Here is a 60,948-nt window from a genome sequence, read left to right as displayed (position 1 = left end):
TTGCAGCTTCACCGTATAAGTTGTGGCAGATCATCAGAATTGCAAGTATTAATTAACTGCATTGACATGTTGGGATCGTCATGAGGTAAGTTAATTCTATTCCATATTTATACAGACTTCGGTAAATACGTGTACCTAATGAAGAGCTACTTTTAGATTCGTTTTCTTAATAGATGTAAGATGTTGGACATCTCTATGGATTATCTTAAGCCACTACCAGTGGTATATGTAGCAAAGTGGAGCGTGCGCTCGTATTACATGCTGCAGATTATAATTATACCCCACTTCTTTTCAGAGGAACCCTTGTTAAGGCTGGAATTTCACCATGTAAAGACTTCCCATCTATAATTGGTTGTATTTATTACACCCATATAACATTAAAAAAATATGGTTGTGATGCAGCCTAATATTATATAGAAAAGGATATTATTTCCTCAATGTTGTTGTTCAGGTAAGATTTAAAGGTTTGTTGTAGGTGAATTGTGATGCTAATCTTCAGATCAGAGATATTTGATGGCAAAGCAGCACTCATAACTCCCGGATATTGCAACAAGAACTTTGGTGTGTGGAAACAGCATTTTCAATGTCTGTTTCATGGCATATCTTAAATTTGGAAATGTGAAGACTACTATTGTGGCTCTTGCAGTGTTGCACAACATTGCAATTGCTCAAAGAAAGATATATGCCACAGAAGTGTGTCCAATATTGAAGAGGTGTCAGAATCAATTATTATCATCATTGACCCAAAATCTAGACTAAAGTTGTTCACACTGAAAGGTAACTAATTATACAACATAATTAAAGTTAGTTAATGTCATTTGTTTTTATAAAATTTATATTTTTCTTTTATTAATATATCTCAATTTTATTTTTTTATTTCACTGGAGCTCATTGTCCATCTGAATAGCATGTAACTCTTTCCTGTGTTGCACTTCTACTGTTGCAATTTATTCTGCAGATGTGGAACAAACCTGAAATTATGCAATGTATAAGCATTCAACATAATTTGAAATAAAAAAATGTTTATTCAAATATACAACAGTAGTATCCCACAGGATTATAGTATAAAATTTAAATTACTTAATGATGATTTGTTAATACCTCCCTTATATTTCCAGGTGGAGGTGGATTATAGTATACTAATGCATCATATGCATGCCTTAATCTGTGTACTTTACAAATTGTAAATCATATTTGATTATATGTTGACTTGTCATAAGAGCCTTTTATATATATGCCTACATGATAAATAAAGGTTTTATTTATTTTCTTTCTTATTTCAACTAATAAAGACCTCAAAAATATGTTTTACTTATGACCTACCTAAAACAATAATATCCTACATGATTATAGCATAAAATGGATACATAGATATCTCCTTTATATTTTCTATTGGAAGTGGGGTCTGAGGAGGCACAATGAGCATGATCTAAAAAATAAAATTGATTTATTCCTTTTATATTTCATTGTGCTGTTTTAACTTTATTATTTGTACTGAATGCCACCACGGTACATAATCACTATTGTATATTATCCAAATATTTTATTTATATGAATATTTTAAGAGTGGCTATCATAGTGCGTATTGTTGCGTAATAGTTGCGTTGACATGCGCAATGCAAGAGTAGCAATATTACATTTCAGCTAGCACAGCTCCCCCAAATGAATCTACGACACCTATATGAAATTGTAGTTCGTGTCGACATTCACGTTCAAGAATTCATATTCTTTTAGGGAGGGTTTTGGTTAGGGAGCGGGTTCATACACGCTCCCTAATCAATTTCTTCAACGTGATCTTGTAAAAAAAGCAATAGTTAGTAATGCAGGAATGCATAGCGCAAACGTTCAAATACAGAAAAGAGCTGCACCATCTTTGTCTTCCCCCAACTACTTTTCACTTCTCTACCATTTTATCGCAATTTGCTGCCTGCGTTTTTCCAAGTTTTACAAAGAATTTCGAGAACAACAAATAAATCTTTCTCCTGTATTTATTTTATTTACTTTTTTGACAAACGCCATTGTGACAATGACAGACAATTTTTTTTTATTGTCAGTTTCCAGAGACAAAACTTGGTAGTAATTGGTAGAACTTATTTAAATGATTTTTTCTACGAAATGGCAACATTGTGCACATTTAAAGGCCTTTTTGTTATCGGAGGTTTATGAAACCATTATGAATAAGAAATTTTATCGAAGGCTTGGTAAGCTTATAGGACGTTTTAACTATTTGCGATTTATACCTTCGATAAGGGTTTTATTATGAATAAGACCATATGTTATTATCAATAGTGACGCCCAAGTACTTCATATGCATGATTCTCTGCAGCACTTTACATTGACAGGAATTCGGTAATTTGTAAGTATGTGTGATTATATTAAAAGTATCAGAAATTTCGTGTTTCTGACCCATGCTGAAACAAACATATTTGGTTTTATCTACATTTAGCGTAAGGAAGTTGTCTTTTAGCCATATCCTAACTATATCAAGGCCCTTTTGGGAAACATCAAAGACCTCTTCCCAAGTATCGGCGACAAATAAAAGAGCTGTATCGTCTGTATATGAGATGATTTCACCATTGGGTATTTTCAGGGTAGTTAAGTCGTTAATATAGGCGAGAAATAAAGTAGGTCCTAAGATACTACCCTGTGGTACCCCATATGTAAGTGGTAAATCATCACTGACTACGTTCCCTATACGAAAGTATTGATACCTATCCGCTAGATAATTTTCTAACAATTTTAATTGAGTTCCTCTGATTCCAAGTTTTTCTAGTTTTGATATCAAACAAGGTAGATTAATGGTTTCGAAAGCTTTTGCTAGATCAAGAAATATGGTTAAACATTTTTTCTTTTTATCTAAGCGTGTAGCTATGGACTTTATTACAGTATTTACAGCGTCTTCTGTTGATTTTCCGCCCCTAAAACCGAACTGGTTATTTGATAATAAGTTATATTTTTCTAAATACCTGATCAATCTATTATTAATGACCTTTTCCAAAATTTTGGATAGTGAGGGTAATATAGAAATAGGTCTATAGTTGCTAATTTTAGTTTTTATATATAGGATGCACCTCTGACCTTTTTAAGGCCGTTGGGAAAATACCAGTATTAATACATACATTTAAGATAGATGTAAGAGGGGCGACCAAAAACTTCCTGTATTCTTTGAGGAATTTATTACTAATGTTATCCCATCCAACTGAACAATCTGTTTTCAAGCTCATGATAAGACGTCTAATCTCATCCTCGGAAGTATTTTCTAGAACAAAAGAATTCAAGGTGGAAAAGTGTGTAATATTTTCATGTAAGTCGCAGTCAGGTAGTTCTATTTTCCTGACATCTTCAGCCAACGACTTTCCAACATTTACAAAAAAGTTGTTAATATCATTTAGTGCTAGCTGCGGAGTGTCGTAACGAGAGCAACTCTTTTGGGTGATATTTAATTTTTGACGCGCTCGTGATGTCTTGGCTAACTTTCCGTAGTTTTTTGTTGTCTCCTTTTGCTTTTTCTATTTGGTTTGTTTCATAAGTTCTCTTCACTTTTTTTAATGTTAAATTACAAAAATTTCTATATCTGATGTGTATTGTTTTTAGGGTCTGATTATCGGATTTGGACTTTACTTTTTTGTGAAGTTTGTCCCTATTTTTTATACAACCTAATAATCCAGGCGTAATCCAAGGTTTGATAATTTTGTGACGTTTAGATAATGTTATTTGTTTGCTATTTTTATTTATTATAGACTTTAAGTTCGAAATAAAATAATTCAAAGCCTCATTAGGATTTTGCATTTCAAAAATTTGCATAAAGTCGCAATGTTCCAGATCTTTTTTTAAGTTTTCCTTATTCACTGTAGTAATGGTATTTATTGCATAATTGCGGGGTCTTTCATAATGCTTTATATCAATGATTACTGGATAGTGGTCTGTTAAACATGCAACTACCGTAGTAGCTGGGTTTTTAGTTTTTAATAATACGTGGCCAAGACAAGTTTCGCTTTCTGGTCGAGTTACTAAAAAATGTGCCGATAAAAGCCCATAAGACGCTGCAAGAGTTAAATATCTCTCTCCGTGTAATGTGAGTTTATTGTGGTTTATAGGTATATTTATGTCTCCGATAACCAGTTTGCAAAATTATTATACTTCTTTAGAACAGAGTCAAGAGAAGATAAAAAGGGGTCGGTATTTATATACGATGGAGATCTATAAATTGCGATGAAAGCAGTATTATGAATATTGAGAGTAGCGACTAAACAGTTACCTTCTTTAAATGGGGGTTCTTTAAAAAATATATTTAAAAAATCTTTATGATACACCACCACCCCATCATTTTGTTTATGGATATTTTTGGTAGCATAAGAACAATTACCCTGCAATTTAGGAATTTGATCAGTATGAAGGAGCCAACATTCCGTTAATACTAGAACATCAATATCAAATACAAATCTGGACAACTGGGCTTCTAATTCTCCAAAATTACAGTTTATGCTACGGATATTTTGTGTCATTACTATTAGGCTGCTCTTTAATGGTTTTATAATTTGATTACATTTTTTAATGTCTGTAGCTGCAATAGATCTAGAAATATTAATTTCATCAAAATTTGATGGCAAGTATTTTAAGTTATCAACAGTTAAAAAGATAGGTTAATATAGATCGCAGGTATATACAAAAAACCACGATAGAAAAACTTAATAGGATATAAATGAAGTATAAAACGGTAATGAAACTTATGCAATGTGTTACGAGGAGATATTATAGGTATATTAGTACGAGCATATTTAAAATTATATAGAGAAATGTGTAGACAATTGTAAAGAATACAAAAAAAATATTAGTAAAAACATTGTATGTATGTTATATGAGTAGTAGTAGTATGCGTGATAACGGTAGTATGTTTGTGCAGTAAGAGTTACAAAAAACATTTTGTAAAAATAAAACTGAGCCAAACTGAGCAGACTATAAATAATCGCAGTATTTAAATTAGAGTATTTAAATTTTGTTGTTTTATGTGGACAAAAACTATTCCATATGTGAGAGTTCGCCTGGATAGGTACCACCGCAATGTCTATTTCTGCCGCCAAGCAGCAGTGTGTAGGCACTGTTGTGTGCCGGGTTGAAGGACATTGTAACCAGTGTAACTACTGGAATAGTAAGCAGTAGTTTGTAATTCAAGGTGTTGCTGTCTATAGGCGGTCGTATAACTCGTCATTCAAAGAAAAAAAAGCACATTTATATGTTTAATTTTGTCACAAATGTCGTGTAACAGCATGTTGGGTAAGATAGAGGTTATTAAGTAATTCTTGGGAACGAAAATAAAGGGGCCTCGCTGATGCGACTTCGCGTCTATATTAGTCCACGCTACGCCACTGCAAATAATAATTATTAAAGTCCGGAAAAATTAATTTATTTTCTAAATTATATTTAAATAATATTTATTTAACTAAGTAAGTATATAATGCATTGTAATAAAACTTTCTTTGAATGTATTTAATACCTTTTTTTCTATTATTAGTATCGTTTTCTCTATAAACACAAGATAACGTGAAGGATTAAATTTTTAGAAAGATTTTTATCTCGTTAAGCTAAAGAAGTATAACTTTTTACGTGCGTACATAAGTACATACAAACACTTTTTTTGTTTAATTCAAAATCCTACTTAAGGAATTTTGACGCTATCTTTAAAAATTACCCACTTGCTACCGTGGCGCCACCATAATTGAACGCTTATCGTATACTTTCCCATACACGGAGATGGTTCCCTTTTATTTTACGCTCCATATGGCAATCCTATACATATTTTGAATACAATACGATACAGCTATTTACGGATATTTCTGTAACTCATGTTTAACTTTACAGATTTTTTTTTTGGGAATTTAAACTTATTTTTCGGTGTCGAAGTAAAATATAGTTTTACAAATGAATATAGCATGAAATATGTTTCGCTAACCTGGCAGCACTGTGGGGAATAACTTTTATGTCAAAACTTAAGAATACTTATTTGTACATATCATATGCTTTCACCTTTATTAGTTTTACCGTTTACTTGTACAGGAAACAATTCAATTTACTTTTGATGTACGAAGAAAAGAAAGATATACGATTTAAGTATTACTTTATAGTCGTTACATATTACGGGAAATTGCAATAACATAAACAAAGTTTTCAAGTATTACTTCAAAATGTCCGATATAAGGCAAAGTTTTAAATATAGCAGAACACAGACTGATAATGAGGAACATTGGACAGATACTATAACATGGTCTCTCAAAACCTTTCGCGAACTATTGGCAACAAAGGAGAATATGTTTTTTTATTCTGAGGAATCCGAGGTCCAGAATTCGAAACAACCGGAGACAAGATTGCGATTAAAAATAAAGTGGTGTAGCCGCACCGATGATATTAAAATATATTACTCTTCACCAGCACCTGTGGTCCTCAACTATAGAGTGTGCTTGGATTCTCAACAGGGACAAGTCCTTGTGACGCAGAGTAGTTACAGGATACTAGCGAACATGTGGCACTATATGACCACAATAATGTGTGATTACAGAACGATCTGTATACGCGCAGGGCGTAAAGAGGCGTGCTGTTATGATTTCAAGATTCTATTTGAGTTCAATGTGTTTTCCAAAGATTACCAAACCAACCATTTAGATAAGTTGAGCGATGATTTTGAGCAGCTATTTTTGAACAAATTATTTTCTGATGTAATGATGAAGTCTGCGGAAGGCACTGAGTTTGAAGTTCACAAGAATATATTAGCGTGTCGGAGCCCAGTTCTTAAAGCCCACTTTGCACATGACACTACTGAGAGTTACACTAATATAGTGGAGTCCCCGTTCGAGGCAGATGTGTTACAGGAGGTGCTAACATTTATATACAGCAACAAAGTCCCGAAGGCTGGTGAGATACCAGACAAGCTGTTGGAAGCTGCTGATTATTACCAACTTGATGGACTGAAAAGTTTGTGTACACAAAAATTATATGAAAAGCTTACTGCGGAGAATGCTATAGATACACTACAACTAGCCGATAGACATCATGCTGATTCATTGAAGCAGTTAACATTGCTGTTCATTAAGGATAGGGCAGGGCAAATTATAAAAAAATCTGAAGGATGGGATAAAGTTGAATCCGTTACATTGTTGAAATATATCTGCGAATGGTTCATGCAAAATGATGATTCAGATGCTGGGGCAATAGATGAATAAGAAGCATTTCTGTAAAACTAATTATAAGATACCCAAAAGCCAATTTCATACAAGAATACCTGTACCTCTTACAATATTTTCTGCATGATAATAATTAAAAGGAGTAAAATAAATGTTTTGTAATTTACACATACAAGTCTGAATAGACTAGTCCAGTATGACAAGAAGCACTATCAAGAATCTACAAGTACAGAAGCAGAAGTACTCTGCAGGTCTATATTGACTCGATAAATAATAATGTATTAGCTACGTTATAATAGGTTAACATAAATGCTGTCCTAAACAGATGATTATTTTAATTAAATTTAACTTACTTTATTTTCGTCTTTTTTTTACTTTCCTTTACTATTAAGGTGGTGCCCCCAGCAACATGGAATGTTGGCCATATTTTTTACCAATTTCTAAATAAAAATAATGTACATAAAACACAAAAAAAATATTTTACAACAGGTATAATAATACTGCTGTGCTAAGTTTAAAAGCATGTAAAAAAAAATCAAAATCTTGATTTTTATGTGGTCAGATAGCTTAAGGCGATACCTCAAGGTCCATTTTTATACATTTTGTTTCACCTTTAATCTGGGTAACTAAACAAGTATTGGCAAGTAAAGAATTTAAATTCACGTGTAGTTAGTGATTAGTTCTCGCAGTTGAAAGAAAAACGTAAAAATAATTAATAATCATGGATATTTCGGCCTTTAAAATTTAATAGAAATTTCGTCATATTAAATTTTAAAGGCCGAAATATCCATGATTATTAATTATTTTTACGTTTTTCTTTCAACTGCGAGAACTAATCACTAACTAGACGTGAATTTAAATTCTTTACTTGCCAATACTTGTTTAGTTACCCAGATTAAAGCCGAAACAAAATGTATGAAAATGGACCTTGAGCTACCACCTTAAAACGTAGTGATTATATTCTCTTTGGTATACTGGTTATCAATTTTGAAGTTGGACTAAACTACACAGATAAGTAGGTACATATATGGAAACAATATACAAAGTTCAATTCTAATTAGTCACTAACTCCAAAATTGGTAACGAGTATTCACCTGTTATTTTAAATTATTATTTGGTTTTTGAAAGTGGCTTTTGTGTTAAAAGTTTTAAGAAGTCAGCTTTTCAAGATTTATGACATATTTTTTTTTTTTTTTTTTTAACGTAGGTAATTCATCAGATGACTATCTCCCGCCTTGGGATGGGCGGGAGGGCGTGTCAGACTTCTACTGACTAAAAACCTACGGTGTTCCCATCCTTTGCCTATGTGCCTAGGTCCAAGATCCGATGGCATTGAAAGCTAGGCAGGCACCGGCCCTAAAGGGCCCCGTCAATGACACTGACACTGCTCTTCGAGGCGCGCGTAGAACACTACTCGCCGTACACACGGGCCGTTGGGGTGTTTCGGGCGACGAGCTACCCAATGCTCGTCATCCGACGGTCCGTGCCTACGGAGGCTGACGATCCTCAGCAGACGTTCGACGCCCGCGTCTTGTACGTCTGCCGTGGCGGATGGGACATTGGGCGCTTTGGCGCCGTAGCCGTCCCGCCACCTCCTTTGCGAGCATCACGTCCTCGCAGAAGGAGGTGACTGCATCCCACTCTCTCTCGCCCCGGAGCATGGCTTCTACCAGGCCCCGACGCGAGAGGATTTATGACATGTAAGGTGCGTTCGTGCGTTAACGGTGAAAGAAAACATCGTGAGGAAACCTGCACATCTGAGAAGTTCTCTATGGAAATTTCGAAGGTGTGTGAAGTCTACCAGTCCGCACTAGGCCAGCGTGGTGGACTAAAGCGTAATCCCTCTCAGTAGTAGAGGTCCGTGCCCAACAGTGGGACAGTATATAATACAGGGCTGATATTATTATTATTATACGTGTGTAACTGGGCGGTAAGTTACTGAGGAAAAATTTTGTTAATTCGTTGGACATCGGTTCATAGTAAGAAACAAAAAAAAATTTACTAGCTATATCGGTGGCGTAGTTGTATTGTAAGATTGCACTGAGGTCTTGGGTTCGATGCTCGGGTGGGCAGTGATATTGGTTTTTAGTAACCAGTATCAATACGGAGTCTGGAATTTGTGCGTGATATGGCGATAGGCTCGCCCCCTATCACATCATGGGATGGAACACATTTGGCTATGTGTATATCCAGATTGCACTCTACCCCTTCGGAATAAAGGCGTTTGCGTGTAAAAAGTTTTTGTGTTACCCAATCACTGTTTTACAAAACCTCCCTGCCTCAAAAATCAAACCAAATTAGAAGAAAAGCCTTTATTAAATCACAGACATATCAATAATAAACAGTACATTCAGGTTCAGTTGTACGTGAGCTGGAAGGATCTCTCGTTGTCCCTGCGCAGTGTGTCGTGTGTTGCCTTCAGTTGGTCCAATTTTGTTGAAATTTGGGCGATGGAGTTGTCTATCCACTGCATTGAAGACATGTGGGCGTTGAGTATGCGGCCAATTTGGACGATCTGAAAATTAATTATGTTACAGCAAGATTTTGGCTAAGATACGAAAGATACGACAGCCCAGTTGGGTGTGGAACGGACTTCCGAGACGCATGCCCGCAGGTTAAAAACCGAAGGGCACACAACTCTGACTTTCTAAAATTATATGTGTACTAGCTTTTGCCCGCGGCTCCGCCCGCGTTATAAAGTTTTTCGGGCTAAAGTTTTCCGTTATAAAAGCCTCGCTATATATTTTCCCGAGAGCCTATGTTCTTCCCACGGTCTCAAACTGTCTCCATACCAAATTTCATCTTAATAAGTTGGGTAGTTTTTGAGTTTAACACGTTCACACAGACAGATGCAGCGGGGGACTTTGTTTTATAATATATTTTTGTGGAACTTTCTAAGAGGAACAATCCCGTCGTACATCATTGTTGCATAACTTTAACCGTTTACGCAGCGCACTCAACGGTTAAAGAACTCAGAACTAATACATTTTCCCCGATTTTGCAACATGTTTCATTACTGCTCCTCTACTATTGGTCATAGCGTGATGATATACAGCCTATAGCACTCCACGAACAAAGGGCTATCCAACACAAAAAGAATTTTTCAGTTTGAACCGGTAGTTCCTGAGATAAGCGCGTTCAAACAAACAAACAAACTCTTCAGCTTTATACATATAATAGTATATATAGATTCTTTGTGAGTTATAATTTGCTTTTATGCTGAAGGAAAACATCGTGAGGGAACCTGCATACCTGAGAAGTTTTCTATAAGAAATTTGAAAGTGTGTGAAGTCTACCAATCCGCACTAGGCCAGCGTGGTAGTTAAGGCCAAATCGCTCTCAGTAGTAGAGGAGGCTCTTCCCGGCTTATATTAAGATTTTGGCTTATTCAACAATTGATCAAAGTATAGGTATGTTATGCCTAGTGGCGGATTGCAGTCCTAGCCGCTGCAGGCCCGAGACAATGTGCCCCGCCCCTTTCTCAGCACCCAAAATAGTGATTTAGGAAGATTATAATCATAAGGTTATACACAGTAACCCATTTACCATCGGAATGTTTGCCGGCAAACATGGCAGCTACATGACATTACGTGTGTCACGGGAATATAACCTTATTATATACTACATAATAAGGTTATTTTTCCGTGACACACGGAATGTTATGTAACTGTCATGTTTGCCGGCAAACATTCCGATGCTAGATGGTTTAAGATACTTTGCATTTGAGTTATTTCTTGTAATCTTATTAATGTTATTTCTTGTAATGAAATGTAATTTTTGAAAGACGACCACCCGATCATGTTGTGTTTGCCTGTTCAATATCACTATTTTTTTTTTCTTTTCTCATGATTGAAAACTATGATTGTAAATGTAGGCGAATGCACGCTGTACGCCGTTATTTAAGTATGAATCTATGTTCTCTTTTATTTGCTATCGCTAATTTTATTTTATGCCGCTCCAGGTTTAGTCGATTGGATTTCATCTTATCCCATGTTAACGGTGATGTGCGTGCATTAGCTTATATAACTATTGTGACTATGTACAAGAAAGACTTGGAAAAAATACAAAAGAAGTAGTGAACAATTGATGACAAAAAGAAAGCCCGGAGTTTCTTTCTGCCTTTCTTCTTCGGGTAGTCATCACTTAGGTAGCTAGTGAAAGGCTGGTAGGTTAGCTAGGTTAGGGCTCATGTCCTCGCCGGTGAGGATCGCGACGCGTTACCCTTCTATTTCCCCCTACTTGCCAGCCCGAGCTGGTTACTTCGTACTTTTGTACCTAGTCTTTTGTATAAACTTTATCCCTAATTTAAAATCTCCATAGTTATATAAGTGATTTTAATAGTTGTTTAGAAATAATAATTATTCTTATTCTTTGTTTTGACGTATCATAAGTGCAACTTTGTTCGCCTACGTGATAAATAAAGTATTTTATTTATTTATTTTTTTTTTAATCATCAGTGTTTTTTTTTGGCCCGATTTGCCGCCTTTATCGTCTGGCCACCCTAGGCCCGGACCTACTGGGCCTTAGGGCAAATCCGCCACTGGTTACAAATCATATGAGGACATTGTTCCGTACACACTCATTCAGGTGACGTTCCATATGCAAGAGATGACGTTTTAAAACCGGAGACCTAGCCAAGACGTCTTCCTAAAATCTTAATTAGTATACAGGGTAATTTTGACATCGCGTTACTAAATGAAACCACATACTAATCTGCTTGGAAATAACACTTTACAATAAGTTACTTGAGTCGTTGTAAAATAAAAAAGTGTAAGTTTCGAACAAAATAAATATTAATAAAAAGTAATTTTAATTTTAAGCGCCCTAAAGTCACTACTACTATAAGAGAATTTGTTGTAGTGGCAACATGATACTTTCAGTCAGAAATACACCCACGCACACCCCATATTCGCATTAAACTGCAAAATGATCAAAATCAGAAAATTAAAATCAGGAATTTTGGTAAAAATATTCGTTATCAATGGATTATTTTTGGCACAATGTCAGCAGAGGTGAAGACGAGTATGTGGTTACATTTAGTAACGCAATGTCAAAATGACCCTGTAAAATATAAGAGATTAATTACTTACAGGATCACTGCTGTCCTGACTTCTATTAGTCTCGTTCAAATGTTCAATAACTTCTTTCAAATCCTCGGACATCTGCCTCAGTTGTGTGTCCAAATTTTCCGCCAGCGAATACCTGAGGGCAGATCAAATCTTTATTATGTGATTCTTAGTACAGTAATTGGTATCATCATAATGCAGATCTACAAAAATCAACTCCCACGGGTGTACACAATTACTCCATACACACAAAGTGACAAAGGTATTAATAAATACACGGGCATAATATAGCTCAATTTTATGTAACACTATATATTATCTACATTAGTGCTATAACATAATGTTATAATAATGGAATTATACAGTAATTTTATTCATGTCAAATGTAATTAGTATTAATTATTTTGCCTTAAACTTGTCAGCAAGGAATTCGTCAATTGCATAGTAGAACTTGTTTATTAATAAATTATGCAATTGTCTTTTGAATTGTCAATTGGCAAATCAAAAATTCATGGTAACTACTGGACATAATAAGACTTAACACTTTATGTCTCAGGATTGCAAGACGAATGACTAGTAATTACACTGGCTAAATGTTTCATGGTGATTAGCCCAATGCAGTAGTAATACGGAAAGCTTTGTAAGTCATTCTTTTGGACTCTGTTGCCACTGTCTATAGTTAGGTGGTACTAAAGGGAGCGGCTTGTCGTCTCATCATACAGCGGAACAATATTTACCAGTAATCGAAATGTTACACAATAAACTTACATAAAATATGGTAGAATATTTTCAGACTGCTTTATATTTCACTTTTATCTAGCATGAGTGGTGGACTGATAACGAAATGTGTCGAATAACCTAAAATTGCTGTCAAATATTCGAAAAGGAGAGTGAATATTCTACAACCCGTGCAAATATCCTGTGGCGGCACAATTAATATATACCGCCATCTCGTCAACATCACCGGAACTGCAACATTATTTATGTGATACTGGAATAATTGTAGTGATATCGCACAACAATCACACTAGATGGCGAAAGACGATACTGACTTGCGATAGCAGAATTTGCGAATAGAAACCGTCGGAAGGACCGTGGCCGGTCACAAGAAACATCTACTAGAAACTTTCCCCATAGAGGAATGTAACCATCTGTTCCTCTACAGCGGCGTCCACTATAAATATACAATCCTATAACCAGTGCCCTTAGAGTTGCGAAATTCAAGTGGCAGTAGGCAGGGCACATAGCTCGTAGAACTGATGGCCATTGGGGCGGAAAAGTTTTGGAGTGGCGACCACGAACCGGGAGACGCAGCGTAGGCCGCCCACGAGATGGACCGACGACCTGGTGAGGGTCGCCGGAGTCCGATGGATGAGGGCGGTCCAGAACCGGTCCCTGTGGCGCTCATGGGGGAGGCCTATGTCCAACAGTGGACGATTCCCGGCTGAAATGATGATGATGAACCAGTGTCAAGTGGTATACTAACATGTGTTCCCTCTCGGGGTCGCGTAGACGGTCCACGTTGTCCTCCAGTAGTTGCTTCTCCATGGGCGTGAGGAGGTCTTCTAGCTCTTTTTGCTGCGCTAACACAAAGTCCAGCTCATGTTCTAAGGACTGCTGCTCATTCTTTACTGTCTCCACAGCATCATTCAGTTCCACTATCTGGAATAAATAAATGAGCTATATATATTTTATATTTCTTTACTTTATTTGTGAAGGTGTTTTTCAGGATAAAAGTCCCACTATATATTTTCCCGGGATAGAACCTTCCCAGGGTCTTAAACTATCTTCATATTAAATTTTATAAAAATCAGTTGAGTAGATTTTCAGAAAATCGATAACAGACGGACAGGTTTTGGTGACTTTGTTTTATAATATACTTTGTAAATGCAAATTTGTGCGAAAATGCGGGTGTTTGTTACAAGTAACATAGCAACAGCTGAGCAGATTTGGATTAATCAGGCACACCAAAGACCATGTCTTGGATTTGTTGAGGTTTGCATAGCCAAATACAAAGCCTTTTTAATAATGTTATGTAAACTGGCCGTGTAACTGTATGTATCTTTTGAATTATTGTATTTGGAATGAAATAACAATGTACTGTTACTAAGCAATGTGTGCTAGTCTAATACGGTTGTCTAATGTGTTCACTCTATTGAAAATATAAGTTCCTATTCAACGGAAAACCTGGTTTACTTTTAACACTTACTCTGCAAGGGCGACTCGAAGCCCAACAGGATTAACATATAAAAGTTTTATTTCGGTAATAAATAAAATCACATACATATGATCTTGAAAATAACACTTTGCAATAAATTACTCGATCCGTAGAAGTAAAATAAAAAAGTGTTTCATATGAAATTTCATATATAACAAACATCAATATAATTTTAATTTAATGCATCCTAATGCCACTACTACTATTCTAAGAGAATTCGTCGCAGCAGCAATATCATAGTTTCAGTCAAAAATACACTCACACACACGTCATATTCGCACTAACCTACAAAAATATAAAAAACCTATAAATGAAAACAATCATTTTTGGTGAAATAATCGTTATTCATGGATAAAGTTTAGCACAATGTTAGCAAAATACTAGTAGGTGGTTTCATTTATTAACGCAATGTAAAACTTGTAGTATTGTTGACTCTGTGGTCCTGCAATTGTCAGGTAGAAGTGTCAGCTGTCAAATGTGACGGCTGACGTTTTAAAAAAAGGCAGGCAGGCTCGAGGCCCCTTCTGATTGGATCATTGGTGTCCATGGCTGATTTTGATTAAATTAATAAATATATATTTAATCTATGTATATATAAAAAGAATCCCTATTTCCCTTGGTCACGCCATCACGCGTGAACGGCTGGACCGATTTTACAATTTTTTTTTTGTTATGTTTGTTATTGTCAGGCGAAGGTTCATATGAAAGAAAAAAATCAAAAAATTACGCGGAAGATTAGAAAATTGAAGAAAACTTAACGAAAATATTAATTTTATATAACTGTCAATTGTTTGAAATAACTGTCGGCGATTGACAGAATGCAGCGCAAATTCACAGTTAAGACGGGACACTGTCTGTCGGCTCAACAAGTACATAATATAAGTGTGATTTATTAAAATAACCGTGATAACACAAAAATAACCGTGTATACCTTTTCTCCGTTGGCAATGAGCAAGGTGTCCCAAGCGTTGATCTGCGTGGCCTGGTTGATGAACGTCCTCTCCTGCTCCTCCAGTTCCAGGGTCCACTTGTTGATGTTCTCCTCGAGCTGTGCAAAGGTTATAGACGCTATCGGCTGAGGCGGGTTTAGTGCTGGCGTTCTGAAAGTGCGAAATACATCTTTATTTAACAAGAAAATAAGGATCATAGTGGCAAAACATATTATTATCTATATACGTATAATAATAAAACAGTAGAACCTTGTCTTTGTACATTAAAAGTAATAAAAAATGTGGGCGAATAAATAATGAAGAGAAAAAATGCGTTTAAAATTGTTTTCTGTTTGTTAGATAGAGCACAGCACCGAAACTACTGAACGGATTTTCATGTAGTTTTGAGAGATAAACAGGTAGTAATTGGGAGTAGAATATACACTTTGTTTTATTAAAATAACAAGAATAGTAATTTTAAGATATTATAAGTGTAGAAAGGACGGTGGCAGGCGAATAATAAAAAAGACAGAGAAAACACATAATAAAACAAGGATATAATTTACTGGTGGTAGGTTTCCCATATGTGAGAGTCCGCCTGGGTAGGTACCACCGCAATGTCTATTTCTGCCGCCAAGCAGCTGTGTGTTGTCACTGTTGTGTTCCGGTTTGAAGGGCATCGTAGTCAGTGTAACTACATTATGAGACATAACATCTCATGTCCCAGGATGGCGAGCGCAGTGGAATACCAAACAATACTTTGTAATTCAAGGTGTTTCTATTGTTAATGGGCGGTCGTATCGCTTACCATCAGGCGAGCGGCAAGCTTGTCTCGTCATTCAAAGCAATAAAAAAAATCATTATAAAAACTGTATACTAGCTTGTAACACTTACGTGATAGCGGTGGTCAGTGATGGCATTGTGGTGGTCGTGGTCTTACCGAGAGCCGTGATGCCCGACGGGGCCGTGGTAGAAGCTGAAATCATAAACATTAAAGCGAACCTGAGTAAGTTCTCTTGGCAATATATTTCATAAGAACTTGTAAGTGCATTTGCACTATTCGCCTTCTTCAAAATTGAAATTGAACGGTGAAAAGCGCTTGCGGAAGAATTTCAGCAAGTTTTGTTGTTAATCTAGGTCCAGTTTTTATTGATACAGGCTAGCGTACAGGAGTCTTACTATGCCACAAGTTATTTTAATTGTGCGTACCGAACAGGCAACGTTCCGCGTCGCGTTTAACGCAATACAAATTTGTATATAGAATATCATTCTATGGTAACTTCACGAAGATGATTCCACAGGGCCGTTGGCCTTTCCTGTCTAAGCCGCTGAACAGGTTTTGATGAAATTGGATATTACAATCTAAAGAAAAGGATATAAGCTACTTTCTTTTATATAACAAACCTAAATCAAACGGGCGAAGCTGCGAGAAAAACCTAATACGATCCGACCGCTCTAAATTCACTATCTTGATATAAATAATTTTCCATGTTTTGATATGTTATAGTACTGAGAAATAGTACTGAGAAATAGTAAACCGTGAAATGTCAGTGGGAACGTCCAAAATGACAAGTTATTTCGTTTTGATAAGATTTGATTATGTTTCAATAGTGATAAATACTTTTTATACTTTCTTTTATGTCAATTAGTTTGGAATATTATTAAGTACTGGCATTTGCTCGCGGTTTCGCTCGTTAATTTTTTCCAGGATAAAAGCTCCGCTATATATTTTCCTGGGGTATAAATTAGTTTATGTCCTTCCCAAGGTCTCCAACTATCTCCATACCAAATATCATCGAAATCGGTTCAGTGGTTCAGCCGTGGATGCGATACAAACACTTTCACACTTATAAGTATGAATATAAATGTAAAATTAATAAAAATATATACTAAAAATGCTTTTGGAATATGTAGTATACTCCTTTTTCGAGGCTTAATGTAGACATTGTATATGTCAGTATATCATATTACCTACCAGTGGCGAAGGGTGAAAATTTTCAAAAGGGAACCCCGCGAAATATTTTTTCTACAGTTAACATAATATAATACGCTGTCCACAATAAATTAAAATCAGTAAAATATCATAATACTTAATAATTTCCTTCTAACATAAAAATTATGTCTAGTCTCTAAATTTACAAAATCATATATTTTGATCATAGGTACCTAAAAGAGTCCAACAAGAATTAATAACGCACAAACACTAATTATACATTTTAAATTATTAAAAATATTTCGCGCCAATAGCTCAACATAAGCCGCAAATTCTCGGGTTACCCTGAAGTACACAGACACGCACGCACACATGTATTTTTACGTCACTTCCAAAACATTAGACAAAGACACCGCGCTGCGTGTGAAAGAGACAACAATATCGCGAGGGAAGCTATGCGCCGCCGGGTTCACTTCGAACACTATAAGGCGCGAGCACTGCGCGCGAGTTACGATTTAACGAATTAATATGAACGACAGATATCATTGAAGTATTGATTTAATTTAATAATTATAAGATGACTTGTTTAATATACTAGTTTTATTCTAGTAACCTAACAATATAACTATATTGTTAGGTTATTCTTTTATTATTTTTAAATAATTTACAAAAGGTAACCCGGTAGGAATCGGCTTGTATGGACGCTTCGCCACTGTTACCTACCTATACTTACTAAAGTAACTATTTGTTATATATTTTATTATATTTAGTGTTGTTTATATATAATATGTATTGTATCGTAAATTATGCACAATACCTAAATTTACATTAAGTAATACGTATTTTTGTATCAGCATTATGTATCCATCTATATGAATGATTTATATTTGCTACTATTTACTGTTGAACTATGTCATATAACTGTATAATAACTCCTTTATATATTTTAAATAATAACCTACTGTGCCATGAAATGAATAATTAGTAACTCGCATTTGATTCCGTCTTCCGTGTGATAAATACGGCGAGAAGTAACACGAGTATTAGATTATAATTTATATTGGTATTTATAGAAGATTAACTCTTGGTCTCTCGTGGCTCGCCGGCGAGCCAAGACAGCTACATGACATTTGCGTGTGTCACGGGATTATAACCTTATATACTACATAATAAGGTTATTTTTCCGTCACACGCGTAGCTGTCAATGTTTGGCGGCAAACATTCAGCTACCTGTACATATTTGAAAATAAAATTTTGACAAGTCATGACGGGTTAAATTATGACAATATGGTTAAATGTTATATTTATATCTAATAATTTTTATTAACATACCTGTTGAGGAAGCAGCTGTTGTAGTAGATTTTACGCCAAAACTAAGCCCAGTCGACGCACTACTCGAAAAACTGAGCCCAGTTTGAGTCGACGGAGCCGACGTCGTACCAAAACTAATCCCCGTCGTGGGCTGAATGGTAGCCGCCGAGCTTACTCCAAATCCGAGTCCCGTTGACGTCGTCGTGGTCCCAAAACTAAGCCCCGTTGAAGTTTGAGCTGTGGTTGCTGCGGAAAAACTAAGCCCAGTCGATGCCGGAGCCGTGGTCGTTGCGCCAAAACTAAGCCCAGTGCTTTGAGCCGTGGTAGCCGGATAACTGGGCGCTGAGGTCGGCGTCGTACCAAAACCCAGACTCGTTGTAGCCGGGGTGGTAGTTTTGGCGAAACTGAAAGCGCCGGGTTGACTTGTCGCAGCACTGAACGGAGCCATGGCGGATGGTTGGCCTGTGCTAGTGCCGAAACCAAGCCCTGCAGGTTGGCTCGTCGCTGCGCTGAACGTGAGTGCTTGCGTCGGTTGTGCCGTGGTTGTGGCAAAATTAAGCCCAGGTTGGGGCTGAGTAGTGGCGAGGTTGAGACCGGTGGCGGCCGATGTGGGCGCCGGGCTGCCGAAACTGAAGCCCGATTGTGTTGTCGCGGCTGCGATACAAATAAATGTCATTATATTGTAATTGCGAAAAATCTTGAAGATGTTTTTTAGATGCAATAATAGAAACATGTGACTTAAATAAATATATGAAGAACGATAGGTGAATAAGTATGGTAATCAAAAATAGAGTTTTTTAAAAATTAGATAACTAATGATTTAGCTTGTGGGCTACATCATAGTGTTCTTTGCAGTATGCTTATGCATTTAGATAAAAATTAAATTAAACCTAATACTTTTTAATTCAAAGTTCTGGTTAGCATTGCTAATATTTATGGACACTATCAAGTGAGCGTCTTTCTTACAACTTTTCATACTGGCAGAGCAGTCTTCACTTGCCCTGACAAGTTTAGTGAAGTCCAGATAGAACATATTTATTAACATCAAAAAAATTAAGCATATGACAATAAATTGAGTGGCTTACATTTATCAACGCGGACATATGGACACCGCGATGTATTTAATATTAACCCATTTACCAGCGGAATGTTTGCCGGCAAACATGACAGCTACATGACATTACGTGTGTCACGGGAATATAACATTATATAATAATAATAATAATATCAGCCCTGTATTATATACTTACCCACTGCTGAGCACGGGCCTCCTCTACTACTGAGAGGGATTAGGCCTTAGTCCACCACGCTGGCCTAGTGCGGATTGGTAGACTTCACACACCTTCGAAATTCCTATAGAGGAACTTCTCAGATGTGCAGGTTTCCTCACGATGTTTTCCTTCACGGTTAAAGCGAACGATAAATTCACAAAGAATACATACATGATTTTAGAAAAGTCAGAGGTGTGTGCCCTTGGGATTTGAACCTGCGGACATTCGTCTCGGCAGACCGTTCCATACCCAACGAGGCTATCGTCGCTATACTAGGCTATCGTCGCTATAACATTATATACTACATAATAAGGTTATTTTTCCGTGAACACGCGTAATGTCATGTAACTGTCATGTAGGTGTCATGTTTGCCGGCGAACAATCCGATGCTAAATGGGTCAAGGTCATTAAATAAATATATAATAGTTTACCCAAAGCGAGTCCGGCGGGTTGGCTGGTCGCGGCGCCGAATGCGGGCGTCATCGCAGCTTGGGCTTGCGACGAGCCGAAACCAACGCCCGGGGCTGACGTCGCGCCCGGCCCGGCCTGACTGCTCGGCTGAGCCGTGGTTTGCGGCACGAGGCTGAACGTCGACTGAGCTGGGGTGCCGAATGCAGGCGCTGCGAAAAATAATAAAACATTACAAAAACCACTAAAAAGAAAAAAAATCTTGTTAACGAAAAATTATACCGCCTTTAAAAACAACTACAATCTAGAAAATTATTTAACATTATCTATGTACTGGTTTCCTAATTTTCGAGTTGGTGCTTAATAAAAATTAAAGGTTGTTTTCCTACATTTGTTAATGTATTTATCAAGCTTAACTAGCAACTTTAATTACTCACCGACTCCAAAAGTGGTGACCAGTATATATATACATATAATAATATCAACCCTGTATTATATACTATCCCACTATTGGGTACGGGCCTCCACTACTGACAGGGATCAGGCTTTAGTCCACCACGCTGTCCTAGTGCGGGTTGGTAGACTTCACACACCTCCGAAATTCCTATAGAGAACTTCTCAGATGTGCAGGTTTCCTCACGATGTTTTCCTTCACCGTTAAAGCGAACGATAAATTCACAAAGAATACACACATAATTTTAGAAAAGTCAGAGGTGTATGGCCTTGGGATTTGAACCTGCCGACATTCGTCTTGGCAGTCTGTTCCACACCCAACTAGGCCATCGCCGCTAACTACTACTATATAGGTAACGATATTTTTTTTTGGTTTTTAGTGGTTTTTGAAGGCGGTATAATTTCTTGCTATTTGCTTTTATTTTTTGCTTTATTGTGTTAATAAAAATCAATCTTCATTGAGAACATCATCAAATGATACCTGCATTAGCAGTAGTGGCCGCAGCGGCACCGAACGCGGGCGCTTGCTGATTATTCCCGAAACTGAAAGCTCCCGGTTTGGCGCCAAAGCCGCTGGACCCGAAGCTCAAAGTTGACGCCGTGGTTGTGCCAAAACCTGATTTGGTCGTTTGAGGAGCAGTTGATGTTGTAGCCTGAAATCATATTAATATTATTTCTAATCACTGAGACAATTGTATTACAGTGAGACGATAGATATCCGGCTCGGGGACTGATCTGTTTTAATGCTGTCCCAGCTTCAAATTTCCCTGATAAGTCTCTCAAGACTGGATCGATATTAAGCATTTCGTGATAGAAAAAGACAAAATATTATATTAAAATAGGATTGATATCAAAAATCACCATGCACATAATAACATTAGTTGCATCGACTACACATTAGTGTGGGCTAAGTTTTAGAAAATGATTGGGGTCGACCCCAAAGGAATGGAATATGGGACACTTGATTCCTGTAGGCATCGAACCTATAGGAACAGAACAAAGGACAGATGACTACCGTTGGGGTCAACCCCACATAAGTGGAACAAGGGACTGATGATTACCGTCAGAGCTTGCTGCGGTGCTGAGAACCCTGAAGTAGGTGTGTTGAAACTGAATGCTGACGTGGTTGTAGCCGGCTTGCCGAAAGAGAACCCACCAGCTGGCGAACCAAATGCAGGTGCAGCTGTAAACAAGACAGTGTTATGGCATAAAACATCATGCATTCTCACCATGTTTATTTAGATATTTTTTTACATATATTTATCTGCATTTTTACATTTTGTAATATTTTATTATTTTGACAGATGGCGTTGAAGGAATTCCTTGCGCCGCGTCTACGCAGCGATAGCACGCTCCGAAACAGTAGTTAATTTAAACAGATAATACTGACTTTGACACTTTTTTTAATTACACAAAGGCTAAATATGAGGATTGGTAAAGTTGTGTCACTCACTCACACACATTTCACCAGTTGTTTTAAAAGCCAGGTTACCTGGACCATGTAAAGCTAGTATAAATTTAGTAGTTTAATAGGCACAAGACTAGTCTAATACTTAATAGAAAAAAATCGATAGCGCTTTACTCAATTCGAAAATAGGATCCAAACCCTGCCGCATAAGTATTTTTTATTTCTTTATAAATTTGAATGACGAGATGAGCTCGTCGTTCGCCTGATAGTAAGCGATACGACCGCCCATAAATATTAGAAACACCATCCAACACTTTAATAACAAAATATTGTTTGGTATTCCATTGCGCTTGCCATCCTGAGACATGAGATGTCTGATTATGTACAGTAGTACACTGGTTACAATGTCCTTCAAACCGGAACACAGCAGTAACTGCACATTTCTGCTTGGCGGCAGAAATAAGACATTGCGGTGGAACCTACCCAGGCGGACTCTCAAATATGAAAGACCTTTTTTTTTTTGTTTCGCGGAGACAGTCCCTTATTACTACCGCCCAGCCTTCGTGGGGGGCGACTGAGCGGTTATGCTGGGGTAACCGTGCCTTACGGCCCGGCGTTGAGCCGCCCGGATTTGATGACGACCTTCGGGCGACCGCCGGGCCGAGTCCCTAACCCGAGAACAACTAACCTATGCACGGCCTACCAGTTAAAACTCCGCGGTAGCCCTCTTCGGCGCATTAGGGACGGCTGCGGGCTTCCTCTGACGGAAGTGTCTAAGTATTCGTCCGCAGCCGCCCCTGCGCGGCGCCGCCTTGCGGCCCGTCTCCTATGGGGGGAGGGGGGGGGGGGGGGCTCAGAAGCCCCCACGCACCGAAGCCCCCACGCACCGAAGCCCCCACGCACCGAAGGACGCCCTCGGCGTCTACGGCAGCATGAGGCCAACTACACACTGCCGTCCATCCCGGGGGTCAACCGAAAAATGTGCAAGGATGCACAAAATGCAGTAGGGCGGACAGCCCCCTGCTGCCCGCCGACGACCCCCTTCGTGGCCCCTATTAGTCGCCTCTTACGACAAGCAGGGGATACCGTGGTGGATTTCTTCAAACGCCCCCATTCCACAGGGCGGACATATGAAAGACCTACCACCAGTAAATTATATCTTGCATTTGTTTGCTTTGCCATGCTGAGACATGAGATGTTGAGTCTGATTATGTCCAGTAGTTACACTGTGCACAATGTGCTTCGAATCGGAAACAAACAGTGACATGGCGGCAAAAATAGACAATACATATAGCACTCTTTAGGCATCATCAAGCTGTATTATACTATGGGGATGTTACCTTGTATAGCGGGAGTACCGAAGGCTGGTGTTGCGGCTTGTGCCTGTGTCGTGGCGCCAAACATGTTTTGCGGCTGCGCATTCTGCAAAAGTACCAAATTATTATTCACTAGCTTTCGCTCGCTGCTCCGCTCGCGTGCATTTTTTTTATGATAAGAGTCCCACTCCATATTGTGTTGTGTGCCCTATATTCAGGTGTAATGTAACTTCCTATTAGTTCTTGAGATTAATGTGTTCAAACAAACAAATTCTTCAATTATTATTAGTTAACATAACACTCAGTGGTGCTTGCTACTTTGCACACATGATAGATATCTTAAATAAATCTTGAACCATAAGAAAGGATATAGGCTGCTTTTTATCTTAGAAAATTACATAGTATGTCTTTTATCGCGATAAGTATAACACGCGGCCGGTGCTACGAGCGAAAGTTAGTGTTTTACGTGTACAAATTTTTATCTGATTTATTATTATTTAACAATTAGAAATGACCATTTCACCAGTCGCACTCTTAATAAAATAATAACCGATTTCAAAATTGTTAATTTGTGGCATTCGTCGGATTACAAATTTTTGTATGCTACCTTTTTTTTTGAAGTTGCTATAAAATTGAGCTAATTAAAGATAAGTAAATATTAAAACCTATAGCATGAAAAAAAGGCAAAAAACTAAAAGGTCGCAAACAGAAATTGGTTGTTTGATGATTCCCACAAATTGGTAATTTTGGAATGGGTCATTATTTTATTAAGAGTACGTAGTATATATGTTGGATCATTTCAGCACGAGACCCAATGTTACAAGAACAAATTGCAAATAACACACCTGGTTAGCGGGCTGTCCGAACCCAGGGCTGCCAACTGTCTGATTGGGCGGTGAACTAAAACCGCCAAAGCTCAACGGTTTGCTAGCACCAAACAGTGAACTTGTAGTTGTCGCAGGTGATGAGACTGCAATAGACATTTGTTATTAAAAAATTGTTTATTATATTTGCGTTTTATTTCCTAAAACGTTAACAAACATTTATTTAAAGCTAGTGTTAGATAATCTAAGTAAACATAATAAATACATTAGTTTGTTTACATTTTAGACAAAATAAATGAAATATTGGGGTTAAAACAGTATAATGGGCCAGAAATAATAAAATTCAGTTTTAGTACACTACACATTTGTCCTAAAAATATAAGCAGTTATTTATGAATATATTTTCATGCTGATAATGAATTTAACACAAAATTACTAACACAAAGTGGTTACGGCAGTGGTTTTAGCTCCGAATGAAAATCCACCCGGCGCAGAGCTTGTGCTAGAGAAATTGAAAGCTGGTTTGCTCTCTGTAACATATTACAGTTATTTTTGCTTTTATTGAAAAGTTAGACTGTTGAATATAGTGAAATACTCACTCAAGTGGGTTACTAGCATTGCATTCAAAAATATGTATGCACAATAAAGATTGGCTATGTCTTTTTAGTACAATTAAAATATAAATATTGACTACTAAACATATAGCTGTATTTCCATTGTGCATGTACTTGCACAGAACTATGAAATCACCAATGAATATTAGTTTAAAACTACATTAAAACTTATAGGATGTTCAAAAGTAGTTAGTAGAAGTAGTTGGGCAATTAGCATGTTTACATTTCCAGTGCTCTATTTGCATGCAAGTTGCACCATGCATCAGTGGTGTAGCACTGGCAAAGTCATTGAATGGGGTCCCTCTCCTGTGATTACAGGTTCGTGAAGATTAGTGTTAAAAATATGTATGGGTTTTACAGATTTTTTTTAAGTTCCAATACACAAAGCTATAGTAAAATGATAAGCGTAGTTTGGATTTGAATTGTTGAGATGAATGCCAATTTAAAACCCAACAGCACTAACCGGTAACTTTTCTAAAGTTATGTATGTATTTTGTTTAAATTATTGCTAGCTTTAATGATGAAGGAAAATATTGTGAAGAAACCTGCATATTTGAGAAGTTATAAGGATTTTGGAGGTATGTGATGTCTGCTGGCACTAGGCTAGAGTGGTTGGCTAAGGCCTAAACCCTCTCAGTAGTAGAGGAGGTCTATGCCGACCAGTAGGATAGTAAACAGGATCATTCTGACATTGCGTTACTAAATGAAACCACCTACTTGTGTTCACCTTTGTTGACATTATGCCAAAAATCATTAATAATGAATATTTTCACTAAAAATCCTAGTTTTAATTTTCTGTTTTTCTTATCATTTTGTAGTTTGATGACCCTGTATAATACAACAATGATATTACTATTACACAAAGAGTCCCATCTTCACAGGCCAGGGGACACTTCAAGCTGGGACCTGTGGCATATTACCCATCACATCGCCTTACCATTATACCACTGACTTGCATGCAGACTATTTGCACAATGAAATGTGGTTTTAAAACACTGACTGACCACCATATCAACATAAGAAAATCTATATTGATTAGTCATTTACACTGTTGATGATGGACAAAATTATACATCTATACTTGAAGGTAAGAAATCACTATACTGTGGCAAGATAGGAAAAATTATGTTCATGTAACATTCACGCAGATTATCGGAAAGATTATACATCTATTATACTATCGAAATTAAAATAGTTTTGTGATTTGATAGTGTTTTTTTATGATATTCAAATTACTGCATGCAAAGTATTATATAGGTATTTACAAATAAAGTTACACAATTTATTTTATACATTTTCTGATATTTTTTATCTGATGTGTATTATTTTGACTATCAAATATCCAAAGTTAAGCTGCTGACGTTTTAAAGAGTTTGTATAGCAGTGTAAGCACGACTCACCTGCATTTGCACCTCCGAATAGTGATTTATTTGCATCCCCACCTCCAAACGAGAATCCTGCAAGTGTGTATTAAACATCAAAGAGTATTTACACATAACATAATTTTTGAACTGTTAAGTATAATTTGGGTTGATTTATGTTGAATTCAACGTTCATTTTACGATAATTACTAAGCATATCATGAATAATTATCTTATATTATTTAAATTGACCACTGTATTCTTATAGGTTAGGTTATGTTACTTGTTTATAACTTGTTTATATATTTTATACTGAATTATTAAATAAACATTTTGTCTTTATATATATTTAAAATAAGTTAGTGAGCTGATTTTAGTATTTTCTAAAGTATAACATTTAACTTACCTGTGGAAGGGGTAGTTGTGCCAAAAGTTCCCGCCGATGTTGTTGGGCTTCCAAAATTAAAACTCATTGCTTCTGATGTTCAGATAAGGTGAAGGTTAAATATATAAACAATAAAATTAAAACATTCAACAATCTTTCGGTAAATTACGATAAATACAATTTTTCCGTTACATCAACAAACAAGCAATCATTAGCTATCAGTCGCACAATTTGTATGGTGTTGTCAGAGACAAAAAATTTAAATGTCAAAAAGTTTTCGGGTGGGTTCATAAAAGTAGTTTGCTTCTTGTTCAACAATCAAGATTATGTATTTTTGCGAAATTGAGTACATAATGAGTAGAATCATTCTATAATCCTTTTATTAATTCTGGAAATCTTTCTTATAACGCCTTAGTTATTACTCTTTATAGTTGTAATATTTCGTAAGCTTTCAGCTGGTTTTATAATTTCCCGGTGTACGATTCAATAATAGTAAATATTATACTATACGATATTATGGGTTACCTACTGTTACCTACATACACCTGTCAAAAGTACCGTTAGAGGGTATATTCTTTGTCAAATTCCGAAATGGTTATTAAAGTTGTTGACAGAGGGCAGTGGGGCAATTTTTTGTATTTTATGTCTTGTTTCGTTATTACTTCGAGTCGGATATATTTACCTATAATTTTATAAGCCCTGACGGAAATATTGCATTACAAAATCAATATTACTATTTTATTATGTAAAGCTATACAAACTGTTTGAATGTGCGTTAACCTTTACCTTAGAGTAGGTACTTCCCCGTAGCATTACATATTATGTAGAACAAAATAGTAAATACAAAAAAGGTTAAAAACCATATTATGATAGGACCAAAAAGAATACAATACTACGTTAGAAATAGAACTGAGAGGTTCACGAGGAGAATAGTTCAGTGAGCTTAAAAAGCCAGAATAATTATAATTATTATATATAAGTATCATAATATGACTAAATCACCAGTCTCTGACTGTGAAGCAGAAGCAGTTCTTGTCAGGAACTTCCACGAGATTTGCTGGATATCAGCTTACACCGGAAGCTAATGAAAAGAAAACAGCTCTTCCACACTTAGTACTGGAATATTTATTTCTTAGAACACTTTTACATTTACCACTTACTAGACACTACTTTCGCTTCCGATGCTCAAACAGAACTGTCTGACTGCGCCAGCAAGCTGAACATCACCTCTGTTTTTATTCTACCCACTTTAACGTTAACATCAAATTGTGTGCATTTTTTTAATTTAAGATCATAATTGCAAGCTAAATGCGACAGTATTTTTTTGGATTTGATTTTAATATGTTAATTTTGTTTAATTATTCCATAATATTCAGAAATCATGACACTAAAGATATCAAAAGTGACATTGAATTATAATAATTAGTCATAATATTATGCCATATAATAATAACACAAAAAAAGTTTACGTGTGTGATGTGTTGTATGCAAAGACATTAAACTATATAGTTAGTTATAGACCGGATATCAGGGCCTAATTTGTGCTCCAAAAGTTATTTCCAATTGGTTATAAGTAGCTGTCTTATTTAAAATCGCCGTACCCCGTATAAAACTCCGTATGACAAATGTCAAAGCGTCATTAGATATTGATAAAAAAAATAATCATTTTACAGAAAATATGCTAATATTGGCATTAAAAACATGACAATCACGATATAGAAACGATATATCAATAATTTAAGGTAAAACCAAATTGTAAATTAGAAGTTAGTAAATAAATAAATAAATAAAATAAAATTTCACGGTAGATTTTGTAACCATCACGTGAGCGTAAAATTTTTGTATGACAATTTTCCCTTTGCCCGCTCTATATTGTCTTAGAACTTTTTGGTTGTATTCAATTTAGTTTGTGAAATAAAATCTGTAGGTTAAAATATTTTTATTATAGCCAATGTATAAAAAGACTAACTTATTAACTTCAAATTCAAAGTTTATTGCACTCCACAATCATTTTATACAATAGATGTTACATTTAAATACACGTGACATAATCGTGGACCCTGTCGGGCAAAGTTTTAAGAAAGGGAAAAACTATGTAATTAACTACTTATAATAGGTATTTGTTATATGCATGCACATATTATTATAATTTATATTTTATTTTATACAACTACTAGACTTTTTTATTGCTTATGTAAATCTTAGTGTTTGTAATATAGATTTCATCACATTTTCATCGTGTCGGGTAGAAAGGCCACTTACACGGCTACAGGCGTTCATAAACGTCTGAATGTAGGCCTGGCTGAGTGCCAGACGCGATTGCAAATCATCCTGCGCGTGTAAACTACATGCAAACATGGATTATGAAGAATTAAATTTCATATTTTAGCACTGCGGTACTGGCCATGTTATGTATTTATTATGAGGTGTCTTATTCGGTGTGCATGTCGGCTAGAAACATTGTTCAAATATTAAATTGTTGTAGAAGGTATTAGCTATTCAGTGTTTTATTTACTGGAATAACAAAAGGTTATGATTTTAAAATATTAAATAAATAACTACTAAAAACAAAGCGTAGTCAGCCAAATAGATGGAACGATGCGACCTTTTGTTACTTTTTTTTTGTAATAAGTAGGTAGTATATATTGAACTAAGTTTTATTTACCAATGACCCATATCTAGTTTGGTACAGTCATAACAGAAACCACATCAGCTAAATAAAACTGCAATTAAAAAAAATACAAATATATTAAACGACATTATATCTAGGCCGCGGCACGAACGGTACGGGGTTCGAATCCGGCGTGAGAAGTAACCTCACGTTCACATTGGCTCGCCTCCATCGATTCCACATGACATAATGATCTTTCCAGAGGAGGTACACAGTCACCGAATACCCACATAACACTATGGCCATGAAGAAATCCATGGCTGTCTCCGTTATCCGATGGGATATACCTGAAACATTCGACAGTATTCACAAATGTTACTTAGCTAGGAAGCAGCTATAGCTTAGTTGGGTGTGGAACGGACTGCCGAGACGAATGTCCGCAGGTTCAAAACCCAAGGGCACACAGCTCTGAGTTTTGTAAAAAAAAAAGTATCTGTGTATTCCTTGTGAATTATCGCTTGCTTTAACTGTGAAGGAAAACATCGTAAGGAAACCTGCATACCTGAGAAGTTCTCTATAGGAATTTTGAGGGAGTGTGAAGACAGGTGTGTTTGGTAGACACCAAGCCGCACTAGGCCAGCGTGGTGGACTAAGGCCTAATCCCTCTCAGTATTAGAGGAGGCCTCTGCCCAGCAGTGGAACAGTATATAATACAGGGCTGATGATGATGATGACTTAGCTAAGTACGGAGCATTACTGTGATAATAATCTTTCCAAAGGTTTCGTCAAGGGTGGAGGGCAGGGGGGGGGGGGGGGCACGTGCATAGGCATATAGGCTGTGATTGGCTAATAAACGATCCCAATCTCAATCATCAATCGCATTCCGAGAGTTAACCAATCAAAATAACTGATTTGTAAACATGTCGAAAAAATCTTTGTTCCGATTAGTCAATTTTAAAATAGATCGAAAAAAGCGATTGGGATCGTATGTTGTAAATGGCGGTAAATGTAAATTTATTATAGGCATACAATTTCATAAGTTGTACAAATCATATTTCAATGTTTCTGTATACCCTACAATTTCCTTTTTACTTGTATTCGCGCCAAAATTACAACAGAGGGAAACTAAACCTAAACTCTCTGACTGTTGCGTAATTTGTATTTTTTGCTTAGACTTTGATTTGAACTAGTCGGACTGGCTTTTCTGCCGTGTCCATGTTATTTAGGGCATTTCAAACCGCCGGATATTGAAACCTAGTTGTTTTGTGAGCTGGTAACCCACGTCTAAATTTTCGTTCATTTATATTATATTTTTTTATTTCTTACTTCCAATTTTGTAATAGAATATTTATGTTGGTGGTTTTTGTATGTGAGGGGCCGCCTGGGTAGGTACCACTGCAACGTATCTTTACCATCAAGCAGTAGTGGATATGTATTGTTTCATTTTGAAGGATACTGTAGCGTAATTACTGGACATTATGAGACTTAACATCTCATGTCTTAGGGTGACGCGCGCAGTGGTGTGGTATGGAATTTGTAATTCAAAGCTTTGTATGGTGTTACTGTCTATGGGCGGTCGTATCGCTTACCATCAGACGAGCGGCATGCTCGTCTCGTCATTCAATTGTAATAAAAACATTATCCTACTCTTTACCTATCACATCAAAATAGATTTACGTTGCAGAGTAACCGATTTTGATTATAATTATACGACAACGTCATATTAAAACGAAACAAATGTTTCCGACCTGGGATTTGAACCCGACACTCCAGATTCTCCAGGACCACACGCCATAAGTATAAGCTACTTAGTATCTAGTGTAAACTTAAATAAAAAATGTTCTAATTCTTCAAATTTAACTTTGTGAGCGAAAAATAGTTATGAAATAATTATATTTCTTTCCATATTGTATTCTGTCTATTTTTTAATTAGATGTACGATTACCATTATATAGACCTATATCGAATTTGTTACCAACAACAAATAAAAAAATTATGAACGCACGCTAAAGATTCCTTTAAATTAGCATTTTTTTTTTAATAAACATAATATCTCTGATAAAGGTTCCAGTGCCTAATCTTTAAAAAAAAATAAAAAATAAACAAACCTTCATCTTTCCTAGCACCGGTGTCTATCTTACCGAATTTGTTGCCTTCAATCACAAAGTATTGTGTGCCAACGATGCATACAGCCAGCAGGCCCGCGGTCACGGTCGATAGAAGCCAAAATATCAGGCAGTCCGACTGAAAATGGAAATATTCTACTATATTTTGTAAATTTTTTTTGTGTAACATTTTTTATTACTGGCAAGTATTGGTCCGCCGCCCTTTAAAGGCATAATGTAGAAAATATAGAGAAGTTGCTAGATTAGGGTTTTTTAGAATTTCTAAACGGCGTGACAAAATATTTGAGGATTGTTTTGGGGGGAAGTAATTTATTTGGACAGCAAAATATTGTGTACTTCTTTACAAAACTGCTATTTCTAACAGTAAAAATCTCGTGAACCAATTTTTTGATCCTTTATTCAACTTTTCGACCAGAAAGCCAATTTTCTGATAATTTTTTATCTGGTAACTGTGCCTATGTCAATTTTCATTTTCGTGAATGCAGGTGATGAAGTGGTAGTCACGTATAATGATATACAGCTCGATTGAGCCGGCTTATCCGGGGTAATACCATTGTTTAACCGAAAATCTACGTGACATTTGTATTGCGTTTCGAATATCGCGTGAGAGTTTCCGACACCCAAATACCTGTTTATATTGGATCGTCGCATAATATTGACGTATATTCTATAGACACGAACGTCCGTATAAACTATTTGTTCAAAATCTCAACTAGAATGGCAACCAAAACTTCACTGTTATAACCTATTTATTCACTTGAATAACAAATAATTTTATTTATTTGACTAATATTTTTTATTCAAATCCAGGTTTACACTTAGACTCTAGTTCTTATATCATGAGCGACACTCCGTACACAACCATAAGCTGTCAATATTGACCATACTAAAGTCAGTTTGAATGGATTGCAGTTCAATTCAGTTGAACACAGTGTATGTTCGGAACGCCAAATCTAGTACGTAGTAAATATATCGATGTCGCATAACATTACATTGCATACATTCTACACAATAAAAATGTATAAACAGACGTCGAAATGAAAAAAAATCTCATGCTATTGTTCAAATTAGCATACAACACCCCATTCTGCAGATATCTAGAGAACCAAAAAGCAACTTGCAAAGACTTTTTAAAATAGCAAGTATTTGTCAAAGGAAATACGTATAAAGCCAGGTATCCACTGGACATGTTCTTCTTTAATTTAACATCTATGATATGTGAGAACAAATGATTTTATTTTGTACCTATCCATCAGGGGTATGTTTTATTAATTAATTAAAGTTGACACATTTATTAAAATTTGGTTCCATGTACTATGCAGATGGTGAAATCAAAACCATTTTTATATAAATAGTATGTAATTTTTTTAACCATCTTTCAAATTGCCAAGTACCTACCACAGTCCGGTAACGTACTATCACGTCTAAAGAACCCAGGCTGGTCTACACTGACCCTAACTAGGAAATCGACTACATCGACAATGCTTTATCGTGGTTATATTTCATGATCTATGTTTAGCTCGTGGCAATATTTCTCACGCTACGTGGTTCGGGGCTTAAAGTGTTCAGTTTATATTTATTTGAAGCAAATTTTTAAATGTCATTCTAAAGGTATTGTAGATTAGCGCATGATGAGCTTGTTTTAATTTCAAACAAGTAATGTAAATCGTACTCATTTGATTACCATTTATTTGGAAGGTTTTTTAGAATGTGGCTTTTGTATTTGGTCGTTTTATATCTGATGAGTATTAAATATTCGGACATTGTTTATTCGGATATTATTTATTTTCATAAATACAATGCAATGTTCATTGTATTTGTTTCATTTCTGGCACAAACGTGCTAAAAAAAGTATAAAACTTTAGTTTTAAAAATTTACGACTTTAACTTTTGCCAACGTGTCATCACGTCGCTGTTCTAAAATAAACCCAACACACTTGGGTTCAAACTACATTTTTCAAACTGATGCACGTCAAGCGGGCGCTTGTCATTGGTAATTTAATAAGGCGACAGAGCGAAGACGGAAATCCAATAAGTGCGTGTCGTGACGTCACCACGCGGCGCTGCGGTCAACAAGGGCGTCGTGAGACGTCGCCCCCGTTTGAGAAACACTGGAATTTTGCGTAAAGCAATTTGAGCCCTGTCAAGTGACGTTTGTGAGCGATGGATTATGTTAGTCATGTGTGACGGGCTTTGGCATGTATATAATATGGGGGTAAGTAGACGACAGTTCTAAATCTCCTTGTTAGAGTGCGTTGGAGTATATAATATACCGGCAACCGAAGGCCAACGTTCCCGAGGCCGAGCACCAACCCGGACAGTTGCACAAATTAGTTAAAGATGCGATGAATAGAAACCGGTGGAGACAAAATAATCTACTGTAAATGCGGTATATCTAATGATGACCACGATCCTCAGTCAAGAGGGACCGACTGCAGAGAGAGAAAGATGGTGGGTTAGGTTTGTCATCGTAGCTAGTATAAGATGATACACACGCAGAAGGATATTCTATGTATGACAGATAATTTTACAATGCTTAAGAACTATTTAATGGTCGTAATATCTTAATTGTACTTCGAACGTTGTGCGCGATACCTACTTACTATCGGGTTTCTGCTATCTCATTTGATTTCCTTAATGTATTCATTTTTACAATGAATTTTTATACTATTATATTGGAATAATAAAAATGATAATCTCTGTATTACATATGACCACTGCTGAACACAGATCTCTACTACTGGGAATGTTTAGGCCTTAACTCATTACGCTAGCCTAGTGCGGATTAGCAGTCTTCACATACCTTCGAAATTCTTTTTGGAAAACTCAGGTATGTAGGATTCCTCTCGATGTTTTTCTTTATTGTTAAAGCGTACAATAATTGACAATACACATGTAACTTTGAAAAATCAGAAGTATGTTTGGGTTTTCACCTGCAGACATCCGTCACATCAAACCGTTCCAAAAACTAGGCTATCGTGTACTATTGCGTAAGTTTATTAAACTTTGTAAACTGTTTGTTCCTAAAGTTCAATGGTTGATCTTTTAAAATTAAGTGTATGTATTCTCAGATACACTAGTTTACACACATATTTACGTGTTAGAACAATAGTGGCAAAATAAAAATACAAGTTTCAATGATTACATTTTTACATATTCGCGATTAAAATTTAACCATTCAAGCGGCAACGTGCAATCCAATATCAATAAATAGCGTGCAGAAAAACACGCTCCGATCGTCACGGCGAGCGGAACAAAGCTCGATACAAGTGGGAAATGCAATAACGTGGTGTCACGTCACGGCTGATTGTCAGGGTCGAGGGGGTGCGGGGCGAGCGGCGAGGGGCGTCGAATTTTCTAAAGTGATAAGTTAATTATTCAAATCGGTTTTTATGTCTAAGTTAGTTGATGAATTTGATACGGTTTTATATGTGTTAAAAAGGTTTTTATATGAAATATGAGTATATAAAATTACCGTCATCCAGAGTTGAATTAAACAATGTTAACACTGTTATATGCATTCTTTGTGTATAAGTATAATTTATAATATGTCTGTCTTAATAAAATAAAAGAAAATAAAAAATAACTTAACGTATATAGACGGTTAAAAGTTTTGAATTTATTCAGCTTCCTTTGTGAATAACTATACATTAATCCAAGATATTAGATGTTAACGCCCATTAATTTCAATGCCTAAAATAACAATTTAAACACAAAAGTGCTAGTGCATTAGTTGTAACAGATATTCCCAATACGGTTGTCTACATAATCATTCAACAGAAACGCACCACATAATTGTTATATGAACGTGATAACACGGCGGCCACCGCAGCTGTTCTGTTACGGTCCACATAAAACGACACGGCCCATCGACGGATACTGGTGTGTCGAAATTATTGATTCTACGTGACTATTCGACGACATAACCCGTCACCTCTCGTCTGTTCGGCTTAACTCGGTAATGCCATTAACCGTGTCACTGAAATGACGCCTTAAGACGTCACGTCAGAGACGGGATTTATAAAATGTTTATTAAGTTATTGTTTTATAGCATTTATATATGGTGTTATTTGGTGTTATTGTATATTTGGTGTTACTAAATATTCGCAATTAAGAGATCCGTGTAAATAGTTTTAAAAATAGTAATGGGCCATTTTGATAGCTATACCAACAAACCGATAGTGAAAGCGTTCTGTTTCATGCCGTCACTAAGTTCACGATTGATTCTAAAGGGGTAGGTAGATTCATCTACATTCGCCGCTAATCTATCCCACATGGTAAGCAACAAGTCATAAATTCGAATGCAAAATGTGTTTATTCGTAACCTAGTATATAAACCAAAGTCGTATTGTAAACAAAACGATTTATAACAAAGTAAGAATACACAGCAACAAAAGGTTCACGACACGAATGGGCTTTTAAAACCGCCTCGTCGATTCGGTACAGTCGAAAAAAAAATAGTTCCGGCACCGAAAAAAAATTATGTAACGGCAGTAAAATGCGAAGACGGATTGTCCGGACTCCGGTTCGTCCGACCGTCGCGTCGGGTCGGGTGGACGCGGCAAATGGCGTTCAGTGTGGACGATATAAAGTGTAATGCGTTTTCACACTGACCGCGTCTGATATTGTACAGGTATTTTTGGTAGGGAAAGGAAAGCCTGTTTCATAACTTCAGTGTAAATGCCACTCATCTCATAAATGTATAAGCCGACCAAATACAAAAGTCAGACTTTCATCTATGGTTCCGGTAGTAAAACGACTACTTTTTACATTAGTTATTCAAAAATACTTTTTGCTACGCCATTAAGGGGCAGTTCCGCAATTTTTATATAAATGTTATGTTAGTTAATGTACTTATAAGAGAGTTATTGAATGAATGAACTCTTTCAGTCATACCTGCAAATGGTTCCTGTTACGGGGGTTCCCGAACCACAAGCGTAGGGCTTGAAGCACAGTGTACCGTGGCGTGCGTATCGCCGGATAACTGAAATGAGGCGGAGATAGATAGGACATAAATAGATCTATCAACTTACTATACTAATTATTCTAATATATAAAACTGAGGAGTATGTTTATACGGCTTTTAATTATAACACTATAATATAATTATAATACATATTGTGAATACTAATATTAAACTGGTAATTATTGTTTGTATTGTGGTAATTTGTGCGCTGGATCGACTAATCCAACGCTATCTATCCCTTGGAGCGACTAATCTAATATTACAAAACTATTTTATTACGTAGATAATTTTTATAAACTACAATTGTATCAGTTTCAGCCGTTTTCAATAAACGAACCCGATATCAATCTTCAATCCGATACCGATAAAGAACCAATCAAAATAACTCATTTGTAAACGTCAAAAAATACTTTGTTCTGATTGGTCATTTTTTTTAAATAGAACGACAAATGGGTTGGGATCCTTTATTTGAAAATGGTGGTTATTATTAAATCTTATCAACAGACTATTCTACAATATTTGATTTTTATTTGCTCGGCATTTCACAGCCAATTCGCGCCACTAAAAAAGGCGCGAAAAATATAACCTAAAAAATTTAAAACGCCGATAAAAATTCCGTTGAATAAAACTTAATATTCCAATTAAGTGACGAGCCCGCGTCGGTATAGATCGAATGAAAATTCTTTTAAAAATTCGTCCGAATGAAATGAATTCGTTTAATTCGAACGTATCTTTATCTCGGAGCGGGACTATTCAATTCATTATGGAAATTAAAAACTTATTTTTCACTTTATGCGCGTTCCATTTTATTGTATTGGTTATTGGATACCTTTCGATGTAATTTCGTTTATTTAGGAATTCTATTGTTTCTTTTTTTAACTGGCACATTTAGTTATTCAAACTAGAAATATCTAGGTATTTGTTCCATGTTTTTTTGACTTTGGTTTTTGTTGTTGGCGTGTTTAGTTTTTAAGTTAATACATATGTTTACCAAGAGCAAAATTAAAGTACAAAAACGCCATATTGTATTTATTATTATATGGTCTGAAGTTCGCGTCGAAAAATATTTTTATGTATTTTACTAAATAAGTAAGTACTTAGTAACAGAAGTTATGTCCAGAATACAATGTTTAATCATAACCCTCATTTCTCGTAGTCGGATCAAGTATAGCTAAAACTTTCGTAGGATATTAACCGCGCCAATGAATTCTGTTAAATATCCGCCATCTTCGGACAAGAGCCCATTGAAGTTAGTTGAAGTTTCCACTCGAATGCGCAGCGGTGAAGTTTCAATCGCGTCAGTTGAAACTGATTCTAGATGGATAATGAAGCTAAACAGGTAATTTTTAGTGGTTATAGCATTACTAATTATTACCCGCGGCTCTGCCCGCGTTTAAAAATAGCCTACGTCCTTCCCAATGTCTCAATTTACCTCTATACAAAATTGTATCGAAATTGTTTCAGTGGATTAGAAAGTGTAGCAAACAGATGGTTACTTTGGCATTTATAATATAAATATGGAAGTGGACGGCTGCCTCGATGGCGTACTGACTCATAGTCTTTATATGCTTTGTTATGTGATCAGTTCTCGGATTTATGTATTTACTTATTTAATTAAATTAAGACGCAAAACAGATAACAATCAAAGCTGTATCAAATTATAAAATATACAAGCATAAAAGCTACAATGTATTCCTTAACATTGCGCCCTTATATTAGTTAATTACTTAAAGTGCGGACTAAGATATTAAAACTATTGAGTTCTATGTATAGTTAAAATATTGAAACAAGAAAGTAGTATAAGTAGATTCCCTTTAAAACGTAAAGTAATATATTTTTTTTTATAATGATATAATAGCGCCCATACTAATCGCTAATACTAATAAATCCGTCTAAATGAGCTTAAAGTCTATAACATAAGGATTATTTTACCTGAATCCACAGAGCTCGCAGTGATTCCTGCCTACTTGGTTCAACCATCGCTCTAGACAACTTAGATGGACGTTTGCAAGCGATCCTTTGCAGTTACATGGCGAAATTAATCTGAAAACGAAATTTAACTGTACGTATTGTATACATATGAACAAGAGCGTCTCTCCTCTGCCGCTTTAACAATAACATAGAAGAGAGCGTAATTGACCGTACGTAATATTAGTAATGAAATTGGTGGATTCATTCGAGTTTTAGAACTTCTAGGGGAGGGGCAGCTGCCTCTCCGTGCCCTCTCCTTGGCGACACCCTTGTATATGAATGAGAAAACGAGCATGATGCTCGTCTAATGGTAAGTGATATACTGGTCATTATCACTAGCAACACCACCCGAATTAATTAAGTACTTAATGGCACTGCACTGCATTCGTCTATTGAAAATCTTATGATGCCCAGTAATTACTTACGTACAGTACTACTGCCTCGGTGGCGTAGTTGTAATGCATACGGTACGAATACGACTGCCGCGCAGAGATCCTGGGTTCGAATTCCGGGGATTCAAAAATAAAAGTGACTTGGTTTTTTACATCTTAAAAAATTACTTAGTCGCAGCTCGGAATCGGGAAGTTGGCGGTATGGAACCCTGTGCTACGGAAAGCATGTAAAGCCGTTGGTCTGATCTGATCTCTCTACGGTCATGTCGGATGTCTCACCGGAGTATGAGAATGAAGAAATAGACAGTGCAGGTCTATGTATTGCGCACACACTTATGCACTATAATATATGATATTCAATCATATGTAGAAATGCGAAACTTAGTCAGTAACGCTTCCACGGCTGAACCGCTGAAGCGATTCCGATGATATTTGGTATGGAGATAGTTTAAGACCTTGGGAAGGACAAAGGCTACTCTTTCCCGAACAGGTAAATATAGCGGGACTTAAATCCTCTAAAACTATTTGATGAAGCCGAAGCCGCGAGCAAAATCTTCTAAAAATAAGTTTACTATTTAACGTTCCATAACCATTAAAATTTCTTTAGTTATGTTTCACGCATGACGTCTAGTTAGAAATGATTTATTGGCTCACCCTTAACAAAATAAACCAGAATTATTTCAACAAATAAATCAAAGCTTCTACCTAACCCCTATCGTCTAAAAACAATAGTTACCACACGAAAACATCTCCGAACTCTAAATGGATAATAAACAAAAAAGAAATATAACCACAGCACGTAGCAAAAACATCGATAACAATCTGCCACAAGCGAAAAAAGTTTCGTACCGCTCTCGGCCTCGGGTCATGCATATTCGACAAACGTTTGATCCAATGCTGGAGATCGAATCTCGTTGGACCAAAGCTAAATCGGATCTTTCAGAGAGACTTCCAGACTTCTTTCGATCCGCCACTGCTTTAGATACCTTGGATTCTATCTGAGCAGTGATCAATACTTCGTTTGGTATCGATTCGGTTTGAGTATCGTTGCTTGAGTTAGGTTCTGTAATTTCACTAGTAATTGTTACAGCGTGGACATTCGGCGTTTCAATAATCACCTTATTACCTTCTTTATTAAATTTGAAACAAGAAGCCATGAATTTTTTCAAATCTATCAATGTGGTGGGATCGGTCGCAGCGACATCTTTTTCTAGAATTGGAATTTTAAGTTCATTGAAATTTAAGTTTACAATCCCTTGCGGCGTCTGATTTAGCGATTTCAAAGCGTCTGTTACATCTTTAGTTGTTATTAAATGTATACTGTGTTCAGATTTGGAGAGTCCTGTTTTAGTTTTTGGACTTTGCACTGCTCCAGGTAGGGTGGGCACCGAGGGACCAGCATTATCTTCCTGGTTTGTGTTGATTAGTTTTCTTTCTTCGTTCGTCGATTCTTCTTGTAGCTCCGATTGATTATCCATCAATCGTTGGACATTGTTTATTATAATAAAATAAATCTTTTGTAATGCAGTGCTTGACGATGGAATTTTGACGTTTTTAGTTTTGATTTCGTATGACAAGTTCTTATTTCAATGGCTTTGAGTTTTGTTGTAAAAAGTATAATTGATTTAACACGATTTTATTCAGTAAAGGGTGCAATTAGTACAACCATGTTTGTTTATCTACTATTGTGAATATTAATGTCTTCATCAAACATGTACAAGCAGCAGCCATAATTATATCGACGCAAGGAATAATCATTTTTCATCAATATGTTCTGTCTATAATATAATAATATATAATATAATAGCAGCCTTGTACTATGTAGTCTCACTGTTGGGCACGGGCCCCCTCTACTACTGAGAGGGATTAGGCCTTAGTCTACAACGCTGGCCTAGTGCGGATTGGTAGACTTCACATACACTCAAAATTCCTATACTCATAATTCCTCTTTTCATTAGAAGGGGTCACTGCCATAAAAATGACCTATATAGCCTTCGTAAATAACTAAAAACACCAAAGACCGCACGCAACGCCGCAAATAAAACAGCTGCTAGGTGAAACGGAACACAAGCCCAGTAATTACATATTAAGAGCTGGGCCGTCGAAAATGCAGCGGTGTGTGGCGGCGACACCCGCTGTATGTCATATGGAGGCAGGAAAACACGGGTTTTATACAATTTCATACTGCGAGTTGATCCTATTTTTCTTCTTCTTGGTCGTGTACTTCGTTATTGATGGTCGTGTCCCTGAAGGCCTTAGTGGTTGTTTGTATAATAACTTTCCATTTTGTTCGATTTTCGGCTTCTTTTAAGGCAGTCGCAATAGACAACCGATTTGATACCAAGCCGAAATCCTTATAAAACTTGACCTGATAGTTAAAAACTTTGTATGGAAGTCGTACATACTACGTCTGCGAGGCAGTTCCACTGTTCCAATTAAAGATTATTCTGTTCAGTAAGACAGTAAGGGCAAATTATTTTGCACCTGAGATGTCGTATTGGACTAAATATCGAATGGATCGAAATGATGAATTATTGGTAAGCGGTGGTGGGTCTCTTGTATGCGAGGGGATGTGTGAGTAGGTACAAACGCAATGTCTATTTCTTCCGCCAATCAGCAGTGAACATGCACTGTTATGTTTCGGTTTGAATGACGTTGTAGCCAGTGTGAATAACAGGCAACTCAATTATAATTCAAAGGTCTGTACTCTGTGTATTTTTGCTACTGTTTATGGGCGGTCGTATTGCTTACCATCAGGCGAACGGCATACCCGGCTGGTCCTTAATGCTGATTGCATTCCAAATGTAGTTTTAGAGAATTTAAATACTGTACACTGGGATAAGATTTGGGATGTCTATGACCATATTGCTTCATTTTGTGAGTTTCACATTCAAAACAGGATATGGTTTGCCGGGTTGTCCATGTAAGAGTTTTGCCATGTGCCAAATTTCACTGCGCCTTCGATATTTAGGCACTTTAACAAACATTTACACATGTTTGTTTATAAAATAAAGGCTGAAAATAAAACTGTATTTAGCGTTAATAAAAAGGAAAAATATACCTTACGCGTATTCGGAGCACGGCAAAAATATTCAAACGCGTAGAATAAAAATGCAAATTAAATTAAAAAATACAAACTGCCTCATTATTACACACGCCGTCCACACGGGCCTGCAAACTTCGTCCAACCTAATTAAAATATTTCGCTTGTAAGCGAAAGGACTGTGCCGAAAAGACTGAAAACAAAATACGCCGAAACGCGACCGAAACCGAAAATCAGGCGCCGGAAGAATATAATTAAGGTATTTAATTATTCAAAATTAATTAGTGGGTAAGGCCTGGATGATTTTTTGATGACCGACGCTTTTAAAATTTATATCGGACCATAGTATTAAAGTTTGGATGTAAAAGTAATAACCCATTTATTTCTGTCTAATGTAAGGTGATTATAAATTTATACTTTTTATGTTAATTACTTTTTCTAAAATATTTTAAATTGTTTTCTATTAAATTGCCTGCGATATGATAAGGCATTTTTTTTCTTGAGGTTATTTTTTGAAAAATTTCACCCCTTGCTACTGCCCTACTAATGAGGGCCGTTGTGGTAGATTTCACATCTTGTGTATGGTGATTGGTATCTGGATTTTCCATCTTAAAAATTACTCAGTCGCAACTCGGAGTCAGGAAGTTTGCGGCGTGATACCCCCGTGCCTCGGAAAGCACGTAAAGCCGTTGGTCCTGCACCTGATCTCTCTCCGGACATGTCACCGGACTATGTGAGTAAAGGAACAAAGAGTGCACCTGTGTATGACTCCAGCAACTGAGTATTATTATTCCCTAATGAATATGGTCAAAAAGTGAGAGACTTAAGTGATCGTAGAGCCCAATACATATAGAAAATATCTCCCTTAGAAACCTTTAGAACAGAGGTATTATTCAGTCATAGCGTGGGTATCTGCAACTTGAACTTGAACTATTTAAGGAATTATTTATTTCGAAAACAAATTTTACCGCCATTTTATAAAACGCTCCCAATCGCTTTTTATCTATCTCAAAAACGGACCAATCAGAATAAAGTATTTTTTGACGTTTACAAATGAGTCATTTTGATTGGTTCATTCTGGGAAACCGATTGAGGATTGAGATCGTTTATTGGAAACGGTTGTAAGTCCGACGACGTCGCTTTGGAAAATGTATCTAGCTTTAAATTACCTAATAAAATTTTAACTAAATATGGACTCAATAAACTTTGTTAATAAACAACTTTGAAAGTCAAACTAAAATAAACCAGTGAAAGTGGAAGTTATGAATGTTTTGAATGTAAACGAAGTCTGCCTACACTTGTTGATATTATGTTTATGATATAACTTTCTAGGTATATTAAAATACTATTTACGGATTTTACTGCGATTAATATTATAATTTTCTTTTAGATAAGACTTTGCAGCCATCGTAAGCATGGGGCGGACTGGTTGGTCATCCAAAAGTCATAGTTACAATCTACCTACATTTTACATTTTATTTATTTATTTTTAGTTGTTGACGGTCCGATCTACGCAGAATAAGCTCACAATGTCGTGAAGTTCTAGGTATAATTGTTCGCGGCTTCGTCTGTGTGATAGGTAAATCATCTACCAAAAACTTTAAATCATTGTAATGATTCATACTGCCATTTGTACGATGACAGTTCTATATACTTAAAAAATTAGATTAGAAATTCTAATATATCTCTCGTGAGGAAATCACCAGGACAAAAATTTGCCTATATCTAAATGTCTATGAGTGTGTCCAATTAAAAATCCGTTTTATTTTTATTTGGGCACGGCCAAGTGACACTGCACCTGATGGTAAGTGTGGGGTCCAATAGAATGTCGAAATCAGGGCGTCCACTACGCGACTAGCGTTCAAAATGAGGGTCCGGCAACTACTCTCGAGTAAAGCGGAAGAGTCACCACCTTAGTTCTTTATATTTATTACATATATATATATTATAATATTTATCTTATGTATTTATTTATCTATGTGTATATACGTACATTTATTAATTATTATTTGATTCCTGATTATTATGTTTTTGTACTTATCTTCCTCTTATGCACCTACCTTGATTATCTCTGCACCACCCTAAGGTTGACTGGTAGAGAATGCCTATGGCATTAAGTCCGCCTGTATACTTTGTATATAAAGTGCTAAATAAATAAATAAATAAATATCGACTGACGAGAGATGATTACCCCTCGGCAGTCGATACAATTATGCCGGCATGGTGGAATCGGATATACACAGGCTGATCCCGGAACCCGACGCTTACGTGTGTCACTGTGGCGGGTTTTAACACCTTGTGTACGGTGGTCGCTATCTGGGCGGATACAAAATATATCCTACCACCTGCAATTTATTGTCGAAATTGGCTTGAGTAATACTATTTTGGTGTTCATTTTCGTCGTTCAGCGATAAATGATTTTACTTGTAACAAAAATTCAAGCGTTATTATTAAGTTTTAATTATGATCCATAATACCTAGTATACAACGTCTTTAGTTCCGAGGTACAACAGTCCTTGCGTGCTATTTGGTGGTAGAAAGGCAATACGATACTACTTGTTGTATGCCACTACTGTTACTGGTGGTAGGTCTTTCATATGTGAGAGTCCGCCTGGGTATGTACCATCGCAATGTCAATGTCTGCCGCAAAGCAGCAGTGTGTGCTCACTGTTGTGTTCCGGTTTGAAGGACATTGTAGCCAGTGTAACAACTGGACATAATGAGACTTTACATCTCATGTCTCAGGATGGCGAGCGCGGTAGAATACCAAACAATACTTTAATTCAAGATGTCGGATGGTGTTTCTATTATTTATAGGCGGTCGTATAACTTATCATCAGGCGAACGGCAAGCTCGTCTCGTCATTCAAAGAAATTAAATTTGGTAAACGTAGTAACCTCAGCAGTACCTTCGGACCATATAAAGAGAATCTTGTACGCAATTTGATTATAGGCGCCATAATAGGTTTGTAAGAGATTAAAGGGCGTTGTAATAACTAACCTATGAATATTAATAGTAGTTAAAAGCCATAGTTAAGATTGTCGCGTAACTTAGACTGCCGTGGCAGAATTGTAAATTATAAGGTCTCGGGTACGAATTTTGGGTCAAAGTGATGTTCGGTTTTTCGTTCAGTATCAGCCCTATCAGCCGGAGTGTGGAGATTGTTTTCATATGACTATTTGTTCGTCCCCTTTACATTATGGAGCGGAATACACATGACAATAGTTGTGCCTCTGTCTATCTCTTTAAGGATAATACGGCGTGAGTGTGTCCGACTTTGTCCAAAGAATTAGGCGTAGCCGATTAATATTTTTTTTCCGGGTGTATTGTGTATGTAAGCGGCGATAGCCTAGTTGGGTGTGGAACGGACTGCCAAGACGAATATCCGCAGGTTCAAATCCCAAGGGCACACACCTCTGATTTTTCTAAAAAGTTATGTGTGTATTCTTTGTGAATTATCGCTTGCTTTAACAGTGAAGGAAAACATTGTAGGAAACCTGCATACCTGAGAAGTTTTCTATAGGAATTTCGAGGGTGTGTGAAGTCTACCAATCCGCACTAGGCCATCGTGGTGGACTAAGGCCTAATCCCTCTCAGTAGTAGAGGAGGCCCGTGCTCAACAGTGGTACAGTATATAATACAGGGCTGATATTATTATTATTATGTATGTCAAATGTGGATAATAAGCTTCGAACATGACAGTTGTCAGTTCTGGCGATACGTAACGGTCGATATTGTTTTGTTGTGCATAATTCCCGAGTTTGCAACAGCCCTACATCTAAATATTACATCGAGAAAAAATTCGTTATATTTTTTCAGGATCAAATTAGCCTATGTCCTTCTCAGGGTCTCAAACTACCTCCATACGTAATTTCATCGAAAGCCGTTCGGTAGTTTTTGAGTTTATTGTGTTCAGAGCGACGCGGCAAGGTTTACTTTATAAAATGCAAAGATTAGGTGTTGCTTCACTTGCGTGAAGGCCCTTTCCGGTATAAAAGTTTTGCTCATTTTTTTTCAAGATAAAAAATATACTATATAGTAATGATGGTAGGATATATTTTATATCAGCACGGATAGCGACCATACACAAGTTGGTAAAACCCGACGTAGTGGCTCACGTAAGTGTGTCGCGTTTCGAGATCTGCCTGTGTATATCCAGTTCCAACAGGCCGGCATAATTGTGTCGACTACCGAGGGGTAATCATCTCTCGCCAGTCGACATTCTTTTGGACCTCACTCTTACAGTGGTACAGTGGGATCACTTTGCCACTTATAAAAAATACTTATAACAAATCCAAGACATAGTCTATTTATGTGGTAAATTTCGTTCAAACTTTCATCGCATTTTCGATATGTCCATTATTTAAATAATAACCAATTCACACGAATTTTATAGGATAATGTAATATTTAAAAAGACAAGCAATACGTTAATTAATTCGTAACTATAATCCGCATTAAGACGCTGCGCATATGGCATCTCGTTAACACGGGATAGTGTGGATTGCTGAGGGTAATCTCTCGTTAATACATACTCTATATCAGTGGTTCTCAAACTTTTTAAATGACGGAACCCTTTTGGGAAGCAAAATACTTGATGGAACCCTACAATAAAACAATTGTTTTTATAAGTGTATTTTTTATTAATCAGCATAATAAAAGTACAATGTAACAGTTACTAATTATTATTGAGAGAGGTGTTTTGATTTTTTTTTTTAAATCTTGCGGAACCCCGACAGAGGTATCACGGAACCCTAGGGTTCCGCGGAACACACTTAGAGTATAGCTGCTCTATATGGATAGTCAGTAATATAGTATATAGTGATATAGATAGATACATATAGTGGAGTCTTTTTGCCTTATCCGAAAAAAACACGTTTGGCGGTAGTTATAAACATTTTGTTTTCATTATTAAACTGACAGATGTTTAGAACATTTCGGGGGTCCGTAATCAACAGTAACTTTGGCGCTTACCGGTAACATAAAAGTCAGCTTAACTTTGGGAATAAAAAAAACTGTGTACGACCCAAAAAATGTTTCAACTTCGTTCTATATATTGCTAACTTCGATCATTTTAATTGTAATCTTAATTTTAGACGAACAAGTTAGCTTCTTGATTTTGCATAAAAAAATATTGAATATTCATTTTGTTAGACATTGACCATTACTTGCAATACTGTTGATCGTCAAAAAAGGAGAGCTGCCGTCATTGTAACTAGCTATATGCATTATTCGACAATAAATTTGACGCCTGCGCACTGCTTTAACTTTACAACATTAATGCAACATTAAAGTATTATACGTAAGGCAGATTTATTCTAGACGTTAAATTTTGAAATTTTAACAAGTTACGTGAAACTGGTTTTGAGAATATGAGTATTATAATAAATTTTAAATATTTTTTTATACGTCTAGTTAATTTTTCTATTAAATATTTAACCTTGTCTTATTTTTAATGGAAAACAAAGTTGAATTACGACCATGAGCTATAGATGAATCAGTAGTATTTAAATCTGTTTATACTTTAAGAAAAAATACGTAATGAAAATGCTTCCGTAAAAATAGTATTAAAATTGGTTGATTTGTTACCTTGCTATCTCTTTCTTACACACGCACCGTAATGCTGATGACGTCACAATACAGTAGAATATTTCTTTGCTAATGTTGGATTACCTCGTCCTACATCACCACATTTTATTTTAATGCTAATTTTGATACCAATTATGTCTTATACATTTTTTATTTGCCTGCAAATGTACAAATAATTAAACTAGGTACACTATTTTACCGACAAAATAAAGCGCAGTATGCAAAAATAAACGCTAAAGTCTTCGCAACAAAGTAAACTAAATGAAAACACTAAAACCGTTGCCGTAAAATAGTTTTAATCATCATTTTTACTGCAATACAGTTTACTGCGTCTTTCTTTTTAATTCCCTTTTTTCTTGCAACATTCTTGCTAGCACCTGGAATCCTTTTAGTTTTGTTGTTTTAATAGCTGTGTTTAGTGTTTCAACGATTTTTGGGTTAAAATGTTTTCTGATTGCCTCGGTAGCGTTATATTACGGTTCGACTGCAGTGCTGAGTTCTCGAGTTTGATTCCCGGGTTGGGAAAAGTGATATTGTTTTTTTTACTCAGTATCAGCTGGGAGACTGGAATTAGTCCCATTTATAGCAGTGGACGATATACGAACGGCGAAGAGTGGGTGTATCAGTTGCGTCTCCGCCTGCCCATTTTTTTATTGCTTTGAATGATGTAACGAGCTTGCCTTTCTCGTGATGGTAAGGGAAATGATCACCCATAAACAGTAGAAACACCATCCAATACCTTGAATTACAAAGTATTGTGTGATATTCCACTGCGCTCGCCATCCTAAGACCTGAAATGTTAAGTCTTATTATATCCAGTAGTTACACTGGCTACAATATCCTTCAAACCGGAACACAACAATGACTACAAACTGCTGCTTGGCGGCAGACATAGACATTGCGGTGGTACCTACCCAGGCGGAGTTCCACATATGAGAAATCTACCACCAGTAAACCCCTTCGGGAATAAAAAGTGTAAGCGTGTGTTTGCATGTTTTCTTCTAAAATAAATAGGTTGACGGTTTTGCTTAACATCAGATAAACAGCTTCTACCGTCATAGATATCAAGATCAAAATACTGCCTCACTTTTCGGGTTACATACAAAAAGCGTCGTTAACTATCATGGCTTTTCCTTCTCAGAGATAGATAGGGGTGTTACAAACCCACTACTTCAACTGCCTTGGTGTGGTAATTGTACTGTACGAGTACGATTCCCGCGCTGAGGTCCTGGGTTTGAATCCCGGATCGGGCCAAAATAATTATAACTGGGTTTGTGGGTTTTTCCATCTTAAAATGTTCCTTAGTCGCAGTTCGTAGTCAGGAAGTTGGCGCTGTGATACCCTCAGGCCTCGGAAAGCATGTAAAGCCGTTGGTTCTCCGTCTGATATCTCTCCGGTCATGTCGGATTACCGCCTCACCGGACTATGAGAGTGAAGGAACAGAGTATGCTTGTGTATTGCGCACACACTTGTGTACTATAATATCTCCTGTGTACGCGGCTGATCTCCGTTGAGATTGGCAGCCGTAGCCCAAATTCGAAAAGGAATCCTCATCATCAGAAACCCACATTTTGCTACTCATGTCGCAATCCAGTTCCGGGTTAATGCTTACCAGATCTCGCGTTACCCAACCAGTGAATAGAACCCGAGATCTCAGTACAATACTACGCAATATTCTACCAATACCCTCCTTCCACGCAGTCGGTTAAGATAATGACGGTATTATAATTCAGTAAGAAAGTTGGTTCGATAAAGTTTTATGAACGTATCTTCGGTATATTCGGCACTAAGTAGATACTAGTATGCGTATGCTATACTTAAATGCAATGTTTTTAAGTTTGTGACACACTTGGGGCTGTTTTACGACATTTTTTTTGCAGGCTTACAATTGAGATTATTTATTTTACTGTTTTTAGTACATGGTTGGGTTTTGATTGTGACCTATTGTGGCAAGGCTTTGGTTATTCTATTTTGATGTTATATTTGTTATAAATAATAGATATTTTTAAATTAAAGAACCATAATACCACATGTTTTTCGGATATAACTAAGTTGTTTAACAATAGTATAATTTGTCAATTATTTTGATATAATGGTCAGTTTCAGTAGAGTTGAGATTTTTATACCTACCATATGATTGAATTTCTCGTTTTACCATTCCTTCGTAAAAAAACGTCATTAGAATAACAGTGACTACGCCCAGAAATAAAAGGCAAAGGACTGAGAGAGAGAGGAGACTGACTCTCATATGAGGGATACTGTTTTTTTTTCGCGGGATAAAACGCCTTCTCGCTACCACCACTGTGGTGAGTGGAAAGGTTATGTTGGTTTCACCAGTCTTATGGCCCAATGTCGATATTTGGGAGTATAGCCTCATCCACCTACTTACTTGGAAGGAATTTAAACCCAAAAATCACAATAAATACAATAGTTAACGAAATCCACTCATTATTGCCGAATGCAGATTGCTGTAGCTTGCCTTTTGTTGGGGGTCCTTTAGGGCAATGCGAACTTCTGGATGTCCGTATGTTTAATGCAGGTATGGGACAAGAGGGGTCCTAAAGTTCGGGGGCCATGCTAAATGCAGCTCGCTACAGGGGCCTTATATTAAAATTAATTGGGGCCCTTTAGGGCAGGGTCAATTTTTGGACGCCCGTTTAATATAATGTAGGTATGGACCATGAGGAGCTCCTAAGCTCGGAGGTCCCATTTTACTGATACGGCTGTTACAGCGGCAACTACGTCCCTGGCTAGATATGTCGTGTTTCTGGCGAAATTTGTTAGTATACGCGTAATTTCTTAGTGTACTCCGCCTTTACTCAAACTTGTACTTTCCACGTACCCCGAACTAACTCAAACCAGCCGTTCAGTAACTCATAAATTCGCTCGGGGAGTATTTTATTTTTACTGCCATTTTTTCTGTTGAAATTCAAAAGGCTGGCTATAAAACATGATGAGCTCGGATTCGTGATGTTAATATAAATATGGGGTTGAAGATGGTCGATGGTAAGACAATTTATCAGTGGAGAATTTATTGGGGTTATGTAAGATTTTTAGTTGTTGAATTGTAATAATTAATCAGTGAAGGGTCTAAAAAATAAAAGGGGTTATTAAGGGTCTATTGACTGCAAGAAATTACGTGGGAAGAATTTTGGGGAACAATATGAGATTTTGGATTTAGTGACACAATGGACCAAGGGCCTTAGACAGAAGTCCTTTCTACAACCAGTAAAGCTAATAGAAAATTATAAAACGTAGGGGAGTGACATATAGCGGTAAGTCACGTGGTCATAGCGAAGGAATACATAAGAAAAATTCGTAGAAAGACAGTAGAACAGAAACGTTTCCAATTTGTCTAAGGATGAATACATCGAGGACAGGCAAATAAAATTAGAATTGGTTGAAGTTATTAAGTTTTCAATACTTCTGAGTTGCTCGAAAATAGAATTTGTACTTGATATGGTGATATACTTCTTTAATTTTGACTGCCTCGGTGGTGAAGTTGTATTGCGTGCGCAGTAGGAACACCGCTTTGAAGTGCCGGGTTCGAATCCCTGCCCGGTTTAAGTGATTTTTGCTTTTGCTGTTCAGTATCCGCCCGAAGTTTGGAGTTTATGTCCGATTTGGTGTTAAGCTTTTTCTCCATCACTTCAGGAGATGGCACACATATGGTGAAAAGTGGGTCCACTGGTTGCATCTCTGCCTACCTCTATGATCAATATATGATCGTAGAACTAGTCAGTTGCTTCCCTGCTTGTCCTTCTAAGTCTATAGCTCACTTATATACCTAACATTCAAGTTCCATCCAACCAATTCATTTTTCAGTATTCAATAGGAATGATGTCATCCAGAAAGTATCTAGACCAGACGCTAAATGTCCAAGGGTATAGTACGTTTATATGGGTTTTGCTAGAAATCTAAATAATATATTCTTTAAATCAACCCTCTGAAAGTATACCGGCCAGGTTTTTAAATAACAAGCACAAAGTTATTGTTAATTTTGATAAAATTATGACTTTGTGTTGTGGCAACTCTTATGACTTTTACTTTAGCGACTTTTTCATTGATTTGAATAACAAGACGTACTTGTCGTTCGTCTGATGGCAAGCGATACGACCGCTCATAAACAGTGGAAACAACATCCAACACATTGAATTACGTATTGTTTGATATTCCTGTGCTCGCCATCCTCAGACTTGATATGTTAAGTCTTATTATGTCCAGTAGTTACACTGGCTACAATGTTCTTCAACCCGTAACACAACAGTGACTATACACTGCTATATACATGTCATAGAATAGAATTAAAACATAATAAAAGTTTTAAAAGAATGTCTGTTTACGTTTATGGCATAACTCTGGTGATCCCACTATAGGAAGGCGAGGTGGAGGTAACAATATTTCCTAGAACGTGCCACAATTAGGTAACAGCCGTTTTGGATCGGTTCCAGGCTAACCAACGTATCTGGATCGTCTTTCTGTAATAAATTTCAATAGTTCATTTGGAGTTGTAAAATATATTTATAGATTACTATTCTATTTAGTTATACAAGGTGCAATTTAATTCAATATTTCTAGAAATGTTGTCGGTAAATGAAAAAGAACAATTATGTAAGATTTAGAAAACAAAATTCTCGGACTCTGAAAATGCTGGATATGGCGATAGTCTAGCTCCCTATCACGTCATGGGACGGAACACATTTGCTGGAAAGTGGGAACGTGCGTGCATGTGTGCGTGTGTATTTGTGTGTGTGAGAAGCAAAATGTCAGACTCTTTCTATGATGAAAAATTGACTTTTCAACATTTTTGTTGATCTTTGTTCGAATTTTTTATAGTAGATTTGGTGTATGCCATTGACCGACTACAATACATTAAATGAAAATTTATGGCTAAATAGCAACTATTCTGATTTCCGTCTCAGTAGTTCGTTAGTAGTGCGAAATAAATGTATTTATATACCAATCTCAATTCTACAAATTAATGGAAACCCGCCATAGTGTCGCGTTTCGGGATAAGCCTGTGTAGTGTATATCTAGCTTCAACAGGCCGGCATAATTGTGTGGACTACAGAGGGGTAATCATCTCTCGTCAGTCGACATTCTATAGGGTCACTATGCTGTGCACGCATAAAAAAATTATGTACTGATAAATATTCAGCCTTTTTTGTAATATATACACGGCTGAACCGATTTTCACTTCACTACATAGTATAGAACAAAGTTGCTTTCTCTGTCCCTATGTCCCTTTGTATGCTTAAATCTTTAAAACTACGCAACGGATTTTGATGCGTTTTTTTTTAATAGATAGAGTGATTCAAGAGGAAGGTTTATATGTATAATAACATCCATTAAATAGTGGAGAAATACTGTTATTTTGTTATGTTATACCCGTGCGAAGCCAGAGCGGGCCGCTATGTTTTTATATACAACGTTCACAGTTTTTCTGTAGTGTATTTAGTATCAGCATTGCACTCGTGCGAAGCCGGGGCGGGTCGCTAGTTAATTGATAAATAGAAAACTTCTTAGAGAATTCTAAGGTACATTTTCTGTCGGATTCTCGGGCAGATCAGCGGGCAGAAGTTAGTGTACGCACTAGATAGTTTAAACGGGTCTACGTGGGTATTAAAGGCGGTGGCTTCGATGTTCTTACATAAATATTTATTGAGGTCCTTCAACTCCGCCGGACTACTATCACGAGTAGGGGCACTACGCTTTGAGGGCTTTTGTGGATATTTATATATGTTTTTTTTTGGCAATGTGACCCCGCTGTACTGTTAAGCGGGGACGGACTAGATAGGGTGTTGACTGACAAGATATTGCCCTTCGTCTAAGACTTTAAATGCAATATAAAAGTTCATAGCGGAACCTCGCCTCCCGTCCATTCTACGTGAGATACTAATTCTACACCCATTTCGATAATTAAATATACCAATTCGAATCATTTGGGAAAAAATATATAAAAGTTCCACGGTGATTGCATTATCAGTTAATATTTTATTGAACAATGCTATGTTAATACAGTCTTATTTATAAATTTTTCGCAAAGCTATGCTTAGTTAAAACACAATTTTACTCGATCAGCTTTAAGTCAAAACCCGCCATCTTGCCTGTTAATAAGGCGTAAACTAGGAACCGGTGATGTTTTGACAGCTATTTAAGCAATTCTTAACCAAACTCTTAACGCAAGTTTATAAGTAAGACTGATAGTGTCCAAGGGAAAAAATGGACAAAAATGGGACACATTGTTTATCAATTTTATTTTTATATACGGAAACAAGCTATTCTGCATGGCTGTTAATAATCTGCCTATAATATAAAAAAATCATTTAAAACTGTCTTTTTAAAAAAATATATAGATGTAAATAGCTTGATAAACTAATTATATAGATAAAGATTAAAAATAAAATTAAAAAAATATATGTAACTATCTACTCTTATTGTAAGTACGTATATAAAATTTTGCATACCGTTAGAGAAAGATTTTCCCGCCCTCACACCCACTACAACTCCTGTAAGCCAGGATCAGTAGTGGCACGCATTTTATGACACTGAGCGATGAAGCTCGGCGAGTCTCAGGGAACACAAATTTTTCAGCATCCCGCAACGAAATTAATCAACTAGAAATATAGGAGTTGGAAATCTGAATTTTCACATCCTTCCATACCAAAGCGGTAGACTAAGGAGGCATTTTAAGCTTAAGTATAAATTGCATATCCTTAGCGGTAAACTATGTTGCATATGTAATACATTGACATCACAATTTATACAGTGTTTTTATCAAAATATTTTCTTTGATTTCCCGATAAGTCCAAACACGTTTAAAACCCATGGCGACTCTCTCAATCGCCGATATTCGCAAGAGGCGCATAAAACTGAATAGTCCCGAATTGCCCACGCGTACCTTGTAGTTTCGATCACATACCGAATCGATACGCTTTGTTCAACATACTTTAATTTCATGGTGTGTTTACGGAAGGGTTGTATGGGTTTTTTAATGTATGATAGGACGAGCGATAGCTTGATGGTAGCGATACAGTTCAACAGTCCTGGATTTGTAAATAGGCCGTGGCGGCAGCCTCTTAGGGGCAGCAGATTTCAGAGGACGCTCACTCGATTTAATTAATCATTCGTTTATTTAACTTTAGTGCCTTCCATAATAAAAACCAAAAAAATATTAAGTATTTTAGAAATCTACGTACATACATAAACCTACTTATGGGGCGGTCGAAATATACTGGCGTACACTCATAAAGAATATAAATCCGGCACTGCAATAACAGTAACAAACAATAGATTTTTTATACGGGCCAAGGGACCCTAAGCCACTGGATGATAAGAGTGGAATCCAGATTAATATCGACTGATGAGAGATGCTCTTTGCTAATGATTTCTTATGTTTAAGCGAATGTGGAACATTGCAATAAAACTATTTTCCGGATTTTATCGCGGTTGCTTATTGTCAATTCTCTTTATTTTAAAGGTTTTTTTTACATTTTTGCATATACATTTAAAAAAACATACATATAAAAATATAAAAAAATTAATGACCCTCCGATGATGAAGCTCAAGACCCAGGCCACCGGCGTTAGGGATTCAAGGTGAGGAATCTCTTTACAATGCGCGCCGTGTCAAGCAATACTGCCTTCTGCATCTGGCTTCCGACCCAACGGCCAATTGAGAGCTTCCGAAGATGTTGGTTTCTTATATTATTATTTTCTCCAGTTTCGAAGACTGCATCCTTCATGGTCACAGGGGAGACTATTGGTCGCCAGTAAGTCAAAGTTAAAATATCTAACTACATTTTATAATTATACAATTTTAAACTGTTTTAGTTATTGACGGTCCTATCTACGCAGAATGAGCTCACAATGTTTTACTGGTGGTAGGTCTCTCATATGTGAGAGTCCGCTTGGGTAGGTACTAACACAATGTCTATTTCTGCCGCCAAGCAGCAGTGTGTAATCACTATTGTGTTCCGGTTCGAAGGACATTGTAGCCAGTGTAACTACTGGACATAAAGAGACTTAAAATCTCACGTCTTAGATGGCGAGCGCAGTGGAATACCAAACAATACTTTGTAATTCAAGGTGTTGGATGGTGTTACTACTATTTATGGGCGGTCGTATTGCTCTAGGCGAACGGCAAGCTCGTCTCGTCATTCAAAGCAATAAAAAAAAAAATTATTGAAGTCTGACAGCCGGACTTTTGGGTTCGATTTCCTCGCTAGTTAACACAGATGGCCTGTTTGAAAGATGTACACAGGCTGATCGCCGACTGTACCATTCGCCGGCTATTATAGCGGGTACATCTTATGGTCTCTATTCGAATATAAAATATACCCCAGCATCACCAATTTGAATAGCAAAGCACAATGTGGTATTAGTATTAGATGTATTACGTCCGATTGCCCATTTTTACACTGTATTTCATATCAAAATACAAACTGGTATTAGCCCGGCTTATAATTGCTTGGCGACACAAGTAGACATTGTGGTGGTGGCGAGCGATTTTGCCATTTCGCCATTAATTTGTATTAAAACTAGCTTTTGCTTGTTTCTCGGGCTGTATCAAACTATTTTTTCGGAGTAAAAGACCTGCTGTAGGCTGTATATTTTTCCGAGATAAAATGGAGACTATATTTTAAGTTAGTCATTTAGTAATACATTAGTGAAGACTTCATTCAATTCTTTGCATTCGTTTTTGCGTGATGCGTGTACGAACATATAGACAGATAAACAATAATTCTAAAAATTTGTTTTGGCTTCTGTTGCTAATAAAGAGGCCCGTGTTAGTGTTGCTTCAATATCAAATGTACGGACATCGGCCTGTTACTATTCATTATATATAAAGATGTGGGTATGTAGTGAAATGACGTAACTTGAGGGTAAGTTTGGTACATAGACCCATTTCACAGCGTTTTATAGCACCGTACATTTGGTATTCCGAGAAATGACCACGCAGGCGCATCCGCAAGCAAAGGGTTTTAGTAAAGTCCAATTACTTTCGTAGCGTGTTATATTATTTTGTTTTTGACATCCAACCCTTTTTGGCGGGACAAATATATGCGTCAACTTAGAAGACGGAACTATAAGAATTTCTATAATAACACTGTAACTGAGTTTACCACCATATTGTAATAATATATTTTTCAGGATAAACAATGAACCGATCACTTAGGATTATAAGAGACGATGCCTACTCACAGACAGTTATGCCTTCTACACTATTGTGCATGCCTGTAGTCCCTTATTATGTTTTTTATGTGGTTTTGATAATAACGACGTGGGGGACGAATTTATAAATAAAAGAAATTGATTGATCTATCAGCGGATCAATGGGCACTTGAATAGAGACTTTCCCACCCTCACACCCACCACTACAACTCCATAATGAGACTTCCTTGTGAGAATTGGGAGGAAGGCATTATAGTTGGTGGCGTGAAAATTACCAACACGCGCTATACCGATGATACTACTATTCTAACAGCAAATGAATCCGAAATGATTTTTTTCTGGGTTGCGGACCTCGTTGTCAAAACCGGGGTAAATCTGCGAATGGGTTACCGGAATCCCCCGGCTTAGCGACTGCCAGGCCGTGGTGGAAAGTTGGGAGGGGATAGTTGGGAAGGAAGTGTGGGGGAAGGAAACCTCTTAAGATGAGAGGAGGGGAGGCCAAGAAATTCGAGAGCCCTTATATGCCTTAATGTGTATTGGCAATTATGAGATATACATACTTAACTGTGTGTCTAGGGCCGCGGCAAATGTGCCCCCGTGCTTGGGTGTGCATTCAGTGTGGAGACCGAGTACACAAGAATTGCCTTGGAGATGTTGCTACTCGTTATGAATTATGAAAAAGATCTACTTTACGAGCGATCCGCTTCTCTCCTCACTAACTTACATATTTTAAAACATTTTACGTGGCTTACATAAATCACTTCTCATAAATATGTATACAGTGTTTCACTGACATTAAATACGTTAACCGGACACGTGACTGCCGGGATATCGTTTAAGAACACATTACATTGCTTTTAGTACGTGTTAAAAACGTTTACTATCGCGTTACAGTTAATTAAAATTTTATTTGGCCGGGCATGAAACAGGTTCTTGATTTAGTAAATATAATGCGAAAACTCCAAACAAATTGTAATAGTATTTATAATTATTATAAAGCCTTTGTTTTTAAACTTTTTATACAATTACGAATAACCATATTGCATCTTATTTCTTTGGAGCGGCGATAGCCTAGTTGGGTGTGGAACGGAGTGACAGACGAATGTCCGCAGGTTCAAATCCTAAGGGCACACACCTCTGACTTTTCTAAAAAAAAATCATGTGTGTATTCTTTGTGAATTTATCGTTCGCTTTAACGGTGAAGGAAAACATCGTGAGGAAACCTGCACATTTGAGAAGTTCTCTATAGGAATTTCGAAGGTGTGTGAAGTCTACCAATCCGCACTAGGCCAGCGTGGTGGACTAAGGCCTAATCCCTCTCAGTAGTAGAGGAGGCCCGTGCTCAGCAGTGGGCAAGTATATAATATAGGGCTGATATTATTATTTATTATTATTATCTTATTTCTTTGCTGGTGGTAGTATATATTTTATTTATATATTTTATATCGGCCCGGATAGCGACCGCCGTACACAAGGTATTAAAACCCACCATAGCGGCCCACGTATATGGCGTTCCAGTATCAGCCTGTTTATATCCGTTTCCAACCGGCATAATTGTGGCGACTGCTAAGGGGTAATCATCATCAGAACATAGTTAGGTTTTTTATTTTCCTGGTCAGGCATATTTATTTCTCTACTCGTGCTTAAATTACTAAACAAACTTCAAATAATTCGTATTTAATATATACAGATAAATATATACCTTTTATGTTTTATTTTAAATATACAAAGAGATATTGTAAAAAAATGCCAGGCATTATTTAATACAGTGTTTCCCAACATTAGGTTCTAGAATTTATTATAAGAGGTACCTGGACAAAATAAGACAAAGATAATACATACAATGTAGCGTTTCAAGAAAAAGCGTAATTAGAAAATAAGGGTATTTTTCAATAAAATAAAATAAAAATAAAATACTTTATTTATCACGTAGGCGAACAAAGTTGCACTTATGATACGTCAAAACAAAGAATAAGAATAATTATTATTTCTAAACAACTATTAAAATCACTTATATAACTATGGAGATTTTAAATTAGGGATAAAGTTTATACAAAAGACTAGGTACAAACCGAAGTAACCAGCTCGGGCTGGCAAGTAGGGGGAAATAGAAGGGTAACGCGTCGCGATCCTCACCGGCGAGGACATGAGCCCTAACCTAGCTAACCTACCAGCCTTTCACTAGCTACCTAAGTGATGACTACCCGAAGAAGAAAGGCAGAAAGAAACTCCGGGCTTTCTTTTTGTCATCAATTGTTCAGTACTTCTTTTGTATTTTTTTCAAAGTCTCTCTTGTACATAGTCACAATAGTTATATAAGCTAATGCACGCACATCACCGTTAACATGGGATAAGATGAAATCCAATCGACTAAACCTGGAGCGGCATAAAATAAAATTAGCGATAGCAAATAAAAGAGAACATAGATTCATACTTAAATAACGGCGTACAGCGTGCATTCGCCTACATTTACAATCATAGTTTTCAATCATGAGAAAAGAAAAAAATTGTGATATTGAACAGGCAAACACAACATGATCGGGTGGTCGTCTTTCAAAAATTACATTTCATTAAGATATGATATGATTATGTCAAATTAGAACTATAGAAATGTCATTATTATAAAAAAAAAAGCATGTGAGACATGTAACAAAGACATTTTAGGCAGTTAATTAATTACTAATGTGTGCTAACATGGTGGGTCATTGTGTGCAGGACAAACTTTACAAACCGTCTTATCATTAAGGTAATCAGATACAGTATAGTATCCTTTACACATTAATTCACGCTTAACATAACACTTGAATTTTTGTTCGGTCAAATTGGTAATTTCGAAGGGAAGTTTATTATAGAACTTAATGCTATTAACTAAGAAAGATTTATTGGTTTTACAGAGCCTATGATTAGGGACAACCAATTTATTTTTATTTCTGGTATTTAGACTATGCAAGTCACTGTTTTTAATAAAAGTACTAAGGTTTTTACGTACGTACATTATATTCTGAAAAATATATTCGGCCGGCAAAGTCAGTATATTCACCTCCTTAAACATTTGCCTAAGGGAATCATGAGAGCGAAGGTTGTAAATAGCTCTAATCGCTCGTTTCTGCAAGATAAAAATGGTCTGCAGATCTGCAGCAGAGCCCCACAGAAGAATACAATAGGACATAATGCTGTGGAAGTATGCAAAATACACTAGCCTTGCCGTAGCCACGTCAGTTAATTGTCTAATCTTCCTAATAGCAAAAACGGCAGAGCTCAGTTTACTAGAAATTTTTTGAATATGGGGGCCCCATATGCAATTTACTATCGATTGAAACCCCGAGGAAGACCGTTGAGGGAACTAATTCTAATTTATCCCCATCTAAATCAATATTTAGTTCCTTTTTTTTTATTCAGTAACGAAAATCTGACACATTTCGTTTTTGCGGCATTTAAAAGTAAATTATTAGAAGAGAACCAGTCAGAAATCAAACTAAGTACTTTATGTGGCTCACCGAGATTCTCATCCCTTCTATTTAACTTAAAAATAATCGAAGTGTCGTCAGCGAACAATACTACATCTGCCATATTATCAACCATGTAAGGCAGGTCATTTATGTAAACTAAGAATAGGAATGGACCCAATATGGAACCCTGGGGAACCCCAATTCTAACTGCGGACCCGGCAGAGGAGACGTTGTCGATAAATACTTTTGATTTCGACCTGATAAATATGAAGATATTAGTTTAAGTCCAATTCCTCTAATACCATAATAATGAAGCTTTAAAATGAGGGTTTTGTGATCGACGCAATCGAATGCCTTGGAAAGATCACAAAAGACCCCCAGTGCATCCTGGGATCCCTCCCAAGCATCTAACACAGCTTTGACTAAAGCACGTCCAGCATCTTGCGTGGATCTGCCTTTTGTAAAGCCGAATTCTCTATTATGTAAGATCCCATTTTTATTAAAAAAACACCAGCATTTGGTTAAGCATTAGTTTTTCAAATACCTTACTTAAGGCTGGTAAAATAGAAATAGGTCTGAAATTAGAGGGGGTGTTAGAACAACCTGCTTAAAAATTGGTACTACTTTACTAACCTTCATAAGATCAGGAAATATGCCGTCTCTGACGCAGCAGTTAAAGATTTCCGCAAGAATTGGGGCAATGTTGTCTATTACTGACTGCAACGCTTTAACAGATAAACCCCATAGGTCTTCAGTGCTTTTTTATGTTTAAGCTCTTAAATACTTTTATTATATCAGAGTGCGTGACAAACTCAAATTCGAAATTTGGAATCGACAGATCAACATTTTGTTTTAAGAACGACTCAGCTGCCCCTGGTGAGGATGGCAGACATTTTGTCGTTTCAAAAGGTATGTTAGTAAAAAAAAATTCAAAGTAATTAGCTATTCTATATTTAT

The 60,948-nt window shown here is 36.6% G+C and overlaps 3 protein-coding genes and 1 long non-coding RNA gene across 6 annotated transcripts; 1 reads left to right on the top strand and 3 right to left on the bottom strand.

Moving 5' to 3' along the window:
• Positions 1 to 817: 817 nt before the first annotated feature.
• On the bottom strand, positions 818 to 1,996 carry LOC119191601. Its single transcript, XR_005113491.1, has 2 exons — positions 1,324 to 1,996; positions 818 to 971 (listed from the first exon to the last, which is right to left on the bottom strand). It is a non-coding gene; the product is annotated as an uncharacterized LOC119191601 (long non-coding RNA).
• Positions 1,997 to 5,963: 3,967 nt separating this feature from the next.
• LOC115444128 (speckle-type POZ protein-like B) lies at positions 5,964 to 7,532 on the top strand. The gene has a single exon (XM_030169789.2). It carries the CDS (start codon positions 6,183 to 6,185, stop codon positions 7,212 to 7,214), a length of 1,032 nt encoding a protein of 343 aa, XP_030025649.2. The 5' UTR covers positions 5,964 to 6,182; the 3' UTR covers positions 7,215 to 7,532.
• A 1,940-nt stretch (positions 7,533 to 9,472) lies between these two features.
• LOC115444127 (nuclear pore glycoprotein p62) lies at positions 9,473 to 26,937 on the bottom strand. Of its 2 annotated transcripts, XM_030169787.2 has the most exons (14): positions 26,694 to 26,937; positions 26,327 to 26,383; positions 24,753 to 24,842; positions 24,334 to 24,458; positions 23,513 to 23,594; positions 21,826 to 21,947; positions 21,246 to 21,417; positions 20,335 to 20,523; positions 18,654 to 19,286; positions 16,283 to 16,364; positions 15,391 to 15,559; positions 13,728 to 13,903; positions 12,266 to 12,377; positions 9,473 to 9,690 (listed from the first exon to the last, which is right to left on the bottom strand). In XM_030169787.2, exons 1-14 carry the CDS (start codon positions 26,758 to 26,760, stop codon positions 9,532 to 9,534), a joined length of 2,235 nt encoding a protein of 744 aa, XP_030025647.2. In that variant the 5' UTR covers positions 26,761 to 26,937; the 3' UTR covers positions 9,473 to 9,531. The 2 variants fall into 2 exon arrangements, with proteins under 2 accessions (XP_030025647.2, XP_030025648.2); XM_030169788.2 differs by lacking the exon at positions 24,753 to 24,842.
• Positions 26,938 to 29,404: 2,467 nt separating this feature from the next.
• Positions 29,405 to 40,323, bottom strand: LOC115444129 (E3 ubiquitin-protein ligase MARCHF1). 2 transcript variants are annotated; one of them, XM_030169790.2, is made up of 5 exons: positions 39,588 to 40,323; positions 38,308 to 38,418; positions 36,306 to 36,393; positions 31,392 to 31,527; positions 29,405 to 29,630 (listed from the first exon to the last, which is right to left on the bottom strand). In XM_030169790.2, the coding sequence occupies exons 1-5, from the start codon at positions 40,214 to 40,216 to the stop codon at positions 29,422 to 29,424; spliced, it is 1,173 nt and encodes a 390-aa protein (XP_030025650.1). In that variant the 5' UTR covers positions 40,217 to 40,323; the 3' UTR covers positions 29,405 to 29,421. The 2 variants fall into 2 exon arrangements, with proteins under 2 accessions (XP_030025650.1, XP_030025651.1); XM_030169791.2 differs by having other exon boundaries at positions 31,425 to 31,527.
• Between the last annotated feature and the right edge of the window lie 20,625 nt (positions 40,324 to 60,948).

This window comes from Manduca sexta, chromosome 5 (genome assembly GCF_014839805.1).
Source record: "Manduca sexta isolate Smith_Timp_Sample1 chromosome 5, JHU_Msex_v1.0, whole genome shotgun sequence".
Taxonomy (NCBI): Eukaryota; Metazoa; Arthropoda; class Insecta; order Lepidoptera; family Sphingidae; genus Manduca; species Manduca sexta.
This window is presented reverse-complemented; position numbering and strand designations above follow the sequence as displayed.

Excerpts from the sequence above, each read along its gene's own strand:
- LOC115444129 (XM_030169790.2), bottom strand. The coding sequence starts at position 40,216 with ATGGATAATCAATCGGAGCTACAAGAAGAATCGACGAACGAAGAAAGA. Across the intron at positions 38,419-39,587 it reads ATGACCCGAGGCCGAGAGCG|ATTAATTTCGCCATGTAACT; the intron begins GTACGAAACTTT and ends TTTCGTTTTCAG. Across the intron at positions 36,394-38,307 it reads TGCGAGCTCTGTGGATTCAG|TTATCCGGCGATACGCACGC; the intron begins GTAAAATAATCC and ends GCCTCATTTCAG.
- LOC115444128 (XM_030169789.2), top strand. The coding sequence starts at position 6,183 with ATGTCCGATATAAGGCAAAGTTTTAAATATAGCAGAACACAGACTGAT.
- LOC115444127 (XM_030169787.2), bottom strand. The coding sequence starts at position 26,760 with ATGAGTTTTAATTTTGGAAGCCCAACAACATCGGCGGGAACTTTTGGC. Across the intron at positions 23,595-24,333 it reads TCGGACAGCCCGCTAACCAG|AATGCGCAGCCGCAAAACAT; the intron begins GTGTGTTATTTG and ends GTACTTTTGCAG. Across the intron at positions 20,524-21,245 it reads GGCCACTACTGCTAATGCAG|CGCCTGCATTCGGCACCCCA; the intron begins GTATCATTTGAT and ends TATTTTTCGCAG.